Raw genomic sequence first — 72089 nt, 5'->3', positions numbered from 1 at the left:
TATACAGAAACTGGGCATATACGGAAGATGTGCGCATATACGGAAGATGTGCGCATATACGGAAACTGGGCATATACGGAAGATGTGCGCATATACGGAAACTGGGCATATACGGAAGATGTGCGCATATACGGAAGATGTGCGCATATGCCCAAACTGGGCATATACGGAAGATGTGCGCATATACGGAAGATGTGCGCATATGCCCAAACTGGGCATATACGGAAGATGTGCGCATATACGGAAGATGTGGGCATATACGGAAACTGGGCATATACGGAAGATGTGCGCATATACGGAAGATGTGCGCATATACGGAAACTGGGCATATACGGAAGATGTGCGCATATACGGAAGATGTGCGCATATACAGAAACTGGGCATATACGGAAGATGTGCGCATATACGGAAGATGTAGGCATATACGGAAACTGGGCATATACGGAAAATGTGCGCATATATGGAAACTGGGCATATACGGAAGATGTGCGCATATACGGAAGATGTGGGCATATACAGAAACTGGGCATATACGAAAGATGTGCGCATATACGGAAGATGTAGGCATATATGGAAACTGGGCATATACGGAAGATGTGCGCATATACGGAAACTGGGCATATACGGAAGATGTGCGCATATACGGAAGATGTGCGCATATACAGAAACTGGGCATATACGGAAGATGTGCGCATATACGGAAGATGTGCGCATATGCCCAAACTGGGCATATACGGAAGATGTGTGCATATACGGAAGATGTGGGCATATACGGAAACTGGGCATATACGGAAGATGTGCGCATATACGGAAACTGGGCATAGGCATATACGGAAACTGGGCGTATACGGAAGATGTGCGCATATACGGAAGATGTGGGCATATACGGAAACTGGGCATATACGGAAGATGTGCGCATATACGGAAGATGTAGGCATATACGGAAACTGGGCATATACGGAAGATGTGCGCATATACGGAAGATGTGGGCATATACGGAAACTGGGCATATACGGAAGATGTGCGCATATGCCCAAACTGAGCATATACGAAAGATGTGCGCGTATACGGAAGATGTAGGCATATACGGAAACTGGGCATATACGGAAGATGTGCGCATATACGGAAGATGTAGGCATATATGGAAACTGGGCATATACAGAAGATGTGCGCATATACGGAAACTGGGCATATACGGAAGATGTGCGCATATACGGAAACTGGGCATATACGGAAGATGTGCGCATATACGGAAGATGTGCGCATATGCCCAAACTGGGCATATACGGAAGATGTGCGCATATACGGAAGATGTGGGCATATACGGAAACTGGGCATATACGGAAGATGTGCGCATATACGAAAACTGGGCATATACGGAAGATGTGCGCATATGCCCAAACTGGGCATATACGGAAGATGTGCGCATATACGGAAGATGTGGGCATATACGGAAACTGGGCATATACGGAAGATGTGCGCATATACGAAAACTGGGCATATACGGAAGATGTGCGCATATACGGAAACTGGGCATATACGGAAGATGTGCACATATACGGAAGATGTGGGCATATACGGAAACTGGGCATATACGGAAGATGTGCGCATATACGGAAACTGGGCATATACGGAAGATGTGCGCATATGCCCAAACTGGGCATATACGGAAGATGTGCGCATATACGGAAGATGTGGGCATATACGGAAACTGGGCATATACGGAAGATGTGCACATATACGGAAGATGTAGGCATATACGGAAACTGGGCATATACGGAAGATGTGCGCATATACGGAAGATGTGGGCATATACGGAAACTGGGCATATACGGAAGATGTGCGCATATACAGAAGATGTAGGCATATACGGAAACTGGGCATATACGGAAGATGTGCGCATATACGGAAGATGTAGGCATATACGGAAACTGGGCATATACGGAAGATGTGCGCATATACGGAAACTGGGCATATACGGAAGATGTGCACATATACGGAAGATGTAGGCATATACGGAAACTGGGCATATACGGAAGATGTGCGCATATACGAAAGATGTGGGCATATACGGAAACTGGGCATATACGGAAGATGTGTGCATATACGGAAACTGGGCATATAGGGAAGATGTGCGCATATACGGAAGATGTAGGCATATACGGAAACTGGGCATATACGGAAGATGTGCGCATATACGGAAGATGTGGGCATATACGGAAACTGGGCATATACGGAAGATGTGGGCATATACGGAAACTGGGCATATACGGAAGATGTGTGCATATACGGAAACTGGGCATATACGGAAGATGTGCGCATATGCCCAAACTGGGCATATACGGAAGATGTGCGCATATACGGAAGATGTGGGCATATACGGAAACTGGGCATATACGGAAGATGTGCGCATATACGGAAACTGGGCATATACGGAAGATGTGCGCATATACGAAAACTGGGCATATACGGAAGATGTGCGCATATACGGAAGATGTGCGCATATAACGGATAAATATGTACTCACCCCGTACTTATTTGTACGCAAGGTTGAATCCATTGGGATAATATTATTGTGAGAGTATTTCAGCATCATTGAACACATCCACTTTGTTTGTATGCCTATGATAAAAGGGATATTTTCAACAAGATCATTGAACACATGCGCATATCTTCCGTAATCCTATGAGTTTCGAAGTGAAACTCGAATTTGGCCTATTTCCAAAACGTTTGACACACTACCAACCTTCTTTTCTGAAGATTCGATAGATTTCAGTGGTCATCGTCATCATCATACATATAATTTTTCATGGTTTAAATTGAATTTTAGAATGTATAAATGGATTCAACTCTTTGAAAATCCTTTTGAGCACTAGGATTACATAGATTATAGTCTCTTTAATTTGTTGTCTGCTATATCTTTTGTTGATATTTCTAATAACGTTACAACATCATCAACACCTTCAAACTATTCCAACCTTTTGATGCCAAGAAATTCCTGGTGGTGGGTGTTCACATTATTGGATTTACATATTGGTAATTAGTTGATATGTAAAATTGGATACGTGTACAAAGTATTTTTTTTTTTTTATCTTTGTGAACCTCATCTCCTTGGTGACTCCTCATGGCAGTTTTTTCCTAAGTCTGAACTTTCTTATTCTAGAACTGGTTTTAATATAAATGTAATTATAATTATGTATCAAATTTAAGCATGTTGTATTTTCTTTCCAAGGTATGGAAGTATCAACTACTGGAATTTTTCTCATATTTCACTTCTATCTGTTGAATGATGTCTAGTATTTGTCTATTTTGGAAAAGAGAGTGGCTATTGAGAGATGTTTTCATTGATAGGAGAGGGTTGAAAATGACCTGCATAGGGATCATAGAAGCGTTTAAATATGGAAATAATTGTGCTTTTTCCAAATCCGTTATGACCAACAGGTGTTATTATCTTGCCAGCATGAATAGAAAGGTAAAAATATTGAAAGACAATTTGTTTTCGAGATGGATATCTAAACCAAATATTCTGTAGTTCAATGTGCCCCTCTACTTGTAATAAAGTCTCGCTTTCAGGAAGATTGTGATTTATATCTTGATTTTGTTCTATCATGATTAGAATGCTATATGCAGTTGTGATTAACTAAGTGCAAGTGTAATCACATCACACAAAATGCAATACGTTTTTTCATTTTTTCCTTTTAATTAAAATTAAATAGCAAACTATAGGATTGTAATGTTGAATTTACATGTTATACACATTTTTTTTGTAAGCATTTCAAGATGGTGTACAATTACACTGTCTAGATTTGTCCCCATTTTCCCCATCCTAGGACGAGATGATTTCCTTATCTCATACTGTCACAGTTTGGGCCTTGAAGTTGAAATAGGCAAACAAAGCATGGGTTTGTTAGCAAATCAATAATGAAATGACACATTATACATGGTATCCAGGGTTTGTTAACAAATCAATAATGAAAAGACATGTTACCCATTATTTGTAGATGGATAGGTGGTCTCATTTAGATTGAGGTCTTATCTAAGGATCTATCCATATGTATGAAGTGTTTGAATCAATTCATCAATCTTGTCTCCATGAATCTACAAATTGTGCTCTCTTAATATTTCCCAAAAATAGATCTCGAATGGTCCACCCATTTGGAAATTTTGCTCTCTTAATATTTCCCAAAAATAGATCTCGAATGGTCCACCCATCTGGAAATTGTGCTCTCTTAATATTTCCCAAAAATAGATCTCGAATGGTCCACCCATCTGGAAATTGTGCTCTCTTGATATTTCCCACAGAGATGGTCCACTCATCTACAAATGGTAATTTGGAATGGAAAATTGTTTATTTGCCATTGGTGATAAGGTTTTATCTTCCAATATTACTTAATATAATGATAATTTCAAAATCTAATATGAAAATTATTAAACTTGGTTCAAATGATAATTTTAATGCAATACTTACCAATTATTTAATTTTTTTAATATGTAATGAGAGTGAATCCAATTCAATATTAAATGTTCTTCATCAAAAAATGATAAAATAATAAATTTACAATTTGCATTGAAGATGGATTTTCAACGAAGTATGAATTATTTCACACAGAATAATTTTCAAAGGAAGTTAAAAATTTATTTATTTATAATAATAATAAAATAATATTAAAAATAAAAATAAAATGATGGCGTAAGTTGTCCATTTTTAATTTTTTCTTCTATTTTAAATTTCTTTTGTATTATGGGATATGATTCATGTTAGAAATTGTTTCAGATAAATTTGATAACTTTGTAAAGTAAAAGGGTAAAGAATGGAGATGTAGAATGTAGAAGATATTTCTAATGATAAAATGGTAATTATATGTTTTATTTTTCAAAATTTTGTTTGCATTGATTTTTTATTTATTTATTTTTTTTATATATTGATCTTTTATATATCACGATTCTTCGAATTTATGCCTAACTAAGTTTCCTTTGCAACATCTAGTGCAATTGCTAGTTATAATTAAATTTTCATTTTTCAAAGGTTACACAACTTTATATGGGAAAATGCAATATCCATAACATTTCTTATTGGAATATTCACAAAATTGAATATTTGACTCAAGCAATGAAGACATTAGAAATTGCATTTTTCATTAAATAAATATGATATAATTTTAATATATTGAGAAAAAGTTTTTAAATTTTATTTCTAAAAATTATTGAAATAATCATAAAAATGAATATTTAATTTAAGCAATAAATACATTAGAAGTTACATTTTTTTTAAATAAATATGATATAACTATGATACAGTGAAATGAAATAATTACATGTCATTCAACATTTCATTAATATTTTCCGAAATTTTTAAAACTTTTTATTAATAAGATTCATTATTAATATTAAATAGTTCTCTTTACCTCCCATCATCTTCAGGACCAAAAAAGACTTATGTAATATTAATAATAATACTTATTATTAAAATACTTATTATTAAAATACTTATTATTAAAAAGCTTTTTAGTAGTGATCTTGGATGGAGTTATAGTATTGAAAAACATTTTGTTGTATTCTTGACATGCTTTGTCTACCAAGTTGTTCAATGCATATGCCTGTTCCAAATTTATAGGTATTATGGATCTCAATTTCTCAAGAGTTGATGAGTTAACACGTTCCATCTCATCATGTTCAGAGAATGCACTATCTTGTCGTACATTGGTCGATTCAACATTGTATGAGAAATTCTCTAAATTATCAATGCTTGTTTCATTATGATAATTCAGATTGGGAGGAGAATCAAAGCATGGAAAAAGCTCTGTTTGGATTTCTGGGACCAATATAGGTGTTTCATTCAAATCAAATAAAATTCTAGGCCTTTCTGTCGTGGGATCAGTGACACCAGGTGCTACATTTTCACCCAAAATAGTGTTACTCACTAACATCTCAACTTTCAATACATGTTTACAGATATTTCCAACTTTCAACTTTTAATAATGTTAGATGTGTTTTGGAGGTCTTTGATTTCAAAAAATTCATTTCTTGGTGTGCCTACCATTTTGATTCTAAGACTAGAAATATTGAAGTTGCTCTACAAGAAAATAATTCAGTTCTCTTGGATTTGAAACTTTTCAAGAAAAATGTTGAAGCTACCAAACTGAAATAGGAAACACAAGCTTCTTGAAGTAGATGCTTTCCTCAACTCTCATGTTGGGGTGTGAATGTTCCTAGAGTATTCATGGTTCAATTAGTGCACATGATAAAAGTAGAGAGAAGAAACCTACTCAACATGTTAGAATCATAAAAGGAACCTAATTAAATAAATAAATAATAAAAAAGTTTAAAATATAAATTATTTTTTATTTTAAAGCGATTCTAGCTTTATTTTTATTTAATTATCTTTCAACTAGGTTCATTAATACTCTCCACACCTTCCACTAAGCAGGGGTTGTGAAATGTGTGGATCTACATGAAGCGTGAATTCCCTCTCCATCTCACTTCCAGTGGTAAACTTAGGAAAAACCCTCCTCTACTCTTTGACACACTCACTTCACTTTTCAGCGTTTTTTTTTCCTCCAGGCATTGCGGTTTGTTCTGCGTGGAGACAAGTCTACTCCTCTGCAATGGTTTTGACAAATATGGAGAGCATGAAGAAAAATGACAGGGATGGGGCTTTGGACGTGGAAGGTGGTTTTCCTTAGGTGATCATGCTCTATCTCATGAATTCTTTCCATCTCGAAGAATAACTCTACATAGTGTTGCCTTCATCTGGAATGTAGACTTCTCATGCAACTCGTAAGGTCATAAGGACTTAATTATGTTTATGCTCCTTCATTGGGTTGAAATTTGATTCCTAACTTGGTTTAGCGACACTTGGAATTTGAAATTTGAAATTTGATTCCTAACTTGGATTGGTCTACAACATGGTATCATCCACAAATTGTTGATGAGTTAAGGACTGTCCATTCTTAGAAAGTTGTAGACCCTTGATTTTGCCGTCTTCCTTTGCCTGCTTGATGGACTGGCCCAGTCCTTCCATCATAAGAATGAAGAGAAAGGGAGAGAGTGGATCACCCTGCCTAAGGCCTCTTGAAGGAACAAAAGTATTGGAGAGAGATCCATTTACTAAAATAGAAAAACTGGGAGAAGTTACCAGGGCCATGACCCATCTGACCCAGTTATGATCAAACCCAAAAGAAATAAGAACTCTCCTAATATAGGTCCAGTTCAACTTGTCATAAGATTTGGCTAGGTCCAGTTGCATGATCATTCCAACCTTCCTTTTGCTAGTCAGTGAGTTCACCACATCCTGTGCTTGAATGATATTATTGAGAATTTGCCTGCCTTCCACATAGCTAGATTGTTCCCCAGACACAAGAATGGGCAAAAGAGGTTTGAGTCTATTGGCCACCACCTTGGATATTATCTTGTAAACCACATTGCATAATGCAATGGGTCTAAACTTATCTGGAGTAAGGGAATTATCCTGTTTAGGGATTAGAGAGATGAAAGAGGTGTTGAGTGCTTTCAGAATAGTTCTGTTCCTCCTAGAATCTTCTACTACATTCAGAATGTCCTGTTTAACAATATCCCAGCAAGCTTTGAAGAAATCAACATTGAAACCATTAGGGCCTGGCGCTTTACCATTATGCATTTCCTTGAGGACCTGACTGATCTCCTCTTCAATCACTGGCCTATTGAGGTTAAAGTTATCCTCTCTAGACACAAGTCTTGGTATATGTCTTGTTAAGTCCTTGATGAAACTGTTCGAAATGGTTACCTTAGTTATCCCACTAAAATGCTGGACTAACACAGTTTCTATTTCTTCATGAGAACTGAGGAGTTTCCCTCCCTCATCCTTGATCAAAGAGATTCTATTATGTGCTCTGTTTGCCAAGGTGGACCTGTGGAATAATCTGGTGTTTCGCTCTACTTCTTTTAGCCGTTGCACTCTAGATTTTTGTCTCCAAAATATTTCTTCTTGTTTACAAAAGTTCTCCCATTCTTGCTGTAGTTTGGTAGCTTTATCATTTCTGACTTTGTCAAAGCCAACTGTGATAAGGGTTTGATTTAGTTCCTGTATTTTATTTTTCAACAACTTTTTTTCCTTCAAAAATATTGCCAAATTTGTTCTTATTCCAATCTTTTAGCCTGCATTTGATATGTTTTAATCTTTTGTGAAGAAGGAACATACTTGTACTTTGAATGTGTAAATCTTCAGACCACCAACCTGAAATGTTGTTTGATGAAATCTGGATGGGTGAGCCAGATATTTTCAAATCTGAAAGGTCTATTCCTGGGGGTGCCTATGCCTTTGACCTCCAGTTGGACTGGTCAGTGATATGATCCTCCAAAGGGGAGAATACTCGCTGCCATTTCCTTATTATTGAGCATAATGTCCTCTAAGATGTTGAATCTATCTAACTTCAATGCAACTAGAGACTCTCCTCCTCTTTTATTGTTCCAAGTAAAGAGACCATTACTGGAAACAATATCAACTAACTTCATAGAGTCCATAAAGGTTTGAAAGGCTGAGGAGTATTTGTTTAGGGTTCCGGTGCCCCCTTTTTTCTCTGATAGTGCTTTGATCATGTTGAAATCACCACCCAAAATCCAGGGTATATCTACAGATCTTGCTCTGAGATCCACCAGAGAATCTATAAACCTGAGTTTATCATCCATTCTCTGAGGGTCATAAACAATTGTGACCAGATAGATCTCCCTATCCCCCACAGGTTGAATAACCACTGATAAATAATTTCTAGAAGCCTCAACATCTATCATACCAATCTTTTGGGGTTTCCAAAGAGTAAGAATGCCACCTACTGAATTTTCTACCTTGACTTCTAAAAACTCAAAACGACTGAGCCATTTACTATATATTTCTTTAATTTTCTAAATGGAACATTTAGTTTCCTGGATAAAAATCATATTCGGAGCTTCTTGTTTCATTCTGTAACTAATTAATCTTTGCTTCCTTTTACTACCAAGACCTCTTATATTCCAAGAAGTGAACTTCATTATTAAAGATTTGTGAAGGAGTAACTGGTTAGGTCTTTCATCTTACCTAAATATATCATTAGCTTTCCACATTCCATCAACAGCTCATTCTGCTTTTTTCTGCCTCTTTTCTTTCCTGGGCATCTAGGTGCTAATCCTGATGTGTTTTTCAAAGTTTTCACCCCTTCGCCACCCTGTCTTGCAGTAATACTTTGCTTGTCCATCCCTGTAGTCTGGGTTTTCCATAAGTATAGTTGCTATACTCTAGAGAACTCCTCTTGAGGTGACGAGTCTATCCCTCCCATGGTTCCTTGTTTCAAGAACACTTCCGAATCTAGGTTTTCTCTCTCAAGAATCTCCTGTAGCTCATGGTCCTCCATTTCCATCTCACTCTGGGTCATTTCTTGGTCCATATCCAATTCTGCATCACTCATCATAACCTCTTTCTTTTTGTTATTATCCTTTGTTTGCTCCTTGTCTGCCTCTTTCTCCTTCTCCTCTAGACATCCCTCCATTGTTTGATCTGCTTTTTTGTTTCTTCTTCTTCTTCGAGCACTTGGTACCTGTTCAGACTGACCTGAGGCCCTTCTGCTTGATGTTGCTTAAGTCCCCTTTTGCCCCATTTTCCTTTATGACTCACTTTATGAAAGTTTCCAGTATCTTTTATGGTGGTCGCTTTGCTCTTATTCTCTATTTTACTGAGAGGGAAATCCCTAAAAAGGTGTCCATGCTCATGGCATCTTCGACATCTAAAGGAATATCTTCATAATCAATTGTTTGAACCCATTCTTCATCAAAAACCTCCAAAGTAACCTCGTCCAGTAGGGCTCCGGAAAGATCCATTTCCACACAAATTCGTGCAAAGGAAGTGTATATTCCTCTTCTAGTGGCTTCAGAGGCTTTGAAAAAATGTCCTAATTTATTTCCTATGGCTATTAATGACTGTGTTTGCCAATAATCAAGAGGAAGAGAGTAAAGCCTTACCCATACCGGAATCGAGATAAATGTCTCCCGCTCCGGGACAAAGTTCATCATCCATGGCCTCATATAGAGGCCAACTGCCGCGAAGAAGTAGGGCCCCCCTTCAAACACTTTGTCTTTATCCTCAATATTTGTGAAGACCACAGTAAAGAATCCCTTGGACCCAAGATGTAGGTCAATGCTTCCTTTTTGTTTCCAATGATATTTAATCTGTGTCTGTAATGCTTTTTTAGTGGGCCATACTCCCATGAATTTACAGATAATAGCATATGTCCGCATGTGGTCCCTGTGTGCCTGTAGAGCAGAATCATTTAGAACCACTCTGGGTCTAACTTTGGTTTTGGGTTTACATTGACCCTTTTGTGCCTTGGTTTTTGCCCCCTATTCCTTGTCATCTTCCTCCTTGTCCTTTGTGCTATTATTCTCCTTTGCTGTATTTCCTTCTTGCTCTTCTTCCATGCTTTCTTTCCCTACTTTAGCAGCACCTTTGACCTCTTCTATTGGCTTCTTACGTCAGTTGATTAAGCTTGCTTGTAGGAGGGAGTGGAGCTCCCTCCTTTGTGCCCTTCCATGGCATTCAACGTCAGCTAACAACTGTAACCCTAGCTCGTCAGTCTCCCCGCGTCCGAATCACTGTTTCCTTCAATCAATCGAAAAATGCCACTGTTCACAATTAATTTCACTTATTATTACAATAAAAAATTATTTCAATATTATAACATTATAACCAATCATAAATTAGTAATAAATAAAAATATTTTTTAATATTAATATATGAGATACCCATATGTTTATATATATATATATATATATAATGAACATATTTATATTAATATTATCAATATAATTATGATTAGTGTCAATATAGTCCAAATTTAATTTACTTATAACATTACATCTAATAAGCTTTCTTATCTTAGTATTCTGAACGGCAAAGGAAAAAATTAAAACAAGTTTGAAGGAAAAAAAATAAAAAATACAACATAAAATTAAAACAAGTTTCTAAATATTTTATTAAAAAAGGAAAAATGATATCCTGAGCATTTCATTTATAATATAAAATCACATATACTATATTATTATTAACCAAAAAAATTATTTATTTGTAACTTATTTTAAAATTAAAATATATACTTAAAAAAACCTTCGATGCATATTAGTTAGAGGAATTTTTAGATGATAAAATTTGAAAAAAGTAGATCTATAATTTGTAAGCAACTCATATATAGAAATAATAACATATATAAAAATAATAAACAACTCACACATAACAATTCACAACTTAAAACACATAAAACATTACTTCCAATGCCAAAAATATATGTATCTTTTATATATTTAATGCGCCAATTTTTTTAATGCACTTTTGGGTATTACCATTAAAAGTGATAGGAATGTATTTTTTCAGTGGCATTGGCATGGTTTGAAGGTACACAACTGACCTCTCTGTTTCATGTCTGATTTTTTTTAAAGAGATATTGCATCGTTTGAAGGTATACAACCGGGCGCAGAACAACCCTCTCGGCTCCTAATCTCAAATACTCGAGTACTGGAAGTTTGTAGCGGTTGACTATATCCATCCGTCCCCCATCTCTTACGTAGACATCGGCATCCTGCGGGTTGTCAGCATTGTGCCTTACACGCATTGCACACACAAGCTCTTCCACTCCATTCTCCTTTACAGATGAATTATTTTGACCCAATCCAGCAGCAACATCATCCCTCTGCCTCTCTCTCGTAAGGAGAGCGAGAACGAGATCGAGGGGCGGGTAAGCTGAGTCCTTGGCCGTGTTCAACCCTCGCAAAACGTCGTGATCGCTGACTCTGTTAAAGCCTCCTTGCAGTTTCATAATTCACGCCCAACGTTTCGGCCAAAGTGCGCGTGCTAAAGCCCGCAAACACATTGCCCCCACTTTCTCTTCCTCTTCCTCTCCCTCCTCTTCATGACGACGATCCTTGCCCAGCCAGAGGGTGGGGCTGTACATTTCTACCCCGTCTGTCAGCCATGATGACCCTTGTGCCAACGCTCGTATATTCTTCAGCTTCACCAACCTGAATGCCCACAGCTCCTCCAGAAATACCAAATTTTCCATTGTTGGCAACTCTGGTAACTCAGAGTACCCAGAACCGAGTAGTCTATAATGACACTAGCACAAGAGATAGACTCTCTGGAGTTAGAGCATGCGGATGCCCGTTTTCCTCTCGTTGCGAGAGATGCAGAAGAAAGACGCTATCAGACTTCCATGGATAGCTCCACTGCCTTTGGTCGAGGCATTAACAACAGAATTCAACTGCGCGCCGAGATGTAGTAAAATTTAAATTCAAATTGGCGCGGGAGGCAACTTCGTGAAATTCAAATGGGCGTGGGAGGAGCAGTCTTATATCTGCAAAAATAAACTGGCGAGGCATTCAATGTGGCGGCGGGCAGGTCGGAGAGGGCTTTTTGCTGGGCAGCCGGAAAGGTATGGTCGATGCCGTCGATGCCGTCGCCGGGCTCTGACAGAGGTACCCTCCATAGCATTAACTTTGCTATGGAGGTGGAAATAGGAATTGCCCCCTTCTTGAGATTAGGCCTGAGGTGATTAGCCCATCTCAGCCGACAACTCTAGCACAGTGCGTTGTGTTGTAAAGCAGTTCAAGTGCATGGGAAGGATAAAAGATCCCGAGCAATTGCTGCTGGGATTTTTTTTTCTTCTGAAGACCTGTGTTGCATAAAATTAGATTTGACAAGGTCTAATTGGAGGTTCCAAAGATGCACTTGGAGATTCAAAGCTAGTGGGCTTGCTCAGGGTGGAATTCAAGTTGGTTCATGGAGATTGCTGATCTGGAAGGTGGTGATGGATTCAAGCCTCTTGCAGCAGAGAATAATGGCAAAGGTGAAATGGCAGTGCCTGAGCTCTGGCATGCCTCTGCGGGTCCTCTCACCTCGCTGCCTGCGAAGGGAAGTTATGTCGTATGTGTATTTCCCTCAGGGTCACATGGAGCAGGTAATGTTTGATTGATTGTCTCTGTGTTATCCCAGAACGCAGTTTCTTGTTGAAATTTTGACCCATACAAGCCATTTTTCTGCTGAATTTTCGTGGCATCTTTTGATGCTCATTTTGGTGAGATATTATGTTAAAATCCATCAGGAAGACTGCATCCCTAAACGGAGCTTGCCCAGAGTTTGCAGGAAGCTTGTCCAAATTTTGTAAGAGTATGTGTCAACAGTTCGTGGGGTGCTGATTTATGTCAATCAGGCTAGTTTATGGGTTGTTGATTTATGTTAATACAGGCATCAAAACTTGAATTACAGGGTGAAAAACGCAAAACAGAGCAGCATGTTTTATAATTGACTGCAACACAGAACGGAGCAACACTGCATGCAAAAAGGGGAAATGTTTTTGAATAAGTACAGAGGTGGAGTCAAGCGCGCCGTCCTCGATCAAACTAGAAAATTCTTAAGAGAAGAAACCATAAAAATCTTAAGAGAAGAAACCAGGTTTCTCGATATATTTCTTTCTATAGTTATAGAATAGTTATCAATTTGAACCAGTGAGCATGCATAACACATATACTTTTGTAATTTCAATAACTATATAGCTCATATCTCTTTAAAGAATGCATGTTGCAGAATTTGATATGGGGGATATTTCCTCAGTCCACGGAGAGAGAGAATCCGAAAGAGTTCTAAAGAGGTAACATCTGTAAACATGGAACGGTTTGAACCCATTGAAAATTCTACACAGAATAAAAGAAGTTTCAAACAAGATTCAGAACAACTAATTTTGTACAGATATTTGTTTGCAATTTCAATAACTATATATTTCAATTTCAGTTGAACACCCTGTTTTCTTATCAATGGAAATCGGTCAATTATTCTCCGATGTCTATTCTTATATGTATATGAATATGCAACCTACCTTACTCACTCTGGCTGGACGGATAGGCGCTGAGCATGAGTCTTTAGCTTCTGCGGTTAGCCGTTCCCAAAGGTTGAGGATTTGTACTCAACCGTTCCCAAAGGCCCCGCAGAGATAAAACTACCAGTCTTTGTGACATAAAAGAGTGCACGTTTGCAAAAGGCATTCCAAACCCTTCAGGACCAGAATTAGCAGAATTGATAATTGCAAGACCAGAATTGAGAATTGCAAGCAATATAAAACAAGAATTTTTGTTGCGCAATTTCTTTTCTTGTATCTAATGGAAGTTGTAGAGCCTTTTCTGCAGGTTTTCTGCACGCTTTTTTTGCTACCTAAATGTCATTATCTAAATTTTTGATCAGGGATCTATATCCATTAAAAAAATATTTTACATATTATTCTTCAAGTGATATATCTGTGTCACAAAAATATTTAAGTAGACCTAATGGTTAAGAAAATGTGTTTAGCAAGTTCAAATTTAGAGTGGTTAGGTATGTACACCTTCCTAGATTTAGTAGTCAAATTGTTGCACAAAGGTAGGTCCCTTGTCTCACACATAAGAGAGTCTCATAAGCCAATTTGTCTCACACATAAGAGAGTCTCATAAGCCAATTTGATGTAGGCTTGGCTATAACCTTAAAATCAACTTATTATTATTAATACTACTATATTACCATACAAATAAATAAAAATGAATACCTTGTTGAACTCTTTCATTTATTTTTGAATAAATCTTTATATCTATTAATAAAAGATTTCATTGTTGTAACAAGCTACACGAATTGCAATATATTTAATATGTTAGAGAGGGAAATTAAGTTTTTAACCTTTATAGTTATTTATGAAGAATGCTTTTATCAATAAACGAAATTGCAAAATTGATTAAATTTTATTTTTACAAGTAAGTTAAATAGTAACTAAACTTATATTTTTTCTTATGAACTAATTTTTTTTCTTATGAATAATTTTTTGGTAAGTTATAATTGTGAGAATTTTGATTTAAACTTTTTCATCGATTTTAAAATATCTCAACAATGAAATTTTGAAAATGTTGATAAATTATTAAAATGTAATTTTATCTCACAAAAAAACTCTTTAAAAAAGTTAAATTTATCTAATATATTATAAATAATTTAAATTATATAATATATTATGAATAATTTAAATTTAAATTCCAAAATATTTATAATAGAAAATTTGATTTAGAATAATAAAGTATATTTTAAAAAATATATTGAAATAATTATTTAGATAAAATTAGAATATCGCTGTATAGAAAAAGTATTTCGTTATTAATATGTACATGGATTAATTTGTCAAGTATAGATTAAGTTTTTTAGGAAAAAAATAAAAAAACCAATATTAAGAAGCTAAATACTTTCTTATACATATAAATCTTGTAAAGACAAATTATTTTAAAATATTAAATTAGATTATTTTATTTTATATATATATATATATATATATATTATAAAAAAAAGCTTTATATTTGTAAAATAGATTATTGTTCTTCCGTTAAAAGCTTTACACTCGGGCCTGGAGTATGCCCTAAAACTGCTTCTGCTTGGCTAAGAGCTCGTCTTCCTCGGACGTAAGGAAACAGGTTAACGGCCCAAGACCCAGAGGCATCTGGCAGGAGTGAAAGCCTGCTCCCTTACGGACCACCAGCGGGTTATTTCAGGTGGCGTGGTTTTCCTTGATAACAGTGATGTGTCAACTGACATTTGCGGATATCAGCCAGAGATGGCTGTCCTCACTGTTGGTTTGACGAACTGAGTTTGATAGGTTTTTCCACCTTTTGAAAAAAAAAAAAAAAAAAAAAGCTTTACACTACTACAAATAGATTATTGTGAGTGGCAATCAAATCTCGGGTTAATATAATATGGATGTATGGGATCCACGCACCATTTGTTTGTATATCGGGTTACAGCATGTTTCCGAAAAAATAGAAGCCCATGGAATTCACTTGAACAATGTACGTCAGTAGTAAATAATGTATAGATACATCAAATGTAAACCTGACATTTAATGTGATTGATACAACTGATCACTTATAGTCATCATTACTTAATAAGACTATTAAAACTATAACCAATCAAAGTGTAAATAAAAATAAAATTAAAATATCTGAAACATAAATTAAAATGGTTTATAAAATGAAGTGTCTAAAATGCTAATTTTTTTTCGTCAAACTCCAATTAATTTATGGTCAAACTTATGGTACGTTGTCATCATTACTTAATAAGACCATTAAAACCATAACCAATCAAAGTGCACATTAAAACAAAATTAAAATATATGAAAAATAAATTAAAATGGTTTATAAAATGAAGTTTGTAAAATGTTAATTTTTTTTGTCAAACTCGAATTAATTTATGGTCAAACGCATATTGAATGTGAAATACCTCGGCAGGGATAATAAGAACTAGAAGTAAAGATGATAAAAAAAGAGAGTGCAACCAGAAATAAATATGTAATTGACTTTTAAAAACAGTTTGATAAAAAGTAATGACAATAAAAAGATTGATAAAAAAATACTAAATATAGTAACAAGGAAAAATTGGATAAAAGAACAATAAAAATGCGTCACAAATGAAAAGGTCTCTCTTTGAGACTCTTGTCACCCTTATTATCTTATAGATATGTGAAGTTTGGGTGTGCAGTATACCTAGGGAGTTGTGGAGAAATATTGAGATGATCCAAAAGCAGTTCATAACCTACAACCTCAACATCAAGGGAAATACTCCGTATCATATCCTCTTTATCGAAGTTGGCCTGTCCCCCATTGAAAGTGCGACTATGTTTACATATCTGATGTATAAGAAGAATCTTCACAATATGGAATCCAAGAGGCCCCCAAAAATTGCTTCTAACATTAGTCAAAACCCCCACTTGTACCTCAAGCGCGGGCGGCATCAGGGTGCTTAGTCTTGCCTCAACCTTTGGGGGATTAAGGAGGAGATCATCACAGGAAGCAAGGACAATATTAAAGATACTAATACCTCCATTTTTAAAGACAAGTTGTGGGATGGTAAGGAGCTGGAGGGTAAAAGGAAGCTAAGGTACTATAAGGAGGTGATCAACCCCACCCTCGATAACCAGAATTATCTCTCTTTGTTAACTAGCACCTAGAAGAAAATGAACATCGCTAGGATTAGAATTAACTCTCATGAGCTTCAGAGTGAGACCGGGCAGTGGTCTACTCCCAAGGCTCCTTGGGACGATATAATTTATCAGATCTATGATACTAAGAAGGTGGAAGATGAAACACACTTCCTTTTAGACTGCGTGACTCTTGCTCACATCCGTTCTCAATTCCCTACCATCAACCACACCTCCAATCTTCTTGACTTATTAAGCCAACCCAACTATAGCGATCTGGGAACACTTCTTTCCCTGTTCTATGATCATAGAAACAAGAATTTGAAGGATGACAATTAGGCTCTCTTCTCTTGAGGTCTGATAGACCACATTGGTCTTAGTGGACGTTAATCATCATCATCGTTATCATTGATTTGTAAAAGTTAAAATAATTTATTAATAATCTTTCAACTTATTGTTGTAAAAAACAAAATGGGCAAATTTAAAGCGGGAGAATCAAAGAAATGATTTGAAAAATAATTAATTTTTTGTCGATTATAGTTGTTTATAAATATTTATAAATCAAATTTCCAATTGATTTCTAAATGTTTATTTTATCTATTTTCTTAAGTTTTATTATTTTTCCTCAAATCTAATATAGAATATTGATTCACTATTTGAAGGGATCATTTCTTGTTGGCTTAACCATGGAGCCTTACCCCAAAGGTGTTGAGAGAATTGAATCGTGACTCTAAATAGCAAAGGAACTTTAATGACGGGAACTCGATTAATTGAGGGGACTCTCAAGGCTATAAGTTATTGTATTATTGACAGAACACCTAGAAAATTTGGATACATATTACATATTTTATTTCCAATTTTTTTTTTGACAGAAATGAATAATTTAGCATTAAGCCTATGCCCGATGACAATACAAAAAACTCAAGAAAAGATTACATTGTGTCCATTAATTCAGGTTTTTCAAGAGAAAACATGGTAAGAGACTTGAAATTATATTCTAAGAACTTGTTATTCGCATACATGGTACAAACTACTCCACAACTATAATTTTGACAAAATTGTCCCAACAAAGAAATGACTTTACAAAAGGAAACTAAACCATTTATCAAGGAGGATCTATAGACATTTTGTCCAATGGACCACTGAAACTGCTACCTTCCGAGTTGCACTGTTCATCTTCGCTTCTCTGGAATTGTAGATATTGACATAAAATTTCTTTCTTTGTCACTATCGGTGATATATGTGCTTTTGTTTATATTTTGGTCATGGAGGCTTTCTGCACCCTAGTCTGTTTGTTTCTGGAAACATATTTCCTTCATAGAGTGGATTGTTTTCATGAAATTATTGTGACATGATGTATTGGTTTATATATTAATAATAACCAACGTTTTTTTCCTTCTTAAAAAAATATGTTATTTTCTGATGCATTTTCTTTGTCTCATCTTCTAGTTGGTTCAAAGATGATTCAATGTGACTTTGAGAAATTGCAATTCTTCTAGTAAAAGAAGGATGGAATTTGATTGATGTTGAAATTGCTTGTGAAGATCACTTTTGTCTGCTGGATGAGCGAGAAGCTAACATAATTGATTTTGACACTGAGATCCGCAAACAAACTGTTGAAAATGCAACAAGATGATGGAGCTTAGTGAAAAGAAGTCGCCTTCACTAAGTGGGCCCGCAGGCTATTTTTGGCACAAAGTCTATTTTTAGACTATGTCTATTTTTAGACATATGGATCATGGTCTATGAGTTGCAGGATGCTATTTATGGATGATTGGTCATGTTGGTAAAAATAGATGGACCTCTATTTTTAGACATATGGGCGGAGTCTATTTTTAGACTGCCAGTCAAAAAATAGAACAATCGAATATTATTAGCTCTTGATAATATTTGGACTATAAACATTATCTTATCCTCTTGCAGCACTTCAGTTCGAGCTACGGATGTGGCACATGCAACTGCCAGAAGGAAATACGCTTTTCCTATGGGTTAGTTGAGCTATTGCATGATGGACTTCAGTTAGAACTCAAGTGATTGAGTTTGGTGGAGTTGATTGAGGAGTTGATGGAGTTGTGTTCAGTTTGACTTAGTTGAACTAGTTGTATTTAGTCTAACTGCCAAATACACTAGTGATGAGTGATGTGAATTAATTATTAATTAATTCACTAATTATTAACTCATAAATCAACTAAAGAATACATCAGTTAACTCAGTGCATGGACAGTTCAGTGGAGACAAGTGTTAGAGGTGGGTGAAAGGGTGAGACTACTATCAGTTGTGACTATAGCTGTGCATGAGATTTGCACAATCATTGATTGAGATTGCCAATGAGGATTGCGCAGTACAAGCCAAGGGAATTCGAACTTGGATTTGATCTATTCTCAACTTGGATTGTGCAGTAGAGGCAGGCAAACAGTGGAGGAGATTTGAACCCATGACTTGTTCAGATCTGAGCTAGTTTGTGTGTAGCATGTGGAGATAGTACTGAGTACTTGTGAGGAGTATTGTACTATGTATTGTTACATGTTCTCTATCATTATAATATATAGATAGTTGGGGGTTTTCAGCTGTATGCTTTCCCCATTACATACTGTGTTGATATGTGTGATTGATGTTTCAATGTGCGCATGCGATTGTTTTTAATTCTGCAAATTGATGATCAATGGTAGAGGAGGTTATGTATTATGCATGCATTCCGCAAATAGTGTATAATCAGGATAATCTCTATGAATAAGTGTTATATTATTCAAATTTCTACATGGTATTAGAGCTAAGTTGATCATCAGATCTATTATTCAGAAAGTGATTACATTTTATTTCTTCAGGCAGAGTCTGTAATCGGGCCAGGTAGCCTCTGGATTCATCCTTCTTTTGGAAGGTGAGATATCCGGTAAATGCCCATACAGTCAATCTCTGTACGAGAAATACTTTGTTCTCACGAATTTTAGATCAGAAGCGGTTGAGTTTTGAGCTGGTGGAATTCGAATTTGCAGCAGTGTTTTCTTGGTGTCGAAGTTGAAATGTATTTCAACGGATTGCGATTGGAGTATGCCCTTGAAGGCAACTCGAATTATATTGCATGGAAAGACAGGATGGAGGCGGTGTTAGATGACAATGGGTTGAAGGAGTTCATAGATGCTGAGGTCCCAAAGCCTACTGATGCTGCTCAAGTTGAGGCTTGGCAAAAGAAGACAGCAAAGTGTCGAAGGATTCTGTTGGAGGGCGTGAAGGATCACATTGTATCCAGCCTGCATGGAAAGGCTTCTCCATACTTGATGTGGAAAGCGTTGACAGATTTATTCCAAAGCAAGAGCGACCAGAGGAAGTTGGCGCTCAAGGATAAACTCAGAAACATTAAGTGTGAGAAAGGAGACAGTATGCCCAAGTATCTCACGAAGTTCACCCAATGCCGGGATGAGCTGGGAAGTGTGGGGGTGACTGTCGATGATGAGGACTTGGTGAGCTTGGCTCTCCTTAGTCTTCTGAAGAGTTGGCATTCCTATCAGGACTCTGTCAATGGTCGGGAGAAATTGCCAGGATGGGAGAGACTTTGGTCTGATCTTGTGCAAGAGGAGATCAGGCAGAATACCAGGGACAGATCTTCATCAAAGGCATCTGATGAAGAAAATTGCGCTTTGGCTGCCAAAGCAAAGAAGGGGAAGAACAAGAAAGCTTCTCATTCCAGTGCGAAAGGCAAGAAGCAGGACATGTCCAAGGTGAAGTGCTTTCACTGTCACCAGCACGGACATTATGCCACAAATTGTCTGCAGAAGAAGAAAAATAAGCAAGCTGCTGGATCTGCAGCGGGAGAGGCCTTAGCCTCGCAGTTTGAGCTGGATTTTTTGTTGATTTCATGCTTGGTATCAAGTGTGATGGGATCGGTATGGTTCTTGGACAGTGGTGCATCTTTTCACATGACAGGAGATCGAGATTTGTTTTCTGATTTGGATGAGAAAGATCTTGGAGTGCACATCGAGATGGGCGATGATGGTAGATACAGTGCGACCGGTATCGGTACCATTTCCTTTGAGAGGGAGTCTGGTAAACCCTTCGTATTGAAGGAAGTGATGCATGTTCCAGGATTGAAGAAGAATCTTATCTTTGTGGCGATGTTAGAAGACAAGGGATATGATGTTGTCTTCAGCGAGGGAAAGGCTTTCCTGCGTAGTAAGACAACTGGAGAAACCCGGAAGATAGGGGTTCGAGTCAAGAACCTTTATCAATTACATGTAGATGGCTGCGCAGCAATGGCATGCAAGGTAGAAGGATTGGTGAGCCGGGATGATGGCGAGCTGTGGCACCGGAGATTGGGCCACCTTCACCATGGAGCCTTGAAGATACTGTAGTAGATTTCTACTGGGCTTCCTAAAGGCACTCTTGTGCAGTCAGATCAGTGCAAGGGGTGTACTTTGGGAAAATTTGTGAAAGCCACCTTTCACGAGAAGGATAGTCACGCCACGACGATCCTTGAGAGAATTCACACAGACATGTGTGGACCTTTCTCAGTAGCTTCGACAACAAAGCACAAGTACTATGTGATCTTTGTTGATGATTTCTCTCGAAAGTGCTGGATCTTCTTCATGCAGAAGAAGAGCGAGACATACTCAAAGTTCTGTGAGTTCAAAGCACTGGTCGAGAAGGAATCGGGGAAGAAGGTGAAGGCTCTTAGGAGCGACAATGGTGGTGAATTCATCTCTGGCGAGTTCAAGGACTTCTGCAGCGCAGAAGGGATTCGAAGAGAGCTCATAGCTCCCCATAACCCACAGCAGAACGGGGTTGCTGAGTGGAAGAACAGAACGATCGTGGGTGTTGCACGGGCGATGTTGCATGATCAGGGCCTACCCCTTCACTTGTGGGCGGAGGCATGCAATACTGTAGTATATGTGCAGAACCGTTGTCCTCACAAGATACTTGGCATGAGTACACCCGAGGAGGCTTATTCTGGTAAGAGGCCTAATATTTCCCATTTGAGGATTTTTGGTTCTCCTGTTTACATGCATGTGACGAAGGATGCCAGGAAGAAGCTGGAGCCGATTGCAGAGGTTGGGATATTTGTGGGGTACACTGATATGCCCCACAACTATCGTGTGTATTTGCTAGATAGTCGCAAGACTGTTGTGCGACGGGATATCAAATTTCAGGAGGAGAAAGCCATGAAGTGTTCGCTTAAGAGGGAGCCACACTTGCATGCAGAGGAGGAGCTATTAGTTCCTAAGGATGAGCTTTAGGATGTGGATTAGCCACAAGATGAAGTTCATGGAGTGGAAGAGACCACTCATGCAACGCTAACCATCAGAAGGCGAAAGCGCACTACAGAAGCTGAGCGACTGGCTCAAGATGCAGAGAAGGTTGTAGGACCACCTACAACACAACGCAGACAGAGACAGTCACCTGATCGGTACACTGGATACATGGCTCTTGTGAGCAAATGTGTCGTGACTGAGCCATCCTCTTTCGAGGAAGTTGTGGAGGATCCCGCATGGGTAGATGCCATGGTGGAAGAGTATGATTCGATTGTCAGAAACAGTGCATGGGAGATTGTCCCAAGACCGGAGGGGAAATCAGTGGTGGGTTTGAGATGGATCTACAAAGTGAAGCAGGCAGCTGACGGGAGTGTGGAGAAGTACAAGGCAAGATTTGTTGCCCGAGGCTTCTCACAGATAGAGGGGATCGATTATGAGGAGACCTTTGCACCTGTCGCAAGGTATTCTTCCATACGGACGATTCTTGCTCTCTCAGCGCAGATGGGGTGGCACATCCATCAGATGGATGTGAAGACTGTGTTCCTCAACGGAGTCATTGAGGAGGAGGTGTACATAGAGCAGCCCGAAGGTTTCGAGATCTTCAGCAGCGATTCGCATGTGTGCAAGCTCAAGAGAGCGTTGTATGGGTTGAAACAAGCACCTCGTGCTTGGTACACACGGATAGACAATTATTTCACCGGACTTGGATTCTACAAGAGTGAGGCGGATCCTAACCTATATCAGATTGTGGTGTAGGGTAAGTTGCTGATCATTGTACTTTATGTAGATGATTTGATTTTGACGGGAGATGAGCTATTGATACTTTCATGCAAGGAGGATCTTGCTAGAGAGTTTGAGATGAAGGACTTGAGCCTCCTTCATTATTTCTTGGGATTGGAAATTTGGCAGCGCAGTGATGGACTATTTGTTTTTCAGGGTAAGTATGCTCGGGAGATACTGGAGAAGTTCAACATGCATGGCTGCAAGCCTGTTGATACTCCTCTTCCTAGAGGTTGGAGGAAGGAGGATGCTACTTCAGCGGAGGTAGTGGATGCCACTGTTTATCGACAGTTGGTAGGGTCGCTTATGTATCTGGTCAATACATGACCCAATATTTTCTATGCTGTTAACCAGCTTTCACAAGCTATGGTTAAGCCAACCAAGCTCTTCTGGAAGGCAGGAAAGCATGTATTGTGTTATCTTAGAGGCACATCTGGATATGGATTGTGGTACAGACAGGAGGATGAGGTGAAGCTGTGTGGCTTCACAGATGCAGATTGGGCAGGGAGCCCAACGGACAGAAAGAGCACATCTGGAGGGATCTTCAATATCAGGTCGACAACAGTTTCTTGGTACAGCAGGAAGCAGAGATCCGTGGCACTCAGTTTAGCAAAGGCCGGGTATATAGTAGCAAGTTTGGCTGCATGCGAGGCTATATGGATGAGGAAGATCCTGGTCGGGTTGTTTGGGACACACTTGGAGCCTACTGAGATTTATTGTGATAACCAGAGTTGCATTAAACTCTCGGCTAATCCAGTATTTCATGATAGATCCAAGCACATCAACATCAGGTACCATCATATCAGAGATTTTGTGCAGCGGAGAATCATGTTACTTTCATACATTCCCACGGAGGATCAGGATGCTGATATCTTGACGAAGGCGCTCACCAGGAGCAAATTCGAATACCACAGAGGTAGGATAGGGGTTGCATATAATCCATGTCTTGTTGAGAGGGAGTGTTGAAAATGCAACAAGATGATGGAGCTTAGTGAAAAGAAGTCGCCTTCACTAAGTGAGCCCGCAGGCTATTTTTGGCACAAAGTCTATTTTTAGACATATGGATCATGGTCTATGAGTTGCAGGATGCTATTTATGGATGATTGGTCATGTTGGTAAAAATAGATGGACCTCTATTTTTAGACATATGGGCGGAGTCTATTTTTAGACTGCTAGTCAAAAAATAGAACAGTCGAATATTATTAGCTCTTAATAATATTTGGACTATAAACATTATCTTATCCTCTTGCAGCACTTCAGTTCGAGCTACGGATGTGGCACATGCAACTGCCAGAAGGAAATACGCTTTTCCTATGGGTTAGTTGAGCTATTGCATGATGGACTTCAATTAGAACTCAAGTGATTGAGTTTGGTGGAGTTGATTGAGGAGTTGATGGAGTTGTGTTCAGTTTGACTTAGTTGAACTAGTTGTATTTAGTCTAACTGCCAAATACACTAGTGATGAGTGATGTGAATTAATTATTAATTAATTCACTAATTATTAAATCATAAATCAACTAAAGAATACATCAGTTAACTCAGTGCATGGACAGTTCAGTGGAGACAAGTGTTAGAGGTGGGTGAAAGGGTGAGACTACTATCAGTTGTGACTATAGCTGTGCATGAGATTTGCACAATCATTGATTGAGATTGCCAATGAGGATTGCGCAGTACAAGCCAAGGGAATTCGAACTTGGATTTGATCTATTCTCAACTTGGATTGCGCAGTAGAGGCAGACAAACAGTGGAGGAGATTTGAACCCGTGACTTGTTCAGATCTGAGCTAGTTTGTGTGTAGCATGTGGAGATAGTACTGAGTACTTGTGAGGAGTATTGTACTATGTATTGTTACATGTTCTCTATCATTATAATATACAGATAGTTGGGGGTTTTCAGCTGTATGCTTTCCCCATTACATACTGTGTTGATATGTGTGATTGATGTTTTAATGTGCACATGCGATTGTTTTTAATTCCGCAAATTGATGATCAATGGTAGAGGAGGTTATGTATTATGCATGCATTCCATAAATAGTGTATAATCAGGATAATCTCTGTGAATAAGTGTTATATTATTCAAATTTCTACACAAATTGAATTCGTAGAGATAAGAGGGGGGAATTCCTCCCGACACAAAGGAGGATGAGCGAGAAGCTAACAGAATTGACTTTGACACTGAGATTTGCAAGGTCATAGTGAATCCACACTCCACCCAGAAAATAACCTTGCACTATCAATAAGAAATAAAGCCTAACCTCCTATGAATGTAATGAGTGACATCCGCCTATGGTTAAAATTTTAGAGGCTGAACTTTCCCACACATCATAGATTGAATCAATCATAAAATGCATTAAATTTCCCCACCTTGTACTTCTTTTGGTTTTGAACCTGCTACCTCTTATGAGGAAACACATACTCTTAACCATTTCATTAGACCCACTCAAGCTCAAGCTGTAGTTAAATTCCTCCTCTGGTTTTGAACCTGCTACCTCTTATGAAGAAACACATGCTCTTAACCATTTCATTAGACCCACTCAATGTCAAGTTGTAGTTAAATCCACATGCATGAAAGGAGATGACACATGTCCAACAAGCATACCACAAGCCAACTTATCCTTGATGATAGACCAATGATGCCACTTGAAATAAAACCACCTGCTAGTATATGGTGGGACAAAACACTTTGCTGGGGGATCAAATTCATATGTTTTTCTTGATGCACTAATTTAACCAATGTCCTTTTGCGAGGATGAAAGAATTCATCGATAGAGATATTCATGCAATAAGTTTCCATCTTGAAAAACCATTGACAACTAATTTCCTTACTGCAAGGAGACAAAAATGGCTAGCTTGTGAGTCTGCCACTTTGTTTTGGCTTTTCAACATGTGGAAATAAGCCTTTTGAGGGAACACATATAAACGACTTTTGATCCTGCTTAGAAAGAGGCTTTGATGGTTGTTTTTAGGAGAATAACCCTTTTGAAGGTGTTGGATAATAATAAGGGAGTCTCCAATGATCACAATCTTAGGTTCATCTTTCTCTTTAGACAATTGAAGGCTGAGAAAGAGCTAGTACATCTCAGCAAGGTTATTCATCCTTTGGCCTAACCCATGAATACTAAATTTCTTGTTTTCTTTCGAGACTCAAAAGATTCCCTCCCTTCTTTCCACCCCTTGATTTCCAATTCCTTTTGATTAAAATATTTGTGTTATAATTAAATGATTTATTTGTCCCTTTTCAAATAGACATGGTAATGCAATTATGTTGTGTGCACTACTTTTATAGCCAAAATTCGATAGAATGTTCAAAAACACAATCCAACAACTAAGAAAATACAATATTTTATTTGTTTTAAATTTGCATGAACATCAATGAAGTTGTTTTTTTTTCCTCTCTCTCTCTGAGGAAAAAAACAATGGTTTATATAAATGTACCCATACAATATTAATAAATTTTCATATATATATTAGGTCTCAGATCTAGAAAAATGAAAATTCACCCGTATCAAACATGAGATACAAAGAATAAACACCGCATAATATACCAATATGCATCATGATGGATTGCCAAGTAAAATCCGCATAGCATGACAATATGCATCTTGATGAAGTAACCAAAAAAACATAGAGTTTAGGATGTATCTATTCCATGAAATAAGCAGAAAAATCAAAATAGAAAAATGTATGAGGTCCATATCAGTACTAAGGTAGCAATAAGGTGCACGCCCCAGTTAGAGTATTTTCATCTAGAAGTTGATAGTGCATTGAACCGAAACAACAGTAAGTCCCCTCTTCATCATAGCATCAACAACAAAGTTTCTTTCTCTAAGAATGTGCTGGAAGGTAATGTTCTGACAAGATTATTTGAGATGTTTTATATGGTTTAGCCAACCTGTAAGATTTGGAGGGGATAGAGTATAAGTGCCCAACATACCATCAATGAGAGCCTTAGAATCCTTGTATATGTGTATAATAGTGAAATTTATATGTTTCACAAACCACATGATTCACCACAATCCCAAAATTTATGCTCTCAGGTTTGTACCATTGCCTTCGAACCAATTTTTTTTGTATTGCTTCTTGTGGCTTAATCACATCCATGCTCCAAAACCACATGCCCCTGTTTGAGCCGCTCCATCAAAGTAGTATGTAGGGAAAGAGATGCTGGGAGGTATATGTCAGTAGCTCATGTCTTTCACCTTAAGTTTTTTTTCCCCTGAGTATCCATCCACACCGCTATGTTGGAAAAAAAAATTGTGTTTGTTGAGTGGAATATTGTCAAACATGATTGCATTCCTGGCTTTCCATATTTCCCAGAAGACATAAAAATGGATTGATTGTTGTTATTGTCTTCTCCCACTCCACCAAAGCAAAAACTATTCAATCGAGAGGTAAGTATAAAGAGGGAAATTAAAGAATGTAGAGGTCCATCTCCATACCTGAGTAGCAATCAGGCATTCCAACAAAAGGTGTAAATTCATCTATGTTACATCATTACATAGGACGCACCATCTTGGTCCATGTATGCCTCTCTTTTTTATATTTTCCCATGTCAGTGTTTTGTCTTGCTAGACCAACTAGGTGTAAATGATGGTCTTGTTAGGGACCTGCAATTTCCAAAAATTCCAGAACCAACTCTTATGTTGTAGTGATAGTCTAGTGCATAATATGAAATGGTATGTATCAGCTACCACAATAGAACCTTTATGGAAAAACCCATCCCATGATGTATGGTCACCTTCCTCTATCCTGCATAGTCTCGCTTTGTTGGTTCCTGTGATATAGTTTTCCCAACTTTCTACATATTGTCCTATCAGTCCAAGGTTGGCTACCTTCTTCCAAACAAGGAATCGTCTGCGCCAGGATTGAATGACATGTGACATCTAGATGCAACCCCGGGCATGTAATCTGTTGATGACACCCACAGAGAGGTCATATTCCAGATCGACCCCCATAATGTTGTCTCGCCCAATGATGACACTGCTACAAGTGTCAAAGGACCAGTGAATGCGCTTGAGGAACCAATATTTAATGTTATTGAAGCTAAACCAAATATAAGAGCTGGAAATTTTCCCAATATGACCTTCCTTGATCCAGTCGTTAGCCTCTTGGTTACCGAGATACTTAGCCCGAATGATATCCCTCCAGGAATCCTCACAGAATAAGACACACTGTAAAGACTTGATCAACAGTTCCCATCCAAAAATTTTCACATCTAATATCCCCCAACCCCCATATTGTTTTGAGATTGATATCTTCTCCCATTTAATCAAATGAAATTTACGATGCTCCTTGGTGCCCACCTAGATAAAGTGAGCCATAATGATGTGGATCTAGAAATGATTTCCACGAGAAGACATAGTAAGTAAGCTCAGTAAACCTTGATATTTTGGAGGACAAACTGTGCCAGAGTGACCCTCCCTCCCATGGAAATCCATCTATGTGACCGGCCAAATAATTTCATGCGAAATTTATCCGTAATCCATAACCAATCATCAATCCTATAGTTGTTTGGTTTGATCCTAAAGCACAAATAAGTAAGGCCCTCACACACGGGTTGTGTAGCCACTCCAAAAATACCAGCGATATATTCAATGTATTCTCGATCTCCACCTACATATAACAGAAGTGATTTGCCTTCATTTACCTATAAACTTGATGCCTCTCAAAATCTCTAGAATATATGACGCAGTGCTAGCCATTGAGTTCTGGATACCATCCCAAATGTAAGGATGTCATCAATGAAGAAGCTATGGGTAACTTCGACGTCCCTACCCAGTTTAATGCCATAAAATATATCTGCATATCTAGCCCCTCATATCTAATGACTGATTCCGTCCATAACAAGTATAAATAGGAGGGTTGATAGTGAGTATCCTTTTCATAAACCCCTACTGGCACCGAAAAATTTGGAGGGATAACCATTGATGAGTACAAAAAATTGTACTGATGTCACACAAGCCATGATCCATTCAATATTATACATCTCGAGTCTGATCTTCGATAGAATGAGATGCATGAAGGTCCAATCTATGTAGTCATAAGCTTTCTGCAGGTCCACTTCATAACAATCACCTCCATTTTCTTCGTGTGGATGGAGTGGAGGCATTCCTGGGTCGTGGCCACTGCATCATGGATTAGTCGGTTGTGAAGAAAGCCATATTTTCTTTGGAGATGTAGGTAGAGAGGGTTGACTCTAGGTGTTCTGCAATAATCTTAGATATCAATTTGTAGGTAGTATTACACAATGAGATGGGTCTGAAGTCCATAGATGTGTCTGGCTCAGAGTTATTTGGAATGAGAGCAATGAATGTGGAATTAATGGCCCCAGATATATTGCCATTAATCTGCGATGCTTCAACCATATTCAAGAGTTCCATTCCCACAAGGTCGAAGAAATGGAGAAAAAAATCTACGGTCCAACCATCCGGTCTAGGATACTTATCTTTTGCAAATGATTTGAGGACCCTATGTAGTTCATCCATTTCAATAGGCCTATAAATATGTTGAATTTTTGCGACATCAAACACTGTAGGATACGAATCTGAACCCCACAATTGATCTTCAATATGGGTCCCATTACGAACACTATAAAAAGATTCAAAATATGAAACAACCTCCCTTTGTATCCTAGTGGTAGTGTGCACCTGAGTATCATTTGCCCCTCTAATGTGCCAAATAGTGTTTAAATTTCTTCTATGGTTAGCATACATGTGAAAAAAAAAAATTGTTTCGGTCCCCCTCTTTTAGCCACAATGCCCGACTTTTCAAACGCCAAGTGACCTCCTATATATAAAATATTCCTTTTTTTCTCCTCCAAATCCTTCAGTTTTTTAATAAGTGATGGGAAAGGGTTCCCCCTATCCATGATTCTTCCGAGGTGTTCAATCTCTGCCACCATATGTTGTAGTTCCTTGCACAAATATTTTTTCTTCTTCCGCTCCCAAATGTGAACCTTACTTTTTATGCACTAAAGTTTATTTTGGATGATATGCATAGAAGATGAATCGGGCACCAAAACCATTGAAATCCAAGACGTTTTGATTAAATCATTGAAGTCCTCATCCTCCAACCATACCCGATTAAGTTTAAAAGGGATTCCCAGTTGTATGGAGTCAGACCACCATTGTAGTATAATGGGAAGATGATTAGATATAAATGTTTGTTGTACTCAGGACTGGAGATGTCCAAATCGTTCCAACAAATTTTCATGTACCAGAAAACGGTCCAGTATTTTTCCAATATGATGTTCCCCAGATCCACCATTATGCCACATGGGAGACAGAGGGGTGGGCATGATGTCCATTAGAATGTTTGAAAAAAACAGTTGTTGTAGTCTCTTCGCCAGAGGGTCCCTCCTGCAATGTAAACCCCAACATTCTTCCATAGAAAGTGTTGCATTGAAGTCTCTGGCTATGATTAAAGAACCTATCTTTAATATGTCGCTAGCCTCCAGTCAATCCTAGAAAGTTGCTTTGTCCCTATATGGGGCGTATAAATTTAGAATATGTATTTGTTTTGCATGATCACGAAAGTGTCCCGTTAGGAAAACACCAACAAAACATTTGAATGCACACAATGATGCCCATCTGGGATCCCAAAGTGCAGTTGTCCCACCAGAAAGGCCTTGAGAGTCAACCGCCACCATATGCCAGTTTGGGAACATACATCAAAAAAATTCATGGACTTATGATACAAGAGCGAAGTGAGGAAAAGAGTTGTCTATGGGAGAGAAAAATTTTGGAATCCCCCAGACCCCGTAGGTTTAAGGATAGACACATCATCATAAAGCCCGATTTGCGGGCTCGTTTGCTCTAAGGGCCCGAGGATCATATGTAGTTTAGATGGGAATATCGCGAAGATCAGAGGACTCTAGGAAGGGGATGGATTTAATCTTCGAACGCCCTCTAAAATTTTGGCTACCCCTGCCCCACCTACAACAAACAGTGATATTGAGGGCGTAATTTGGGTTAACTAGAAGAAATTCAATGTCACTGCCAACAGATGTTTGAGGGGAAGAATATAAGGTGTGGTCATTTCGTGGGAGGTGAGAAGAAGAAGGTTGAGGTGTGTAAGGGGAAGCCTCCATTAAGGGAACAAGTTGGAGGGGACCCTCATTAGGAACATAAATCATAGGGGGATCATTTAATGTACCCAATTTATCAATATCGCGAGGGGATGCATGGGTGGGGGTAGAGTCCAAGGAAAGAAGGGGCAGAGTATGGCCAGGCTAGGGGGATATCCTTGTATGTGCTGCAGGAAGGGTCTAGTCAACTCGGGGTGAGGGGATATGTGCAGTGGAGGAGAGCGTAGATAAAGAGGTAGATGAATAATGACGAACGAAAATAATATGAGTAGACAAAGGGTCAAATACATTACCCGTGCTCGTTCCATTAGGTGCATTTTTGTGGTTGGGTTGGTGTTTTTGATGTCCTCTTCCTCGTCCTCCATCACCATCCACCATGTAGAGTTGTTGAGGACAATGAGCCATTATATGTCTAGTATGATGGCATATTAGGCACCAGAAGGGGATTCCCCAGTAATCCAACCTAGCCCGTACATATCAGCAGTGTAACAACCCACAAACAAACCTCTAATTAACACGTAAACAATGCATTGTACATGCCTGAGGAATATAAGTCTATGGGAGAAAATGAGGTCGTCACACCAAGATCCTCGTGGAGTGTCCCACAGAGCATCCAAATCTCATGAATGATTAAAAAAATAACAAGAAAGAAAGAAATAAAGAAAATTATTTTAATGTCCACAAGGCTAAAGATAGCCTATGGGACAGATTGCTTCTTCATCTGCTTGATGTATTCAACCATTTTTCTGTGAAGCCTCACAATAAATGCCTCTAGCTTCTTGACGAACCCATCGCTAAACAGTTTATCCTAAGAGCTAGTTGCCAGCATATCTGCATAACTTTCCATGTTGCCTTTGAAGGCCTCACATTCTGAAATGAAATGCTTTTCTGTTTCCACTTTTCGGAAGAACAAAAAATGCATTATATTTCTTCCCACACTTCTTTTAGCCTTTTCTAGCGCCCTATTTCACAACGGAGTTGATGAGTATTAGTACTTAACTGAACAATCAGAATTTTGGCTCTCCAAGAGATATTGGCCTCTATGTATGCTTTTGGTTGATGACTATGAGTGGGATTAAACACTTCAATATAGTACTCTTTATTAGTTCCTATCTCCTTATCCCAAGTACGCTTGTGGAACTTATCCATAACAAAAGATTTTATCTCTTTGTTGTTTATGGGACACATGTTCAAGCAAATACCCCATTTACTAAACCATTTGTTATTTTGCTGCATCCAAGTCTTTTTTCTATTGCACAATATGTCATTAAAGACAACCTTAGGCCATTTACCCTCTTCCATTTACTCAATTTTTTATAAATATCTTATGACTCGCACCATAGAAATTGCTTCAATAGGAGCAACCCCTGTTTCACTTAACAAGATAGCATAAGGAGCTACACTTTAAATCTTGAATTTTTTTGTAATCAAACACCTCTGAATTTTCTCAATTTATTTCCACTGCATGTCGGATGTATTGCTGGCCCATAGTTCACAACCATAGAGAATCACCAGAATCACTAGAAGCCCAAAAATAGTTTGAGTGGTTTTCCAATCCCATAACTCTGCCTCTCTACACCTATTTTGAAAAGCATAAAATGCTTTCCAACCCCCCAAATTTCTTTTCTTTCTACAACCATCCAATTTTAGATTTTTGTTGAAGTCAATTCCGAGGTATTTGTAATCCGCAACTTCTTCCAGAATGTTGCCTTCAAAGTAGAGCTTATGTCGGTTATGTTTTTTTTTTATAGAGAAAACCACTACTTTCATTTTGCTGATATTGACTTGCATCCCCAGACTTTTACAAAAATGCTCAAGGGATTGTAAGTGCTTTTGCAAACCAAGAGCCAATTTAGCAATCAAAATAAAGTCATCTGCATACAAAAGAAGCCTTACAACAAACTTGCCCAAATAGATACCATCACCCCCTTGTGAATTTAACCACTCCTCAAGCTTGTCGATATATAAACCAAAAAGGGTAGGAGACACTGGGAAACCTTTCTTGACCCCGATATTGCTTCTAAAACTTTCAAAAATGCTTGCTGAAGTTCTAATTTTTACTTTCACCTCTTCATACAGCCTAGGCACAACTTCTCTCAAATGTTTAGGAACCCCAAGTTCCTCCATTATGTGCCAAATTTTATCCTTAGGAACCATGTCAAACGCTTTTCTGAAATCAACAAAGCAACAAAAGACTTCTTCATTTTTATCCCAAACTTTTTCAATAATGTGCCTTAAAGTTATACAATGATCAATTGTGGAATGTTTAGGTCTAAAACCTGCTTTCCCTTTACCACGCTTATCTCTTTCTTCTGCCCACTTGCTAATTTTATTTTCTAGCATGCTTCCAAATAACTTTGCAAACAAAGGGTTTATCATTATGGTCCTATAATTGGAGGGATTATTGTTGTCATTGCTCTTGAAAAGAGGTATTGCTAGACTAGTTGTCAAATCTATGGGGAGCCCCTGTTGTATGATGTTGTTGATTTTTTTTTGTAATGTGAGGTGAAAGAATCTTTGAGCCCCACTTTAGATATTCTGCTTGGAGTTCAGCTAAGTATTTTTCTTTTCCAACACCCAACTTCTTGATACCCATCTCTACCTCTTGCACCATGAAGATTTCAGTGTCAGTGTTGACCAAGGGGGGATGGTCAACCTTGGGATCCTGCTCATAAAGTTTTCTTGCATAGTCAAACCATTTAGAAACTATAATACTATTTCTCGTTTGTATCTTTCTCGGTTGGAGCTCCTTCCAAAATAATTTGGGATTATTTTTCCCAAGGAATATTAGTTCTTCTCTCCTTGAAACCATGAAATCAACCTTTTTCTTTCTTAATAACTACTTGTAAGCTTTGAGCTTTATGTTATCCTTGTTTGAATCTTTCCACATTCCCCTTGCCTATTTTCATTCCTCGTCAAACCAAGCATTAACCGAAAAGCAATTTGTTTCAGACTTCTTAATTTTTTCTCTTTTACACTCTGCCAATGTGCATTGAATTAAATGTGTCAATTCATGACTATGAAGGCCACAAATTGTGATTTTATCCTTCTTGAAGAGCCTCTCTAGCGTCATTTTGAAGGTATTACAATTTTCTGGAGTCAAAAGAACTCTGCCTTTTAGGATATTTTGTTGGACATGCTGAATTTTTTACTCTAATTGTTTCTTTCCAATCCAAGAGAAACTTAAATAAATTGGCTTCTGATCTGATTTTAAGCCTCCAAAACTTATCTCCAATCAAAACTTCCTCCATTTTCTCACACGAACCATGCGAACAAATTATATAATCTACTACACTTACTCCATTGTAAGTATTGCAAGTGAAATTACTGGACTTTTTCCATCTAGTCAAGCCATTACAAATGACTAAATCAAAGGCCCACATAGAGTAAGAAATTGTTAACGAAAGAGATTGAAACCCTTGTCCTCTGAAATTCTTTCCCACTGATGATTACTCTCTTTTGTAAGCCAAATAGGGTCGCAGTCTTCTTTACAACAAATAATTCTAGCTTGCTCACTTGCAGTCCTAGCATTGAAATCACCCACTATAAAGACTTCACCTAGCTGAGAATATGTTGCAATATATGCTTTTAAGGCTGCAAAGGGATCTTTGTGGTCAAGCCATCTACCTTTATAGATTTTTGAAACTTGCGACGCAAAATAACATGCTACAATTCTAATGTGGTTTCCATTTTATGATATTTTAAACCAAATGAATTGTTTATTTGAGTCTTCTTTTTCTAATTGAATGAGACAACCTTCTTTCTCCCTCATTAAAACCATGATACCCCCGTGCCCTTTTCCATTCCCTGCTGCCTTGTTCCACGCTGCCATCTCCCAGTGTCCTTCAAACATAGGTGTCTTGCACCCTTCATGCTCATGTGTTTCTATGAGGCAAATTATGTCTCTATCTTCCACAATAGGCCCTAACCTAGTTCCTCGTCTCCATGGCTAACCTCTGTAGTTCCAACAAACTAATCTTTAGGAAACCTGGGTATGACTTGATTTCTATTTATTTTGACATGCAAGACTCACATTTGAGTCTTTGTCCCGACTTTCCCATATTGACATTGCTCCCTGATTTCCTGTTGAAGAGTTTGTTGCCTCTTCTTTATTACCATATTGCTGTTCTGTTTTGGAAGGAGGTCCAAATCGCGATATCACAACTTTACCTTTATAAATACATGTTGTCTTCCCTTCATCTCTTGTTGCCCTAACCTTTAACACTTCCTCCCTCCTTTCCTCCTGTTGTTTTACAGTTAAATATTCTTCTAGAAAAAGCGAGAACCCCTCAAGAGATGCTTCTTGCTTAGAATGATATATTTATCACGCAAGCTAGGCATGATGTCTTTTATGGGCCTCACTCTCTCACCATTAAACTTACCCACCCTCCATGCTTGGCATATTTGTTCTTTCCATAGCAACTTGTCTTTCAAGAAGTCTCTTGCAAGGTCAAGAGTACATTCATTTTTCCTATAATATTTCACCCCTTTAATTACGCCGAAGGCGTTTACTTTACGGACTTGGAGTGAGTAGACACTATTCACCCCAATCAATAAAAAGTCTTCATTTTCGTCGTCCTCCCACCATTTTAAAGTTGACACATGGCTATTTCTCATTGCTCGAGGTGATATTCGTTTTCTTCTCTCGTCAAAAGGTCCTTCTTGCGTTGACTTCAGGTTTGAAGGCGATAATGTCCACGGGTTTCCGCAGAAGGCCATGTTTCCTGTTTTTTATACTCCAATGGATCTGTTCCTTGGGTTTTTATAAACATTGTTTATTAATTTCGTTTATAATCTACTTGGAAAAAAAACGCATCATAGCACAATGGATCCTCTCATATATTCATTATGCAGAAGAACAACGGGCTCTTGAATTCTTTACAACCAGACCAATGACCTAAACTCATACATTTAGACATTTTAGGATCAGGAAGGATCTATGTGCAAGTCTATAATAATCATACCTTGCACCCCTGGACGAAGAGAACAAAGGAGCATATCTGGCATGAAAATTAGATTCCAACTTAAGCAGTTGAACTGATAAACTCACCAATCCAGCTGAGGTGGACGCTACGTGGCAGCTGACCCACGTGACCTTTTTCCCGCGCGGTTGCTATGAGGTTTAGTGAGGTTTTAATGGGGCTTTAATGCCACCACTGTTCTCAATGCTTCAAATTTCGTGTTGGCTCTAAGGCGCCGTTGGGGGTCTATCCCGGATCATTATGTTGTTCTGCTGGGTTGCTCTGCTGCTTTGTCCACTGTTGTGTGCCTCGGCTCTATTATGCGGTAACTTGCTCCTCTATGTCTGAAATTTTCACTGTAGATGGAAACTAAATGTATCTCTGTCAATTGGGTTTTGTTTTCACTGTTTGTTGGTTATGGGAGCTCCGCTATTTACCTGGTTTGATGACTTCACTGTCAGGTCCTCAGCTTGACCTCTTCGGCGACAAACCTTCTCCTTTCAAAGGTAATTACTCTCCTTCGGTTTTATTCCTCTTCTCTGCAATTTATCCACTAACAACCCCGCTCCTTATGAACAGATGGGATTTTGTAGCCCTGTGGTTGTGGCTCGAATTCCTTTGGTCTTTGTTGGGGTTTACGGTGTCGATTTCCCCTCAGCTCTGCTGCTAGTTTAGGGTTTGGTCAAAACCCTCTCGTTCGCTCAAGTAACCTCTGGTAACTACTTACCATTCTCCTGTTCTTTTCATTTTTCTGTTTGCAAGTGCTTATATTGCCTCTGACTGTCGTCTTCTGTTTGTGCTGTGCAGGTGGTTCGTATGCTGGTGGCGAGGGTTTGGTTTTGGTGGCTCGCCGTCTTTCCCCTCCTCTGTCTCGACCTTCGCTTGAATCGGGTAGGGTCGTTCTTTTTAGACTGTGTAGGTACTTATTTAGGGCTCTGTCTGTTGAGACAATGTATGGTTATTTTCTCTGTAAGTTCTGTAGGAGCGTTGTGGCTTCAGGGCTTCATGACCGTGGCTCTGTAGTTGATTTTGGGATTGTTGTGGCCCACAACTGCTATATGATTCGGCCTTGGGGTTTGGTTTTGATTTCGGCCCTGCTTTGTTTATGTCTGTCGGGAATCACTGGTTCCCTCCTTTGTATGTAATGTTGAACTCGTGGACTATTGGAACTGTAGATTTGTATATGAGGTGTATGTATGGGAACCGTATGGTATTTTGGGATGCTATTTCGACAGTTATTTATGCAACAATTATATATATATATATATATATATATATATTTATAAAAGAAAGACTCAAGATATTAATTTTGAGATGGTCAGTGAATGTTCTGCGAGTACCTTGGCTTTATTATGAGAATGTCATGTTACTCGGTGTATGCACAATCTTTATGCTTGTCCTCCATTCATAGATTTCATTCTTGCACAATCTTCACGCTTGTTCTCCATTCATAGATTTCATTTATGCACAGTACAGAAAATAAATCATAAAATATAGTCTTTGGTTACCTGAAAAGTATCACTGTCTTTTCTTCTTGATTATGTTGTCAGAAAGTTTACAGTCTCTGCTATCTTTCTCTTTTCTGGGCAGTAACCCATGTTCATTCTATGAAATGAATTTTTATATTGTTGGTAGCCTCGTTTAGTTGAGGAACTACCTGCAGTTACACTTTACAGTTGCATTTCCTGTTATGGTTATTAAACTAATCTAAAACTACATTCATAACTTAAAAATAAAAATAAAAATAAAAATTTGACATTGGCTGTGACAGCCTTCTTGGAAAGAAAATAATAGTAAGATAAACCAAAGTAAAAAATTTTAAAGTGTGCCTTAGACAGCATGTCCAACTGTCGCCTCGCCATTGGATGCTCCTGCATCAGGCTCCTGGGGTGAATGAAACTCATGGCTCCTGTCCATGAGCTCTTCAATCGAATACTCGGCGTGCTGAATCTGTCCGACATCCATCCAAGTACTGTCCTCTATTGGATGGTCCTTCCACTTAACCAAGTACTGCAAGTACTCCTTCCAACGTGTCCACCTAGCTACCTGAGTGTCCAGTATTTGGTCAATCTCTAAGGGCTTGGCTGTGGGCAGCTGCCTGATCCATGTCCCTATCTCTTCATCTCCCTGGGTGTCCCGTGTGTGTCCTGCTGAATCGTCCTCCGTGTCTACAGAAATATAGGGGTATAGGTCTGCGACATTGAAAATGGGCGAGATCCCAATACCTGGGGGTAATTGCAGTTCATAAGCATTTGCAGAGAATTTTCGTAGAATTTGGCAAGGCCCTATCTTTTTGAATTTCAGCTTGTTGTACTCTCCTCTAGGGAACCTTTCCTTTCGTAGGTGTGCCAGTACCAAATATCCTATATCAAACTGCACTTCCCGTTGCTTCGAATCTGCCTTTTGCTTATACCTTTGACTGTTGTTCTGTAGTTTAGCTTTCACCTGTTCGTGAAGTTCATTAATCATCTTGGTGAATTCTTCTCCGTCAACACTCCTCCGTTCCAACTGACCCAAATCTCGTAATTCGTGCACTCCTCGGGGGTGCATGCCATACAGGATTTGGAAAGGGCTTCTGCCTGTGCTCCTGTTTGGAGAGTCATTATAAGCGAACTTTGCCTGGGCGAGTACGTGATCCCACTGTCATGAATTCTCTCCAACTAGGCTACGTAACAGATTTCCTAGACTTTGGTTTACTACTTCAATTTGCCCATCAGTCTATGGATGATAAGCTGAACTGAAACTCAGTTTAGTGTCCAATTTCTTCCACAAAGTTCGCCAGAAATGGCCCGTAAACTTCACGTCCCTATCTGAAAGAATAGACTTCGGTAAGCCATGCAACCTGACAATTTCTGTAAAGAATAGATGGGCTACATGCGTGGCATCGCTGGTCTTCTTGCAAGGGATAAAATGTGCCATTTTTGTAAAACGATCCACCACTACCATAATTGAATCGTACCCTTTCTGTGTTCTCGGCAAACCCAAAACAAAATCTAAGCTAACTGAATCCCAAGGCCTGTCCGGAACAGGTAATGGTGTATACAACCCCATATTTTGACTATGCCCCTTCGCCAGTTGACACATCTTGCATCTAGCCACATACCGTTGCACGTCTTGTCGCATCCTTGGCCAATAATAAAAATGACTTACCTGGTCCAATGTCTTGTCTACGCCAAAATGTCCGGCTAGACCACCATTGTGCTTCTCTTGGATTAGATTTTCCTCATTGAACACTTTGGGATGTGCAATTGTCCACCTTTGAATAGCAATCCTTCCTACAAGTTATAATCTAACCACAAGCTGTTATCCCTCAACAGTGGATTCTGGCAAGCTTCATATGCTTTGCGAAAATCTGCATCTGTTTCGTACAAATCTTTAAGATGTTCAAAATGCAACACCTGTACTCTGCTTTCCTGCAAAATCAAACTCCTTCGACTTGATGCATCCGCCACTTTATTGGCTTGTCCACTAATGTGCTTTAACACAAATGTGAAACTTTGGAGATATTCCACCCACTTCGCATGTTTGTGGTTTAACTTGTGCTGCTGCATAACATATTGCAGAGCAGATTGTCTGAAAACAGGACGAATTCATTTCTCAACAAATAGTGTCTCCAGTGTTTTAGTGCTTGAACTACTGCATAGAATTCCTTATCATAGGACGAATATTTCTGTCTGCTCTCGTTTAATTTTTCACTGAAATAGGCCACTAGTTTATCCTCTTGACTCAACATTGCTCCAATGGTTGTCCCACTGGCATCGCAACGAACTTGAAAAAGTTTGTTGAAATCCGATAACCGTAAAACAGGTCGTTTAGTAATCTTCTTTTTCAGCAGCTGAAAACTCCTATCAGCTGAATTAGTCTAATGAAATCGCTGATTGGCCTTCTTGACAGTTTCCACCATGAGCACGCAGATACCGCTAAAATCCCTTATAAACTTCCTGTAAAAGCTTGCTAGCCCATGAAAACTTCGCACTTCAAATAAACTCTTTGGAGACGACCAGCTAACTATGGCTGCAACTTTCTGCGGATCCATCTTCAATTCATTCTCTGAGATCACGAACTCCAAATAAATCAATTCCTTCTTGAAAAACGTGCAATTCCTCAAATTTAACAGCAATTTATTTTGCTGTAGTTTTTCCAAGACACACTTGACGTGTCTGAAATGTTCCTCCTTGGTCTTACTGAAAATAAGAATATCATCCAAGTACACGATAATGAACTTCCCGATGTACTCTTTCAGCATTTCGTTCATCAAGCGCATGAACGTGCTGGGTGCATTACTCAATCCAAATGGCATGACCAACAACTCATACAGGCCCTCATTGGTCTTAAAAGCAGTCTTCCACTCATCACCTTCCCGAATCCGTATCTGATGATAACCACTTTTCAAATCAATCTTGGAAAAGTATGCTACTCCACTTAAGCAGTCCATCATATCGTCCATGCATGGTAAAGGAAACCTGTATCTAATATTAATCTTATTGATTGCTCGGGAGTCTATACACATTCACCACTCTCCTCCTTTCTTAGGAGCCAAAACTATTGGTACTGCACACAGACTTATGCTTTCCCGAATCGGTCCCTTGTCCAACAATTCTTGTACTTGTTTTCTAATCTCTTCATTGTCTTTCGGGCTCATTCGATAAGCGGCTTTGTTGGGTAAGCTGGCTCTTGGTATAAAGTCGATATGGTGGCTGATACTCCGTTTTGGAGATAACTTATCTGGCAAATCGTCCACCACTATATCGCTCAATTCATGCAACATATCTTGGATTTCCTCCGGTAAATCCTTAATTTTAGTATGAACTAACACTGCCCTTGGCTTCCGTATGATTGCAAATTTGATTTTGTCATCACCCATCTGCTGTAGGAACTCTTTTCCCCCTAGTAACAAGGCTTTCGGCCCACTACTCTCTGCTATATCTTCTTCCTTCATGGGTACCAATGTATGTTTGACCCCATCTTTCACAAACTTATAACAGTTTGTTTTTCCATCGTGTACCACCTTCCTGTCATACTGCCAAGGCCTTCCTAGTAGTATATGGCACACATCCATCGGCATAATGTCACATGTCACTTTATCCTTATATCTGCCAATATGAAATTCCACCTCACACTGCTCATCAACAAGCAGTTGGTGCCCTTTCTGTAGCCAAGACACCCGGTATGGAGTTGGGTGTTTCAATCGCTTTAGGCCCAGCTTCTCCACCATCTCCGTGGCTACTAAATTATCTGTGCTTCCACTGTCAATAATCAGTTTACAACACTTCCCCTGCGACTTACACACAGTCCGGAATAGGGCTTTCCGCTGTGTCGGATCAGCTGATTCTTTAGTTGGCTTCAACAAGAATTTATTTAGTACCAAGGCTTCGCCTGTTTCAAGCATGTTCTCCACTTCTTGAGGTGGGGCCTCAGTTTCCTCGGGTTGAGCAACATATGCTCCCCTTTGTCCTGCTTGATCACTTTCAGGACATTCAAACGATCTGTGCCCCCATTTGTGGCACTTGTAACACTGGTAGGCAGCTCCTCTGCCTCTGCCATTACCTCTACCTCGCTGGTAAGGCCTTCCTCCCCTAGTGTTACCCTCTTTATCTGTTGACCCTACAGCTTTCGAACTACTACCTTCATCATTGCTGCTGGAAATTCTGCCCCTGCCATAGGACTGTCCTTTTCCTCGACCGAATCCACGTCCTCTCCTAGCATTCTGTTTTTTGTTAATTTTCTCCTCTACTTTTAAAGCACTTTGATATGCTTCTTCTACAGATCTGGGAGAGAGAATACTGATCTCATCCAGTATCTCCATCCGCAACCCATTCACGAACCTTGCAGTCTTTTCTGGGTTATCCTCGACATAACCTGCTCGCAGATTCACTCTATAAAATTCCAGTCATCGACCTCTGCTTTAGGTTCTGTACCTGCCTATGCAACACAATCTGATAGTCTTTAGGTCAAAATTTACCCTTCAATTTGGCCACCATCCTGGCCCACTTCTTAATCAGTGGTTTGTTGGATCTTCTTCGTTCTGCTTGTACACTGTCCCACCACAGCGCTGCATGCCCCTTCAACTTTGTCGCTGCAAACCTGATCCTCCTTTCATCACTGATCTCTTCACATTCGAAGTACTTATCTAACTCACTAATCCAATCCAAAAGTACTTCAGTAGATAAATTGCCATCATAATTTGACAGTTCAGGTTTCGGTTTGCTGTTTGCTAACAAGACAGATTTCAACAATCTTATCTCTGGTCCTTCCTCATTGGACCCGTTTGTGGTAGCTGTAGTCTCTGCGTCACTATCATCTGCATCCTCTGGGTCCCTGTGCTTCCCTGCTTCCACTGCTGCTAGTATGGCACTTAGGACCTTGATTTCTTCACGCAGTCCGTCTTCGGCTGCTCTCCGAATACCTCTTCCTCTTCCTCTTCTTCCTACCTCCATAATTAAACTTTATTCTCGAAGGAAAGAACTGCTCTGATACCAAAAAATGATGAACTCACCAATCTGGCTGAGGTGGGTGCTGCGTGGCAGCTGACCCACGTGACCTTTTTCCCGCACGGTAACTGTGGGGTTTAGTGAGGTTTTAATGGGGCTTTAATGCCACCACTGTTCTTGAGGCTTCGAACTTCGTGTTGGCTCTAAGGTGCCGTTGGGGGTCTATCCCTGGTCATTATGCCGTTTCGCTGGGTTGCTCCACTGCTGTGTCCGCTGTTGTGTGCCTCGGCTCTGTTATGCGGTAACTTGCTCCTCTATGTTTGCAATTTTCACTGTAGATGGAAACTAAATGTATCTCTGTCAATTGGGTTTTGTTTTCACTGTTTGTTGGTTCTGGGAGCTCCGCTATTTACCTGGTTTGATGGCTTCACTGTTAGGTCCTTGACTCGACCTCTCCGGCGACAAACCTACTCCTTTCAAAGGTAATCACTCTCCTCCGGTTTTATTCCTCTTCTCTGCAATTTATTTGCTAACAACCCTGCTCCTTGTGAGCAGTTGGGGTTTTGTGGCCCTGTGGCCATGGTTCAGATTCTTCTGGTCTTTGTTGGGGTTTACGGTTTCGATTTCCCCTCAACTCTGCTGCTGGTTTGGGGTTTGGTCAAAACCCTCTCGTCCGCTCAGGTAACCTCTGGTAACTACTTACCCTTCTCCTGTTCTTTTCGTTTTTCTGTTTGCAAGTGGTTATACTGCCTCTGACTGTCATCTTCTGTTTGTGCTATGCAGGTGGCTTGTATGCTGGTGGCGAGGGTTTGGTTTTGGTGGCTCACCGTCTTTCCCCTCCTCTGTCTCGGCCTTCGCTTGAACCGGGTAGGGTTGTTCTTTTTAGACTGTGTAGGTACTTATTTAGGGCTCTGTCTGTTGAGACAATGTATGGTTATTTTCTCCGTAAGCTCTGTAGGAGCGTTGTGGCTTCAGGTCTTCATGACCGTGGCTTTGTAGTTGATTTTGGGATTGTCGTGGCCCACAACTGCTATATGATTCGGTTTTGGGGTTTGGTTTTGATTTCGGCCCTGCTTTGTTTATGTTTGTCAGGAATCACTGGTTCCCTCCTCTGTATGTAATGTTGAACCCGCAGACTATTAGAACTGCAGATTTGTATATGAGGTGTATGTATGGGAACCGTATGGTATTTTGGGATGCTATTTCGACAGTTATTTATGCAACAGTTATATATATACACACACACACACACACACACACACACATATATATATATATAAAAGAAAGACTCAAGCTATTAATTGTGAGATGGTCAGTGAATGTTCTGCGAGTACCTTGGCTTTATTCTGAGAATGTCGTGTTACTCGGTGTATGCATAGTTTTTATGCTTGTCCTCCATTCATAGATTTGATTCTTGCATAGTGTTCATGCTTGTTCTCCATTCATAGATTTCATTTATGCATAGTACAGAAAATAAATCATAAAATATAGTCTCTGGTTACTTGAAAAGTATCACTGTCTTTTCTTCTTGATTATGTTGTCAGAAAGTTTACAGTTTCTGCTATCTTTCTCTTTTCTGGGCAGTAACCCCTGTTCATTCTATGAAATGAATTTTTATATTGTTGGTGGCCTCGTTCAGTTGAAGAACTACCTGCAGTTACACTTTACAATTGCATTTCCTGTTATGGTTATTAAACTAATTTAAAACTACATTCATAACTTAAAAATAAAAATAAAAATTTGACATTCGCTATGACAGCCTTCTTCGAAAGAAAATAACAGTAAAATAAACCAAAATAAAAAATTTTAAAATGTGCCTTCGACAGCATGTCCAACTGTCGCCTCCCCATTGGATGCTCTTGCGTCATGAACCAAAGCTCCCCTTCGCCCTGTTCTTTTAAATAGATAGCCATGTATGCTACGGTATCACTAGACGCGTACGAGCATGCTGGTACAACGAATGAAAATTCCCAACAGGGCGGGGGTTCTATTCTCCCCCACCCGAAGGCCCTTACTCTGCGTATTCAGTTTTTCAGCAAAACGAAAATGAAGGCGACGACGAGCAGGATGTGTGCTGTTGGGGTTGCTGCCGTAACAAGTTGCGAGAATTGCCTTTCCCGCAAGATAATTGCTTGACAACCCTCTGCAGGACGGGCCGTAGACAAAATTCCTCTACGCACACGGATAGCGTGTATTTTATTCCGGTTCTACGTCAACCCATCTCCTCCAATCGATACTGCGTTGTTCGAGCTGAAAGCAACTACAAAGGGTGAGCATTTCTGTTATTTATCATAATCTGCTTTCCGTCATAAAAAACCTGCATTATTGTTCTGGTTATAGTTAACCGCGATTAAAAACGAATCAGTGTTGATTTTATTACAATCTCTTTCTCTTTAGCGTATTTTTCATGTTGTCTATATGTATCCAGAAAAGAATGAAAAACAAAACGCAAGGCACAGTGTTACTTAATACCATAGGTGTAACCGTTACAAGATTCCCACTTTGATAAATGGTGTGAGGTGATATAATACCAGAGGTTTAACCGTTGCAAGATTCACACTTTCATAAATGGTGTGTAGTATAGAATATGCGATAGCTTTTTAGTGACAAGCAACGTTTCGGTGAGAGGGCCGCAGTTGTGTGTAACGCTGGGTTCTATGGCCACCTTCGTAACCTACGCGAAGCAAGAAACACGACTACTTGTGTCATATTTATTCTATATTAATGTCCACGACTAAGTAGAAAAAGTTCAACATGTTAATGTATTGACCATACTTACCAATTTCGAATTCAAATTCGGATTTCATAAAAAATTTATGAAATACTTACCAATTTCGGATTTCATAAAAATTTGGATGAAAAAATTTTAATTCGGAAAAAATTTGACACCATACATTTTATATATAACTTACATACTTGATTTCATTTTCTTCTTATTTATTTTAAAATTTAAATATTTTTAATCAAATATAATATACCAAACTTAAAAAAATATCCGTTTTAATTTATGATTTTATTTTAAAATCTTTTTTATAATTAAAACATTTAAAAATTAAATATTTGAAACTTATTTTTATAAAATTCCTCCTACCATAAATATATATAAAAATCAATTATTTTTTAGTCAATTTCAAAATTTTCTTTCCTTATTATCTTAACTTTTTAAACTATTAAAGGAAACACTAAAATTTTGAAATCTGGGAAAATTTCAGCTCACCATTAGTTTCCATTTTACCTCTTATCCGTCTCTGTTGACATCTATTTTGTGTAAATTTTAAAATCAGGGAAAATTTCAATTACTATTAGTTTCCATTTTACTTGCTATCGTGCCTCATTGACATCTATCTTGTATTTAGGAGTAATTAAATCTACCATTCCAACAAATTAAAAGATCCTATCATAAACTATAAATTATGATTTTTTTTTGTTTATCTAATTAAAAAGATTAGACTTGCTTTAGGTAAACAATGCTGCATAGTTAGCATTCCCTGCTACTTAGTTTAATAAAATATTTTGATGTCATGATGTGTTGTATGTACTCCAAACAATAATAAAATTGTAAAATGAGTTATATGAATATTTGTTTAATCTTTTTTTTATTAATTTTTTTAATATAATTAAACTTTTTTTTGTAGATAAAGGTTATATATATAAAATTGACATTGAAGATAATGATAACAAGTTAATAATTATTTATTTAATATTGAATGATGACATTTTCTTTTGTTAAAGGCTAACCAGCCTGCCATAGGGCATTAAATGCCCAGGTATATGCATGCTCTATAACAAAATAACACACAGCCCTTATTTTTAATTTATGTAGCCACCAAACACTGTGTGTTATTTTGTTATAGAGCATGCATATACCTCGGCATTTAATGCCCTATGGCCCTTGCCATTTCTTTTTATATAATGCTCTTATTATAGTACACATGTCATGTCATTAGAGTATAGATTGATATAATAAGAGTTGTACAGAGTGTGCACATGCTATTTTTACATGTTTTTTCAAATTTATATTTTTTAAATTAATTTTTTGTAAATTAAAAAATAAAACCTATAAAAATGGTCTATTCAATACTTTACACCAATGAGAAAATAGAATTTTTGAATTTAATTACAAACCATTTGTGTTTATGATACATAGTAATTAATATATGATGTTATTTTTCAAATTATTTATATTTATTGTACATAGTAATTAGTGATATAGTACATAGTAATTAATAATAGAGTATACAAAAGTCAATTCTTGTCATCATTACACAATATGAAGGGAGACATTTTAACCAAATAAATTTTATTTAAAAATAATAAATTTAATTTCATAATGTTAAACTTTGGATAGATTTTAAATATTTTTAATCAAAGCAAAACTAATAACAAGTCAATGAACCCCGGCGTAGACAGGAAGGCGGGGATAAGCGTGGCAAAGCTCAAAGGCAGGAGGTCGAAGCTCGGATGGGCGAACAAGAGTTTGAGGAAGAGGCGGGCAGATATGGGGGTGGCAGACGAGGACGAAGTAGGGGAGGGTGTGTGCTGAAGAAGGAAGGGACCAGCCAGCGGGGCAGAGGGTGCGGCAGAGGGAGAGGAGGCAGAGGAGGTAGGACAGCAGCAAATGTTGAATATGAGGAGGAAATGTGTAGTGAGGCCAGAGAGAAAAAAAGAGGTAAGAGAGATATGAAACAGAAATTACAGGAGGCTGAAGAGGCTTATCATCAGCGTACTCACCCTAATATTCGGAGGATCATTGAACATTTGGAAGAGGAGGCATTGCAGGAACAGTCAGGGGCAGAAATGGAGGATTGGGAGGCCTATCTGCCTGACCCAGGACATACAAGAGGCAGGCTGACCTTATATAAACAATCTTTGCATGTCTATTGGGGCATGAAAAGGATCTTAGCTAAAGCACTTGAACAGGTAGCCATGGACATGGTTGAATTGGCCCAGGTAGCAATGAAGAAAGAGATGCAGAATCTCCAAGTCACCTTAATGATGCAAGACAGGAAGATGGATGTGATCCTGAAGTATCTTCAAGCCAGGGGACCGGGGGTCAAAACGGAGAAGGAGGCCAATCTGGAGGCCCATAATTAACAACAGATGGAGCAGCTGAAAAGAGGTTTTTTGGATTTTAGTTTTTCTTTACAGATACTTGTTTTGTATGTTTAAAGTCATAACCTGTTTTATAGTAAGTAAAGTAGAAGGATATGTAGTATGGGAGAAAAGACTGTTGGGTCTATACTTTTGGATAATCGGTTATATAGCATGGGTAGAAAGACTGAAGATATTCTATTTTTGGATGGGTATTAAGAACCTCAAGTGGTCAAGATATCCGGTTTCCCTTCGGGGCGGGTTGAGACCGACCCATATGTGGTATGTTTTCGATGTATGATCCTTATTTTACAGTAATAGAAATGATGAATCTTACCTTTGCTTACAAAAAAAAAAAAAAAACAAGTCAATGAAAAACTAAATACATTATATTTTTCCAACAAAAAAATATAATAATAAATTGATTTGTAATTAACTAAATTTTAATTACACCTTTAAGTTCAAGATTAAACGTTACCTACAACCGGCTTACAAACAATACACATGTGTCAAAAATAAGCCCATCAATAATAAGAACCTGATTAAGAATACACGCGAATGTACCCCAAAAAAAAAACCAGAAATAATGGGAGCGTGATTAGGAGTGCACGCTCTCATACTAATAACAAGCACTACGAATGGGCAAAAAAATATAGGTCCAAAAATAATAATACCCTGATTAAGAATGCACGCTCTCATATCAGGCCGGTAATATAAATAATAATTATAATATTTTTATTTTAATAATTAAAAAAATGTTACGAATAAGTGTCGTAGGAAATGTTTTATGGATTTTTTTGTAGTATGTGGTATTGATAAGTTATAGGACCTTGTTGACATGTTAATAATGTTTATGATAAAGTGTGAATAAATCTCCATGGTTAAGAACTTTATTACATGATTTTATATATAGGTGTTTAATTCATTTATTGATTATTTAATAATAATATTAATAATAATAAAAAAGTGATCATTTAGTTAATTTTTATGATTTCTTTTTTAATCTTGACAATGTGAAAGGTATCATAAAGTGTTTTTATGTTAATAATGGATCTCTATCTAACAATATTCTATTTAATTTATTCTCGCTCTTATTATGTTTTAGTGTGATTTTTAGCATTGTTGTCTTGCTCATCGATGTGCTCTTTATCTTTAGATTAATATTGTTGTCTCTATCAAACACAAAAAATCCCTTTACACTTCTCGCTGCTTCTGATTGAGGATTTTATGAACTCCATAAAGTATTGCCAAGTGCTCACAGAAATTTGTATCTTGAGTCTAAAGGTCCCATCATTATCCACGTCCGATACTTCAATTGTTCCATGTGTTTCAGTATTTGGCTTCTTGAGCTTTCGGTGTTCCTTTGTACCTCTTGGTGCAATTGCTAGTAATTATGTTTGTTGTTCTATTTTGTCTTTCCTTGCCTTCTCTATCTTGCATGTTTTCAACCCAAATGTTTGTTTCTCCTTCCTTATTAGCAGAATTGCATTTGGGCAATCATTTTCCCTTTATCCTGGGATGATTTCGTATTCAACACCTTTGTACTTTCTACTACACCTCTGTACTTTCTACTACATATTACTTTATGTTTTGCACATCTGTGTTGATGCGTTGCCATTTCTGTCTTCCCTATTAGGAGAGAGAGCTTCCTGTAGCATTGCCACTTGTTCTTTCAAAACTTTATTGTTTTCAAGGGCAATCATTTTCCCTTTATCCTGGGATGATTTCATATTTAGCACATTTGTACTTTCTACTACACCTCTATACTTTCTACTACATATTACTTTACGTTTTGCACATTTGTCTTGATGCGTTGCCATTCTGTCTTCCCTATTAGGAGAGAGAGCTTCCTGTAGCATTGCCACTTGTTCTTTCAAAACTTTATTGTTTTCAAGGGCAATCATTTTCCCTTTATCCTGGGATGATTTCATATTCAACACATTTGTACTTTCTACTACACCTCTATACTTTCTACTACATATTACTTTATGTTTTGCACATTTGTCTTGATGCGTTGCCATTCTGTCTTCCCTATTAGGAGAGAGAGCTTCCTGTAGCATTGCCACTTGTTCTTTCAAAACTTTATTGTTTTCAAGGGCAATCATTTTCCCTTTATCATGGGATGATTTCATATTTAGCACATTTGTACTTTCTACTACACCTCTATACTTTCTACTACAGATTATTTTATGTTTTGCACATCCGTCCGTCTTGATGCGTTGCCATTATGTGTTCACCTCTGTACTTTCTACTAGCGTTGTTCTCAGTTGTTATTATATGAATTTTATGATATCTTTCGTGCTCTTTAGGTTCTAAAACTTCCAACTTTTGTTTTGCATTTAACAATTCTTTCACATAAAGATCAGATAACCATGTGAGAGGGGTGGATGTGGGACTATAGAATGCAGAATCATCAATGACTTTTCCTCTAAACTTCTTGTTGCCACATGCTTGTAGAGGGGACTTGTTTGAGTGTTTATTGTGAAAGCCAGAGTACTTTCCCTTTGACACTGTTTTTTCCTTGTCTGCTCCTATTTTAGACGGGCTAGTCTTTGTTTTAAAATGCTCCCTTTGAGAGTGTTTTTTTACTTCTCTGGACTAGTCATTGTTTTAAAATGCTCCAATATTGTTTAGTATTAACCGAAACCCACTTTCTATGGATGAAACAATTTTCACTTATCCTAAATTATTTGTTTCCACATGTTTTAAAATTAAATTTTTTTATCTCATTATTATGTTTGAATGCCAAATATGCATTTGGCGGCCAAAATTTTCGGACCTGAAGACACTTTCGGTCACTTTCCCATTCTACACTCACAGTAAAAGTTAAACTCGATCTCAAAATTCAACCTATTATTGCGGTAGTTTCATATCGCAGCGCTGGATCTCTCCATAGAAAGAGTCACTCGACTTCGACATTGGAATATGAAGTTAAATTTCAAATTAATTATTTTTGTACATGTGGACTCTGCCTCTGCCAGCTCTGCCCACATAGTATCAGAAGCGATGGTCTTTTTTTTTTTTTGAACTCCAGGATTTCCGCTCGGATCAGAACCTAGATACATCCACCCACATAAACTCCAGGACAATACCCCACGGGAAAAGAACCCAGATACATCCACGCTGCTACATACAGGTCCCAATTCGAAAAATTAAAAGAAACGTCAGAAAACAGGAGAGAGATCTAAAGTAAATAAATGTCAGCACATCTATCTCACCCGGGTCCCGGATCAGCTCCCATAAATAGACTACCTCGAAAGTAGTAGATATGCTATCTGAACAAGAGAATGTAATAAATACAGACTACCGATCAGTGTACCCAGGGAAAAGGCAGTCAGAATATTAGAAAAAAATCGATGTCGGAAAAAGGCGAAAATCTGAGAGTAATTCCACCACCCCGGAACAATGGAAGCCACAAAAAGTTGAAAATCTGAGAGTAATCACCAGAGTAATTCCACCACCCCGACACAATGGAAGCCACAAAAAGGCGAAAATCTGAGAGTAATCACCAGAGTAATTCCACCACCCCGGAACAATGGAAGCCACAGAGACGTGAAAGTTTAAGATGACAACGTTCGAGTCCCTACGACTCTATCATGAACATCAGTGAAATTATATGAAGATTATTCAATTTGTTTGCCTTATATTTACTAAATGTCTTAAAAAAAAATTGAATATATAATTTATAACTAGAAAAGATAAAATAAAAAGTCCTAGCAACTTTTATATGTATTAATTCAAAGATTTAATTAGTAGATACTTATATTCAAAAACTTATTAAGCAATCAAGGATGTTATAGGATATTCATAATAAATAGAAATCCTCTTACTCTAAAACATTAAAATTATAGGAAAACACATCTTACTTTAAGATATTTTTAGGAAGACTTTGCAAAGCAGGCCAATAATAGAAATAATAGAAATGATGTGCGGATTATATATATAAATTTCTTTTCTCACAAAAATGGCACTATTTCATTCATTGGTGTAGTGTATTTTAGCATTAGGTTAAGAAAATACTTAAAAAAAAAGTGGATTGAAGTAATTTATATATTTAAAAGAAGAGTTATATGGAAAAAAGCTAGTATTTATTGTTACTATATTGATATTGAATGTTGATCAAATTTGATAGGGTTTTTTTAAGTAATTTTTGTTGTTGTTGATATTTTAGTTTTATTATGTTTGTAGTTTATACAGAAATGATGAATGTAATTAATGAATTGCATAATTGAAATTGTTAAAGGTTTTTGGTTTTTTTGTAAATGGTTTATGGATACTAGGTGGTCGCTATATTTACAGGAAAACTTTGGTATATCAACTAATTAGTGGATCAACTGAAACCAAATTAATAAGGCTTCCTCAAGACCATCGAAAGATTTGACTTTATGACCTTCCAATTAGTGAAATACATAACAAGAAGAACTCGACCAATTAATTAATCCATTAAAACTTAGATTGTAAAAAGTTTTTAACAGAACATTGTTTGAAAAATATTTTTTTAAATAAAATCGTTTTGGCAAAAATATAAAAAGAAATTTCTCATTATGAGTTTCCTCTCTTTATCGATTATTGTATTGTCTTAATTCAATATAAAGTGTCCATGAAAAATAAAGTTGTGCACCATGTAAATGATATCAGATTTGTCTCCTAGCTAATCTTCATTCAATAAAAATGTTAAATTCAGCCATAATTTCCTTAAGAGAGAATATCATACTTTTGCATTCTCTGTGTCAATTATGGTGCACTTACTAATGTGAATAGTTTAAATGGATTTCAGATTGACATTGGGCACAACGTAGCATTGCTACTTATATTGATCCAATATCTTACCGCTAATTTTTATTTTGAGCATATGGCTTAAACATATTGGAATATATGTTGGGTACTTTCAATGTGCTCTGACCCGATTTGACATTGTTCAATGTATGTGTTAGTGGAAATATTTTTAATAAAAGTATGCCTAATATATCATATTTTCATATATTTCAATGCTTTACTTGATTTGTGGATTTGAGCAACATTTTTAGATCATTGATTACCTTCTTTGTCTTCAATGGTGTAATGAATGTTAATCGGGTTGTGCATAGTGTATTGGATTGTCCCTATTCTTATTTGCCTATACTTAACATGACAGGCAATTACTTTTTTGAAAATTAGTTGTATGGGAAATGTTGGAAATTATTTGTAATGTTATTCATAATTTTACAGTTTCGGTGATTAATATATATTTAGATAAATAAAGTTAGGAGAAATAAGTTGTGGAGATATTTATAAATTTTAACGAAAATGCAGAAAAATTAAAGTGAGGATAAGTTGTGGAGATTACCCAGGATGGAAATTGAACCATGGTAAGAATCAAACCATGGTATCTAATCATAGTGTGAAAGAAATCGAACCATGGTATGACGAAGGGAAAGTAACAATAAAAGAAAAGCTAGAGCCTCATTTTGATCATTCTAGTCTAACATGTCGTTTCTAAATTGGAAGTTTTCTTGAGTTGTCGAGTCAAGTCAACCAATGTTGTTTAGCAAGGGATTTACAAGCGGAAAATCTCAACTCTCTTTCGATGAAGCTCGAGTGTCAACCTAGAGGAGAAATTTGGAGTTGATTGGACATTCTTTTCCTAAATTTTATGAGCCATTTCATCTATGCATTCGGTGGGCCGAATTATTCTTCCTTAGAGTATGCGCAGGGGTTTTACTAGACAATTTTTGCTGAAGCGTTTGTTGTAGCTTTGTGCCGGAAATAGTTGGAATTCTCACTCTATCATTCCAACACTATTTATCAGTGGATTTCAATTATTTTGGTGGAAGATTTTGGGTGGATGCAACTATATATTTTCGGGTAGAACACAAAGCTGGCCAGTGGGTGATTTCACTTTATTTTTGGGTAATTCGAGGAGATTGGAATTAGCCCAAAATATTTCTGGGTTTTGTTGGTCCGGGGTTGGAGAGCATTGTCCTAATTTTGCAAAAATTTTGGAGCAGATTTGAGGCCTCAAATATCAACTTTCCCCCAACAACAACAACAATAAATTTCTAGGCAGATTGTGCAACTAGTGAGCCTATTTCAATGTGGAGTTTCCTTCATTCTCACTTGGGTTTTGCATGTTTGCCTTAGCAAGCCCGGGTGCACTCATTCCACTATATTTTGTACTCATCTTCTCATTGGATATTCAATGAAATGACTCAACTCTATTATTTCTGCACAACAATGTTCTAAATTTGTTGATCTTGTGGAGTTTTCAAATTGCATGTTTATTTATTTGTTGTAATTAATTCATGTTTTTGTATTTCCCTGTATTTCTATAATTATAATATTACAATGGTATCAGAGCACCGATCTTGGCTCAGTTGTGGAGAAAAATCTACCATGACCACAAAAGAGAAGCACAACATTACTTACAAGGGGCATAGATACCATAGCCAGGAGAGGGAATTGAAGATTACACCTCATACTGAGGCTCTAGAAGAGAAGGTAGAGGAAGTAAACATGGTGGAACACAAGAGAAAAGAGGAGGCCACATTCAATAGCTTCTTGAAGGCTTTGGGTGACCTGGCAAAGGGGCAAAAAGAAATGCTGGAAGAAATTAAGAAAAACAATTGGGACAAGAGAATTCACCGGGATTTTGGGTTTGGGGAGACTTCAAGGGCTTCCCACTAATATGGCCATCATTCTCCTTTAACTCACCCACATTCTTACAGTGGACCAACTAGGGCCACATTGCCCACGTTTTTGTCTTCAAGAGTGTGTGAGCAGGTAGGGCAGGATGAGATGCCTATGGGCGAGTATTTCCATGAGTGGTAGTCGATGGGAGATGAATTTTGAGCTGCACTTTCCTTCCAGGATTTCTGCTAGCTCAAGTAAAATGATAGGGGGCAAGTGCACAGGAGGTTCAAGCACAAAGAATTGAGAGTTGCAACGTACCATTGGGAGGATGTATCTCCCCACATTCGATGGGTCATCTAAGTGCATGACTAGGGCATGGGTTGAGAAGTTAGACACGTATTTTCAGCTTAGTCGAATAATTGAGGTGAAGGCCATCAAAATTGATACCTTACACTTGGAGGGGGAGGCACATGATTAGTGATTCTAGGGGTTGACCATGCTAGGGAATGCTAGCATGAATTCCTATGAGGACTTCACACAAAGGGTTATGGAGCTTTTTGACAGGAGAGATCCAGAGGCACATTTCAGAGAGTTGACTCAACTCAAGCAGACAGGTAACCCTGAGAACTACATATCAGAATTCTTGAGGGTGTCAGTGATGATGCCACACTTATCAGATGCCAGGAGGGTCTCAATTTTTGTGGAGGGTTTTGTTGAGCCCTTGCATGGGCTAGTGAGGGAAAGCATGCCCACTACTTTATAGGAGGCAATGAATCACATAAGGGATTTGCAGTACACAATTCCAAAGACTAGGGCACCAGTTCCACCACGAGCTCCTTTCCCACAAAGGGGTCGTGACACTAGGCCCACACCACAAAGAAATGTTCAAGGGCGTGAACAGCTGGATGATGAGACTAGGAGGGACCTCCAATGAAGGAAATTATGCTTTACTTGTCAGGATCCATGGGCACTAGGGCATCGGTGTACCAAGGGCAAGGTCCACTACATAGAGGTGTTTTCAGATAGTGAACCAGAGGAGGAGGATGAAAATCAGGGGGGTAGATGCAAGTGAAGGTAGACCTCAGAGCTTGGGTGGTGGTGGACCACCACCTGCACCTAGTGGAGGTGCTTTCTTGCCCACTGGTGGAGTTATTTCTTCGGTTTGGGGAGTTCTGAAGTAATTGACACTAAGGATCAGAGGCACAATGTAGGGACAACGTGTATCCATGTTGATGGACAGTGGGGCAACCTAAAAATTTATTGATGCATAATTATTGGAGCTTAGAGGCATTCATACATAATCTTCTAAGGGATTTTCAGTATTGGTGCGAGAAGATAGGACTATGCAGTGTACCCAGTATGTTCCCAGCATGACAGTGACCATGGGGAACTATTTAGTGACATACCATTTCTTCATGTTGGACGTTCTGGACACCAATGTGGTGATGGGATTTTAGTGGTTATATTCTCTCGGGCATGTCACTGCTGATCGGAGGAAATTGGAGATGGAGTTCATAGGGCTAGATGGAAAGCTAGTAGTGCTGAGGGGTATGCATTCATATCCACCCCATACATTGTCTGCGCACAGGATGGAGTTTGATCTGAGGCATGGTGATATAGCTTAGGTAGTAGAGTTACGGATTTCTTAGGCAGTTGCACCAATGCAGAATACACACCCTGACATATTGGCTCTTTTGGAGAAGCACTAGGGGGTATTTGGAGATATTCCTTTAGGTCGTCAACAATATATAGGATTTGAGCATACCATAAAGTTGTAGGAGGGGGTGCATGCAATTATTACCATTCCCTATCAACACCCTAAGGTGTATCGAGATGAGATCGAGAGAGCTACACATGAGCTGCTGAGATTGGGTCACATTAGCCTAGTTCTAGTCCCTTTTCTTCTTTGGTTGTGTTAGTGGAGAAGAAGGATGGGACCCTTCACATGTGCATTGATTATAGGTCCCTCAACAAGAATAATTTAAAGAACAAGTACCCAATTCCACGTATAAATGAGATGATGGATGAGCTTAGAGGAACTAAGTACTTCTCTAAGATAGATTTGCGATTGAGATATCATCATATTCATGTGAGGGAGTAGGATATCTCGAAGACTTCTTTCTATTTCCATTACAATCACTTTGAGTAGGCTTGGTGATTCCCTTTAGGCTAACTAATGCACCAACTACATTTAAGTCTTGTATGAAACATGTGTTCCGCAAGCAACTACGTCGTTATGTCTTGGTATTCTCTGACGACATCTTGATATACACTCGAACATGGGAGGAGCACCTCCAACACCTAGAGGAGGTATTGTGCATTATAGAGGAGAAACAATTATATGCTAAGATGTCCAAGTGTGAGTTTGGTCTTACAGAGATGCTCTACCTTGGGCATGTGATTGGGAAGGACGGTGTGCGAGTACATCAGGAGAAGATTATAGTGATACTGGACTGGCCTGCACCTAGGAACGTGATAGAGTTGCGTGGATTCTTGGGCATATGCACATACTACAGGAGGTTTGTGAGAGGATTCTCTTAGTTAGAAGCACCCCTCACGGATTTGACGAAGAAGGGGGCATTTGAATGGATCAACATGGCACAAGAGGCTTTTGAGCACCTCAAGAGGGTGATGAGTAGTTGTCCTATTTTGGCTTTACCAGATTTTTCACACCCATTTGTCTTAGAGTGTGATGCAATAGGAGAGGGTTTCATAGAAGTTTTGTCACAAGGAGGACATCCCATAACATTCGAGAGCCATAAAATTCAGCCACATGAGAGGTTGTATTCCATATATGACAAAGAGATGCTAGATTTCATGCATGCATTGGCTAAGTTTCAACAATACTTAGTGGGGAATAGGTTCAAGGTGAAGACTGATCACAACAATCTTCGATTTTTCTTGGAGAAACAAAACCTGTAGGAGAGGCAGCAAAAGTGGGTCAGTAAGATCCAAGCATATGATTTTGATATTGAGTATGTCAAGGGCAAGAAAAACATAGTAGAATATGCATTGTCGCGGAGGCCCATGACACTTTCTTTGATGGATATCACACAGGAACTAGAGGCACAATGTTTGGTGGAGTACTCCAAAGATCAACAGGAATGTGAGATCTTGGATGGTACTCATGGGGATGATACATACCGAGTGATGGATGATGTTATCTATTACAAGGACAAGATTTATTTGGTGCCATGATCACAGTTGAGGGAGAAGATCCTTCACGCAGCTCATGACTCACCTTTTGCAGGGAATCATGGATTCTACAAGACTTACAAGGTCATTAGGGAGCGTTTCACTTAGTGGGGTCTTAAGGAGGATGTTCTGAGGCATGTTAGGGAGTGTGATTCTTTCCAAAGGAATAAGGGAGGGCACACACACTCGGTTGGGATACTACAATCTCTTCCTATTGCTGAGAGGAAGTGGGAGAGTATATTCATGGAATTTATTATAGGATTGTCGAAAATACAAGGGATAGATTTCATCTATATGGTTGTTGACAGGCTGATGAAGTTTACACATTTTTTTTCCATTCCAGCTCGATACTCAACATCGCAAGTGGCCGAGTTATTTAGGCTGCATGGGTTTCCTAAGATGATTATCAATGATAGGGATGCCAAACTTACGGGGGGGGGGGTGTTTGGCAGGAGTTATTTCTCCTAATGGATACAAAGCTGACTCCTAGAACTAGCTACCACCCTCAAAAAAATGGGAAAATAGAGTTAGTAAATAAGTGGATGGAGGGATATTTGTGCAACTATGTGACTGGAAAATAGAGAGTGTGGGTGAAGTAGTTGCACCTTGGGGAGTATTTATACAACACCACATGTCATATTTCCATAGGTATGACACCCTTTCATGCTTTATATGGTTATGATGCACTGAATTTTACTGATAAGGTTTTGGAGATAGCAAGGCCCGGGGGGCCAAATATTGGATACATGAGAGCCAAGATATCCTTAGAGCACTCAAGGATAACTTGCATATGGCACAAAATCAACATAAGTTATATTTAGACAAGGGCACAGTAGAGCGACATTTTGAGGTGGGGGATTTGGTTTTCCTGAGATTACAACCATACAAGCAGTCCACACTGAAGCAGAATGGAGTTGAGAAGCTCCAACCTTGTTTCTATGGGCCATACGGGGTGATCGAACGAGTTGGAGAGGTATCTTATGAGTTGGAGCTTCCACCAAGAAGTAGGGTGCACAATGTATTCCATGTCTCTTACCTGAAAAGGGCTTTAAGACAACAAGTGACAACTACCACTGAGTTACCACCATTGGATGATAAGGGGCATTTGATTTTGACACCAGAGGCTATTTTACAGGAGAGGGAGAAGAAGCTGAGGATCAAGACCATTAGATAGTTCCTTATCAAGTGGAAGGATTTTCCTAAAGAGGATGCCACTTGGAAGGGAGAAAAACTTTTGCAACATCGAGCACTACAGTTGCTTGAGGACAAGCAACATTTGGGAGGGGGGAATGTCATGTCCCCAATTAAAAATTTTGACAAGGAAATTCCCAACTTTGCAATTTTGGTGATTAATATATATATTTAGATAAATAAAGTTAGGATAAATAAGTTGTGGATATATTAAATAAATTTTGAAGAAAAGGCAAAAAAATTAAAGTGAGAATAAGTTGTGGATATTACCAAGGATGGAAATCGAACCATAGTAAGAATCAAACCATGGTATCTAATCATAGTGTGATAGAAATCAAACCATGGTATGAGGAAGGGAAAGTAACAATAAAAGAAAATCTAGAACCTCATTTTGATAATTCTAGTAGACTTTCATTTCATCTTCGAATTCGAAGGTTTGCTTGAGCTGTTGAGCCATGTCAACCAATGTTGTTTAGCACAGGGATTTCCAAGCAGAAAATCCCAACTCTCTTTCGATGAACCTAGAGTGTCAGCCTAGGAGAGAAATTTGGAGGCTGATTAGACATTCTTTTCCTAATTTTTGTGAGCCATTTGATCTCTGCATCAGGTGGTCCGAATTATTTTTCCTTAGAGCCTGTGCAGGGGTTTTGCTGGACAATTTTTGCTGAAGTGATTGTTGTATCTTTGTGTCAGAAACAGCTGGAATTCTCATTCTATCAGTCCAGTGTTATTTCTCAGTGGGTTTCAGTTATTTTGGTGGAGAATTTTGGGTGGATGCAACTATATATTTTCAGGTAGGACGCAGAGCTGGGAAGTGGGTGATTTCACTTGTTTTTTGGGTAATTTGAGGAGATTGGAATAAGTGCAAAATATTTTTGGGTTTTGTTGGTCCGAGGTTGGAGAGAATTGTCCTAATTTTGCAAAATTTTGGAGTAGATTTGAGGCCTCAAATATCTACTTTCCCCCAACAACAGCAATAGTAAATTTCTAGGTAGAGTGTGCAGCTAGTGAGCCTATTTCAATGTGGAGTTTCCTTCATTCCCACTTGGGATTTGCATGTTTTCCTTAGCGAGCCTAGGTGCACTCATTCCACTATATTTTGTACTCATATTCTCATTTTATATTCAATGAAATGGCTTGGATCTATTATTTCTGCACAACAGTGTTCTAAATTTGTTGATCTTGTGGAGTTTTCAAATTGCATGTTTATTTATTTGTTTGAACTAATTCATGTTTTGATATTTCATTGTATTTTTGTAATTATAATATTACATTATTGTATCTACATTTTAGAAAAATACATGTATGTATTTATTTATTTATTTTTATTCTTTTGGAAAGTAGAGGGAAGGAAAACAAATGTTTTGTAATCTAAATGCATGGATAGAAATAGCCTTATGGATGCCTTATCATTTTTTGAATTATTGTCATTGATTTGTAGGGTACGGATCGGGGGGAGTTTTGGTAGAATTCTAGAGAAAATATAAGTTGTAGATAATTAGTTATTGTCCAATGATTGTGTATATTTTCCCAACATTGAAATTTGTTAAGTTATACAAGCAATAATGAGAAACAAATTATAAGAACTAGAAGTACTAGAAATGGTGGTTTCAGATGAAAGCCTACAATTTGTACACTGATATTGGAGTAATACTAGCTAATTTTATGGCACAACCATAACTATCCAAGACTACTTTCCATCAATTTTTTATATTAACACAAAGCTATCATTGCAATTGTGCTTAATTCAACTATTTTTTGTTAAATATAAGAGACAAAATGTTGGATGGTTGATCTAATTTCATATGCTTCAATTTTACAAATCTATAGGTAATCTATGAAATCTATAGGTAGCTTTGTGATGAAATGAAATTCAACACCATATTAAAAAGAGAATGGTAAAGGGAAAGAAAGTTGAGTTGATAGATACAATAAAGTGAAAAGACATAAGAATATATTGTAGTATCAAATGCACACACAAATGATAAAAGAAAAATAAAGATAGAAATTATACCAAAAAAGTACAAAATTATTTCTTCAAAACTTCAACACACATTTAAACTAATTATGAAGGTTATCCGTAACAAAAATAATTTATGTATCCATAGACTAACTTGGCTTATGGTGATAAGGTAGTTTTCACACATACTATTAGTTTATTACATGTTTACAAAAGATTACATAGGCATATTATGTAATGGATTTGGACATGATGAATCTATTTCTTAGAAAACAACAACATATAACATACTTGATTTGCACATTATTGATAAGAAAAGCATTAGATTTCTCTAATAGTTGCTAGGAATTTGTACTAGACATGGTATATCATTTCTTACTATCAACATAATTTTGGTTTTAGCTTTAGAGCTATAAGTTTTAATTTAGAAACTATGATTTGATTGTATATCATTGTCCACTCACCTCTTCCATTAACTTATAATAGACGGTTTCCCATCTAGGAAAATTACTCCAATTTTTTAGGTCTTGAACTTCTAATGCATTTTTGAGGCCCTAAACAATGTTTTTGGCCTCATGAAAAATCAAGATTGTATGGCATGCCTAATCCTTGATTGAAATTGTTCTTCTCATTGATATCCTTCCAATGGGATATTGTGTTCCCCAAACATATTTTTAATGTCGAAGTTTTGGTTCTAGGAAGTTGATGTATCAACTAGACTCAAGGCCTACATTCCCTTTTTCCACTCCATATCTTAGGGTTGGGGTTTTTTCCTCCTATGGTTGATTCTTTTTGTCAGAAGACCACTTGAGCTTCTTGTAATAGGAAACTTCAAAATGGACATAGTTACACATCTCTTTCTAGAGATAAGTTATCATTACTCTAGGTAGTTTTTATTACTTTACATTTCATAGTCCTGTACCATTTTATTTATTAATAGAATTACTTATTACTATTTTATTGTTCTCTTTGCAATATTTCTCTATACATGTTTCCATTCATATTCACGTCTTTCATTTCATTCTCTATACAATCCAAATCAATGGTATTAGAGTAATATTCTCTTTGTTGTTTCTCAACACATGTTCTAGACGAGGTCATGGTTTAGAGTTGGATTTTGAACTAATTTCTCTTAGGGAAGATTGCTACCACTAGCCAAAACTACATGCCATGGTGGATTAAAAGAGAGAGGACAATGTAGGAGATATTATCAATTTGTTGCCAGTGGAAGCATTTGCGTGATAGAGGAATGAGATCATAGATACATTGTTAAATATTATGTTTTCATTGATGTCAAAGTTAGGGGGAGATTGTTGGAAATATTCTTTTCAAATACATGGGGGACTACAAATGTCCAAGATAGAGATTGAGATATGGATATTGTTGGAAATAGTGTTTCTATGCCCAATTTTTTCTTGATTCCTTGTTTGGATACGTTATATTTGAAAGTATTTTTACTCTAAATTCCTAGCTCAATGGGGAGAATAGGATATATGGTGAAATTATTATTTTGATACTATTCCAGTGGTACATGGCACTCCCTCTAACTCCATAGGATTGAGGAGATATGAAAGGTTCTGTCAGGTTAGCCCAACCAAAAATCACAGGTCTTCCCAACCTATTTTACAATTTAGCCTCACCACTATAAATAAAGAATATATGAGTGCATTTGAAGACCATCCAATAAATAATAGATCTAAGGTGTGCAATATAAGTCATGGAATACTCTTGGGATCTTAAATGTGGAGTAAAAATGTGACTTGTGGAGAGAATGAGTCATGTTGGCATTTTCACTATAACTTTTCTTATGGGATGTTTCATATTGTGAAAAATTGAGGAGAAAGAGGGGAGATATTTGAGTACCTTTGATATAAATTTCAGACTTTGGTTCCTTGTAATTGCAAAGATATGATATGAGAAGGTTGGGTTTCGAATACTCTTGAAATGTGCTTGAAACAGGGTCAGCCTTGGATTTGACTACGAGACTTGGAGGAGAAATAGGGGATATCTTTTTGTACCTATGGTAGAATTTTCAAACCTTTTTTCCATGTAATTTTGAAGATATGATTTGAGGAATTTAGGGTTTTTGAATTCTTCTAAAATATAATTCAAATGGTAATCTTGAATTTTTTCCTCTAATTTTCTTATGAGATGTTTTATACCATGGAACTTGGAGAATATAGGAGGGATATCTTCGTGTACTTGTGGTCGAAATTTTAGAATCTAGTTCATTGTAATATTAGATATATGATTTGAGGAATTTAAGGTTCATAAATGCTCTTAAATCTACTTCAAATAGGACATATTGGAATTTTCACAATTTTTTTTTTTTAGATGTTTCAAATTGTGAAGTCTTGGGGAGAAAGAGATCATATATATATAGGTACTTGTGGTAGAAATTTTAGAATTTTGTTTTCTATAATTATAGAGACATTCAATACGAAAGTTAGGGTTACAGAATAGCCTTGAAATTGGCTTCAAACATATAAGCTTGGAAGTTTTTCTATGACTTATTTTCTGGGAATTTTCATACTGTGAAACTTTCAGATGTCTAAGGAGACATACATAAGTTCCTTATTAAAAAATTCATAATCATATTTTAAAATTGGATACATGTCATGTTGTACAAGTTTTTTCTTGGGAAGAGACAAAAAACAACAAGCTTTAGGAGAAGAAGACCTGGTAAAGGTGGAAGCAACAATTAGAATTGGTGAAGACAAAAGCAACAAGTACACCTAATGAAGGGAGTAGAAACTAACAAACCTAGTGAAGGTAGAAATAACAAGTAAACTTAGTGAAGTATGTTGGTGCCTATGGATATTTGCAGCAAAGGGGATTGGTGTTTCATGTAGGTTGGTGCCTACAAATATTGCAACATAGGGAATTGGTGTCTCTTGCAAGTCGGTGCCTACAAATATTGCACTAGGGGAAATTGGTGGCTCATATAGGTTGGTTCCTATAAATATTACGTCAAGGGAGATTGGTGTCTCTTGTAGGTTGGTACCTACAAAGATCCAATGTAAATAACTTTTCATTTATATATTGTGTTCCATATGTGAGAATGTTTGGTTATGATTCATGGATGTTTAAATAAGTAAGAAATTGTCTTATACTAATTCACCTCCTTGTTATTGGTATAACTGTGAATCCAACATAATTCCACACAAATCTTTCAACAATCAACCATTTTAGAGGTGAAACACCTCTCAAGGCACAAATTAACTATAACAGTCCTTTGTTTAAAGGAAAGTTAGATGTAGATGATTTGGATAAATGGTTAAATATGTTATAGGTTTATTACTCGATTCAACATTTTTTAGGCATTTGAATGATCATGTTTTCACTCCTTAAGGTCCTTTCGCATGTTAAATATCTGTGGGAAGGTTATTGGGAAAGACATGATGGAGGCTAGTCTATAACATTTATGGAAGAATCCACTTGAGTGAATTTTATTAATTCCCTAAAGGAGGAAATCTTCCTTGTTGGGAATTATGAAGAATATTACATGAAATGGACAACCCTACATCAAAAAGGAACCAAATAGAGTTAGATTACACTGATATCTTCCATACCTTGTGCTTAAAACTAGGTATTAGAGAATTTGAGTGGTACTTGGATATGAAGTATCATAGTGGCTTACATAAGTACTTTCAAATAAAGATGGATTTCTTGGAAATCTCCTCATTGGGAGTTGCTTATTATACTATCAAGATCGAATAGAAATTTATGTAGAGTAATAAGAAAAAAATTGGGTATGCAAATTCAGCATAGCTAAAGTAGGGTAAATGTGACCCTAAAGCATATAAAAAAGGACAAAGCAAAGATAAACAATCTCAAGGGAACTAGTCCAATATACATGTAAAGAAGGGTAATTGGAAGTCAAATAAAGATAGTGTAAAGTAGTGTGAGTTCCACAAAATCCCCTGGCACAATATTGATGAATGTCACTCCAAACAATCATTGTTGGATGAGTTTAAAGAAAAAGAATTGGACCTCTGTTTTTGGGAAAACTAGTATTCCTAAAGAATGCTAGCCCTCTAGGTTTGGCAGCTGCCCTAGAAACAACAGTTTAAATCAATTCAATGATTTCTCCTACGTGTAACAGATAAGAGAAAGATAATGGAACCAACCTGGAACTTTCGCTTAATCCCTTGCTTGATCTCTCTCTCCTTTGACAGATCCCGCAACTCCTCCCCATACTTAACACGCTAGGAGAGTACCTGCACAGGTACAACAACAAAGAACCGTCAAAGCATCGTGATCTATTACAACATAAACATTACAGAATCAGATATATAATGAACAAATGATAGCATTCACAATTGCACAATCATATGGGAGAAAACTTGAAGAGCTTTATTAATAGAAAGGAGAATTACAATCCAGTTGTCTGATCCAGCATCATCCTCCCAGCTTCAATCCTTCTTCACCTCATGAAATAGCAAGATCATTCCAACAAGAATACAATTCTCTCTCCTCAATTACAAACTATTAGCACTTACTTGCAATTCAAAACATTCCAGCCTCTAGACTCTTGGATGAGGGATCCATTTATAGATGTGTGCAAGGGTGTGAGTCATCCATGGGGTTGGATTAGTGTCATTCCAGTTGTTACAATTGGTTCCACAAGAGAAGGGATAACTGAAGGTTTTAGATCCCTTGTTCATCCTTGGGCAAATTCAAAGAGGCAAGTGGCACAGGATAAGTTTCTAGAAGATTCCATGAGCATCCACTTAGCAAACTATCTCGGACATTTGTCCATCCTCGCCCATCGCACCCTATAGAAGACCTAAACAGTATGCATCGCATCCTGGCAGTGTACCACTCAGTATGCATCGCACCCTGACAGTGTACCACTCAGTATGCATCGCACTTTGCCAGTGGAGCAGTCAGTATGGTTCAATTTAGGCAATTTCTGGAACTCTTTTAGGGGTTGATGAGCCCTAATACATCAACATATATGTTTGGGGTTGATGTGCCCAAATATGTCTATAACAGTTTCCCCCTAAAGCATGAGGTCGTAAATATTCATGTCGGGTGAAATGCTTTATCATGAGGATCCAAAGTTTCGAACTGGAAGGTGACCTGCATAAGTTACAATACAATACATCATCATAATATAATTTTCATGATCTAGCTGAGGGAGGCATTCCCATACTCAGCTCTATAAATTTCATTCCATGTACATAGATCAAATAATCATCTGCAGATATAGATTGGTGATTCTTCAGATATAGAGTCATCATCCATGGTTAGGATGACCATCTGTGCAGAGCCTTTGTACATTTGATGTTTTTATATCCCTGAATATATCGCAACCCGGATGGATGAAACTAGATCCAGGGTCTTCAAACTTGTTCAATCTTCGCTCGATGTACAAGTCAATCCATGTGAAGAGATGTTCTGAAGTCGAACATGGAAAGACATCGCCTGATTACCAGCTAATGATGTGAGTTGTTAACAGACATAAGAGGGATCACCGATAATGATAATTACCCTCAAGGTACTAGAATACAATTCACATGGTGTGAATATATGATCCGATGTCGAACACCACACAAAATATTTCAGTCAAAGGCCATTGATGCCAACCTGTCACCGCAAGTGAGAAACTTGCCATTGATGTATGCAAGCTTCAAAGCACTAAAAGGGTTGTTTCTAAGTCAACTTCTTGGATAATGAGCTGATGTCGACAAGAAGTGACTCGTCGTGGGAGGGCCTTGATGTATCCCACATCTACGACACGAAACGAAGCAAATGATTTTTTTTGGAGGTGAAAAATGAACTGACGACACAAGGTTCAGGAATGGCGGTCATGAAAGAATGAAGGTTGGAGGTATTGTGGTGGATGAGACATCAACTGGATTGTGATTTCTCAACTAAATGACTTCTCTTGGACATGTTGGTGACACTGAGATGAATTGGTAGCGTTAACCCCAAAATATGGATGGTATGAAAGACCAATGGTGAGATGATCGGTGAATGGAATAACCCAACCCAACTCAATAATGGAGATGAAGTGAAAGTGTCATGTTCAAGAGCAACTTGCTACCATAAATTATTCAAGTTTTTCCCCTTTTTCCCCAGTCATTACTGACCAATACCTCTTTATTTTTTTCAAGCTTGAGGAGGATAACATATGCTTGTTCTATTTTTCGGCCCTTGGGCAAACCTGTCGCTATTTAATGTTTTAACGAATCTAGCGATAGTGAAACTCGGTCTCGTCTAGAATGGACAAGTTTGTCGCTATTGTTTTAACGAGTTTAACGACAAGGATAACTCGGTCCTTTTCATGTTTAGAGAGCTTGAAAAGGGACAAAAAGAAAACTCCATAAGTTCTTTTTTGTAAGGTAATCCCTCAAGTCTGTAAAAGGATAAAATAATACAGGAGGGATGACATTTCTAATACTTTAACGAGCTGTAAAGGATAATCCCTCGACAATCTTTTCATATTTAACGAGTCTGAAAAGGGTTTAAAGAGGACTCTATTTTGAGTAACGAGTGGTGTCTAGGGTAGCAACTGGTTCCAGTGATTTTGGAACTTCTCAAGACATGTTAATTTACGTGAAGAGGCTGGCTAATAAGACCACTCATTGCAACTGTTCCTCAAAAAGGGTAAAACAACCAAGTGAGAGCATATGATAGGCCAAAGGGATGGTGGCTATGGGATAGGCTGACAGAATGGGAATCACAAGGGTTTAAAAATTGAAAATGGGTTCATTTTTAGACAAGCTTGAACCATAGGGAACTATGCTTGGATTCAGTTTCATTTTTACACAAGCTCGAAACGATAAAACTGTGCTTGAAAAATGGTTTGCATGGTGGTCGAAGATGTTCAATTCACTGTTTAGCACATCAGATTCTTTCATCAGTCATTCAACCTACTCAAAACTCCATCAAATTGATTAGAAATACATATATATGGATGAAAAATGAACTAAAACTAACATTTCATTTTGAAGTACATGAATAGTAAACATAAAAAGTAGTTTTTACCTTTCACTTTCATCATTTCATTTCAAATTTGGGATTTTGGAGCTCTAAAGCGGTTTTCCCCCTCAAATTTCACTAGTCGATTTCGGGAGATCCTATGGACCATTCTCTGCACTGTCAAGACTAGGTAGGAGCTATCCTTAAGATCTTCTTTTTCATTCCATATTTTCTTGATTTTGAGCAAGTTTTTTCACTTTTCTGGGCCCCTGGGTTTGAAGATTTCGTTCCCTAATCATTGCACCTAGCTTGTATCGTAAGGTGCAATTCATACTGAGATGCCAATAGGCCAATTAGTATGCATCTCACCTTGCTCAAAGGCAGGGTGCGATGGGCGTAGAAAGGCAACTTTATACAGTGTTTTTTCATCAAAATTTTACCTGTTTTTGCTCAAAATTGGATCCTAAGTCATCTATTGTTTGCATTTCAGATATTTGTTGGATCAATATGGTTGTCACATGGCGTGAATGAGAACATGAAGAGGAGGATATGATTGCTTTACATGACCAGGGCACAATGGATGCATTAAGAAACTATGGTTTATTGAAGTTTTTCTACATATCCAGCATGAGACAATAGATCAGTTTGTTGCAGTATCTTCTCAATGCTTGGGATCCTATTAACCAGGTATTCCAGATCAGAGGTAAATCTATTCCTTTTATGGTCGAGGATATTTATTTTCTGACGGGTTTGTCGAGGCATGGTGCCCCTCTTTCACTATCAGGATTTTCTCGTGGGGGTGAATCTGTGAAAGATTACATTCGTCAATTCTGCAGGGATGGATCTCAACCCAGTAGAGATGGTAAGATTAATATCTGGGATGTCACTAATCGACCTTTGAGGACCATTTTATTTACCTTTGCTAGATTGGCTGGCAGTGCGGCTTTACATTTAGCGAACAGATCTTACATGCAGTATGCCTTGGAATACCTAAAACCGAAGGTGTTCAATTGGTGTGAGGTGATACTTCCTATCATAAAAGAACAATTGTCCAAAGTAAAGAATGGAAGAACCAAAAATTTTGGTTATGGATCCATATTGACCGCTTTCGCTTTGGAAAGAATTTCCCTGATGCAACCTCAAAACATTTCACTGGGATTGCCTGCACCGAGGGAACTACGGATGTAGAGATGGGTGGACCTTATGGCTAGACATGTTGGAGAGTCACAGATCTCCTTCTCATATGCTTTTTTAAAGTGTTTCGACCGTCAAGAGTTTGTATTTGTGAAGTATCCATATGTCGGGATGGATTTCCGAGGCGATTCGGATTTGGCTTTACCAGCTGGTGATCAGTGGAGTGCTATAGGTAAAATGATTCGACCACATCTCTGTTTTTCAGTTTTACAATGTTTTTGTGTTTTTGACGTTACCAAGACTAAACAAACTCATATGTGTGTGCAGATATTGGACCAGTGCGACTAGTGGCACGCCCACGGGAGGCAGATGACGCTCCAGCAGGAGAGGCTGTAGGGAGGGCCATCCTTCGGGATCTGGACATATTAGAGACCCTGGCAGTGTTGCAGGATCATATTGAGGGCCTCACTCTCGGCATTCAGGATGTTAGGACCGATGAGTTACCTTTGAGGTTACAGTGCCATACTACTGGTGTACCGAGTCATTGGACTAGGCTCTTGTGCATGATAGCACAGGCGGTGACATGTTATCACCAGCATCATTAGTGTAGGAGGTTTTTCTGCATTCATTTTGAGTTTCTTGGTCAGATGACCGATTTTGTCTTGGACACAAAACATTTTGTGAAAACTATAAACAACTATTTGATTTTTGGAGTTTTATTTTGGCTAAGTGATGAAATCCTAATGCCAATGCTGATGTGAAATGCTTTCTTTACAAATGCTGCAAATGTCTATTTAACACATAGTTTGCTAATGAATCAGTCAATGTGTTTAAGTTTCTGGAAATGTGTTGATATTGAATGGAACCAAAATGTCTTTCCAAAATCCTAACTCTTAGGAACATGCAATAAATAGCTGGGTTCCGAATGGAATAAACGCCAGTGAGCTGTAGAATGACGAGTTGTGAATCTAGCTTGACAATGAGTCGGCATATGCCATTTGAAATGGCATCAGAGAGAAGTTCAATCAACGCACTATACTCAGCGATGTTGTTTGTCGATCGACCAACACATATTCCCCACTAATTCACCGCTTGGAGCGAAGATGGCCCAGGCTGCAGAAGATAGGTTCTGCGTACTACGACTAGCTCCGTCAGCATACCCAACAAACGGTTCCAAAAAGTCTGACATCTGCAACAAATGTGAAGTGGATTACCTAACCAAAATGACAACTCTAAAAGAAAACACTAAAAAATGCAATAAAAGCATATGTACAATGAGTTTACTATACTTAGTCAAGCATAGTAACGTTTAAGATACAACCTGTTTTTGGGCTGCGACAGTGGAAGCCCATCATAATCGACTAGCTCGTAGGCCCCTTTTGTTAATACTCGTTTAACAATGTAAGGGCCCATCCATAATGGTTCAAATTTACCTGCTCCTAATTTGTCAGAGTCCTAATCGTAAAGCAAGACCAGGTCACCTTCTGAGAAGACACGAGGCTTGACATTTTTGTCATATTATGCCTTGATGTGTTTCTTATGTGCTTTGTTAGCCAATGTGACATCATTACGGATTTCATACAGATGGATTAATTCCAGGAAACGAGCCTCTTCTTCAGAAGTTTCGGGAAGTAGAACGATTGCAAGCTTGAGGGATGAGATTTTGCATTGAATTGGTAAGACTGCTTCCAGACCATACACCAACTGAAAGGGCGTAAATCCGGTCACATTTCTCACCGAAGTCCTATATGCCCACAGAGCTGAGTACAGGATTAAATGCCAATTCCGTTTATGGACTCCAATCATTCTCTGCAGCATGCGCTTAAGGACTTTTTTGATTGCCTCAACTTGTCCATTAGCTTGCAGATAATATGGAGTAGAACTATCATGGGACAGTCCTAATTTGGCAGTTAATTTGATCATCATGTGATTGTGAAAATGCGACCCATGATCTGTGACTATAGCCTATGGTACACCAAATCTAGAAACTACATGATTGAAAAAGAAAAGAGTAGTCGTTTTGCCGCTGTTGTTCAATGTAGGCATCGCCTCGGCCCATTTTGTAAAATAGTCGACAACGACTATAATATACCCATGCCCCCTGGCTGAGGTGGGGTTACATGTCATGAAATCAGTGCTCCATTTAGTGAATGGACCAACAACAACGACCGGATGCAGTGGTGCAGGTGGTAATCTGGTTTTGCGATAAAAAAATACGACAAGCATGGCAACTTCTAACTGCAATTATGCAATCTTTGAATATGGTGGGCCAGAAGTAACCAGCTCGTAAGATCTTTTGTGCAGTAGCATAACCAGATAGATGCCTCCCACAAGCACCTAAATGAAAATCATTCAAAACTTTTTCAGCCTCCTCATGTGTGAGGCACCTTCGTAAAACTTTATCGATACCACGACGGTAAAGTGTATCACCAACGACTAGATAGCCTTTGGCTTGGTATCCTGTACGTCCCTGTTCAGAGTGAGAGGTGTTAGGCCTAAAAGTTTGGGTCTGGAGATAGACCAGTATATCCCCGTACCACGGATCGCTTGACGATATCAGAAACAGAGTCTCATCCACGATTGATGCTTTTGATGTTAAATCATTGGAGGATGAGGGAAGATCACAAAGTAACTCTGCAAAGATGAGAGACTTATTTGATTTGGATTTGCTGAATTCCAAATCAAACTCCTGCAAAATGGCTATGCATTTGGAATATTTTCCCCCCAGCAATTGACATGACAAAATGTTTGTCATAGGGTTGCAATATGACACAATGGTAGTTTTGCGAAAGAGTACATAGTGTCGAAATCTCTGTACTGCTTGAATAGCTGCTAAAGCCAGCTTTTCGACATAAGAGTACTTGCTTTCTATATCATTAAGATTACGAATTAAATAATATATAGGATTTTCAATTCCATCATGTTCTTGCACTAAAACCATAATGATGGTTGTATCTGCAGTGACGAGATATAGGTTGAAGTCTTTTTGATAGTCAGGAGCATACATTAATGATGCTTTTATGAGGGAATCTTTGAGAGCATCAAAGGAAGCTTGCGCAACTTGATCCCAATGGAAGGGTACCCCTTTTTTCAAAAGACGTGTATAACCTTTAGCGAGCTCAGCATAATGTGGAATGAACCTCCTCAGAAAGTTAGCTTTCCCTTGGAGTCTTTGAATTTGAAGCAAATTTGAAGGTGGAGGCATGTCAAGGATTGCCTAAACCTTAAATGGGTCGAGTCGAATTCCGTCCTTAGAAACTACAAAACCAAGCAATCGACCAGAACCAACACAAAACACACATTTGTGCGGATTGAGTCGTATCTTGTAGTGTTGGCAACGTAAAAATATGGCTCTCAAATGTTGCAGATGATCAGTCCGTTTTTGCGAATGAGCAGGCAGATCGTCGAGATATGGTTGAACGATGTGTTTGATGTCATGGAAGGCATAATTCATTGCCCTCTGAAATGTTGCCCCTGCGTTCTTCAAACCGAAAGGTAATTTACGATATGCG

Source organism: Pinus tabuliformis, chromosome 9, assembly GCF_031772625.1.
Source record: "Pinus tabuliformis cultivar Carrire ecotype Pingquan chromosome 9, CPIR1, whole genome shotgun sequence".
NCBI classification, from domain to species: Eukaryota; Viridiplantae; Streptophyta; class Pinopsida; order Pinales; family Pinaceae; genus Pinus; species Pinus tabuliformis.
This window is presented reverse-complemented; position numbering follows the sequence as displayed.